The sequence below is a fragment of the Eutrigla gurnardus genome (genome assembly GCF_963514095.1).
Source record: "Eutrigla gurnardus genome assembly, chromosome: 5".
NCBI lineage: Eukaryota > Metazoa > Chordata > Actinopteri > Perciformes > Triglidae > Eutrigla > Eutrigla gurnardus.
This window is the reverse complement of record NC_139919.1, coordinates 12,252,684-12,314,329: the sequence shown is the minus strand read 5'-3', so window position 1 is coordinate 12,314,329 and position 61,646 is coordinate 12,252,684. Positions and strand designations below refer to the sequence as shown.

The 61,646-nt window shown below is 42.6% G+C and overlaps 2 protein-coding genes across 2 annotated transcripts; both read left to right on the top strand.

Annotated features, from left to right (window-relative positions):
* Nucleotides 1-18,283: 18,283 nt before the first annotated feature.
* LOC311013363 (cathepsin Z-like) lies at nt 18,284-21,859 on the top strand (the record flags this gene model as incomplete). Its single annotated transcript, XM_084009381.1, has 6 exons — nt 18,284-18,405; nt 18,871-19,034; nt 19,754-19,933; nt 20,017-20,167; nt 21,390-21,552; nt 21,693-21,859. 6 exons carry the CDS (start codon nt 18,284-18,286, stop codon nt 21,816-21,818), a joined length of 906 nt encoding a protein of 301 aa, XP_083865507.1. The 3' UTR covers nt 21,819-21,859.
* A 5,637-nt stretch (nt 21,860-27,496) lies between these two features.
* nanos1 (nanos homolog 1) lies at nt 27,497-29,998 on the top strand. The gene has a single exon (XM_084009669.1). It carries the CDS (start codon nt 27,612-27,614, stop codon nt 28,320-28,322), a length of 711 nt encoding a protein of 236 aa, XP_083865795.1. The 5' UTR covers nt 27,497-27,611; the 3' UTR covers nt 28,323-29,998.
* The last annotated feature ends 31,648 nt before the right edge of the window (nt 29,999-61,646 follow it).

The following is a 61,646-nucleotide window of genomic DNA, read 5'->3' as shown; positions in this document are numbered from 1 at the left end:
GACTATAAGAAACCAACAAACCCAACATGTGGTCACAAAAAAGGAAATTCATGACTTTTCTTATTTGTCATTCGGGTTTACATCTCAAGTTGCCTTGACCTGATTGTCCACGACGTTGTAGATGAGTGCTGTGGGAGGCTGTACTGTACAGTGTCTATAACAAGACTGGGAAAGTAAGTCAGCGGGTCCATTGCTGCTGTTGCTAACACTCGACAAAAGCTGGAATGCAGTGAAGGTCAGATTCCATTAGAGAAGTGTTATACAACCCAGGGTGGGTGGGAGGGCACAGAGGAGGGCTTTCACTCGCTTGCCTTGCTGACTTCAGAAGCACCACAAATTCCTCAGGGGTATTTATCTGTAGCCAGGTGATTTCCAGGCCCGACCATCCTCGGAGAGAGCCAAGGGAGAAGAGAAGTGATGGGAAAGGGAAGGCAAGGTAGGACAGGGAACGAGGAAAGAACAGAGGGTTAGAGGAGACTGAATCTGAACTCAGGTGATCGTCAGTTTAAACAGTTACTTAAATGGAAGGCGAGGTGAGTGCTTAGTTGTATCCAGGTGATTTACAGGTGGGGCCAGACTCAGATCAGCTAATCCTCGGTTTGAACAGGAGGGATGAGGGTTGACAGTTTTGAAAGGAAAGGAGGGAGATGGAGAGGAATAAAGGGAATCTGTTTCCAGGTGATTGACAGGTAGTTTTTGTCTTCAGACTCAATCAGAATGGCAACCATCAGGTTGAGCCATGGAGCGAAGGAGAGGAGATGAAAGGAGAGCAGGAAAGGACGGGAAGGAAGGAATGAAGGCAGAGAGGAGGAGAAGACTGGAGGAGAGGAAAGGTTAGTGTGAACCGGGACATGCAGAGAAGGAGAGGAAGGAAAGAAGAAAATTAAAGAATGGGAATGGTAGAATGGAAGAATGTTTGTTTTTTACAGATGGGAAAAGGAAAGGGAAGATTCAGATTATACCATGTGGTCATTCTTAGTAGGAGGTGAAGGAAAGGAGAGAAGAGGTAGTGTCACTGTATCCAGGTGACTTACAGGTGAAACTGGAGAAGGAAAGGAAACAAAGGAAGAGAAAGATCCAGGTATGGTTATGAAAGGAGATGAGATGGAAGAAAGGAATGAAAGAGAAGAAAAACTGTTCATCTGTTATGTGTGATTTACAGGTGAGATCAGACTGAGCCGAGATGGACAGGTTTGATTGAACTGAGAGGGAAAGCAAAGGGAAAAGACATTTCTTTTAAATATAAACCAGAATGCATTTGAAGTAAATCATGCCCCCATCCACCCAACCCCCACCACACCAACTCTCTCTCTCTCTCTCACACACACACACACACACACACACACACACACACTGATAGTCTATATCAAGCATTTCTGCCCGTGTCCTTGGGACAGAGGATACAATGCTATCTCTGATGCCTAATCCACAGCAGCATGGGGATACTGGAAGGCTCATGACACAAATTGAACATTTCAACACGGTGTGCAGGAGTGCAAGACCCAGACTTACCCTATCAGAAATCTAAATGACGCGTCCTTTGTGCCAATTCCAGTGCACGTTCAGGAAATGGAACATGGGATTGTGGGAGACATCTATTTCATGTTCTAAACCCTTCAATGAAACTCTCACTTCTTTCATCCCCACCACCGCGACCACCACCTCCATGATAACAAAGGAGGTTCTCTGTTTGCGGAGCCGACTGTGCCTTCAGTTTGATGCACAGAGACATTAGCATTTAGATAACCCCTCTGAATATAGGATGTGAGGGAATTGAAAACAGGAACAGAATAAATACCGTGAATAATCAGAAGTTACATTGAGAATTAACGCAAGTTTGTCTTTCATCCTTCAGAATAAGAAAAGGCCGGTAACAATACGGGAAACATCTGGTATGTTTTGCTCATGTGGTCCTTTCAGACCGGAGACGCAAAACAAAACCGAGAAGGGAAACAATGAAACCAGCTTGTTGGGGTTTTTTTTATGACAACTGTGGCTGTCAAAATGAAATATAGGTAATGATGAAAGTTATATAAAACCTACAGAACGTTAAAATAGAAGATTGATATCTGCTCATCTCTGCAAGAAAGCCAATGAGTGTGTTTCTCAAAATGTCAATCTCCTGTTAGGCAAAGAATACATATCATAATAAGATCTTCAAGTCTGTGTTGACTTGTTTCTTTTTAAATATTAAACCAGAATTAGAAATGTCCCCTTAACTTAACCCAGATCTGAGACTTGATGACTTCTGGGCAAAAAGAATGTTGCATTAGGAACGCAGGAAATTGCAGCAGCAGCAGTTCCATTTTTGGCCAATTACAGTAGTCGTATAAGAATGTATTTAGCTGGTGTTTGGTTTGGTTAAAACACATTTTCCAAATCCACATCATTATGAGCTGCTGAAAGTCAAATCATTTGTATAACAGCGCAGTGGGAGTCAAAATGAATGGTTCTAAATGTGGGTCATATTCTACCTGGTGTAGCTCCTCCCCTAAGTCATGCTCCCCATAGTATCTGTTAGCTTTGTCCAATTCAAATTGGTCATTTACTGTGGGGGAAAAAAGTGAGATTGAAAGGTCATCCTACTAGATGACAATTTTATCCAGCAAAATGAATTCATATGCACCAAAATGTCAGTAAAACAGGTTAATATTCAAACCAACTGTTTGAGTGAACTCATGAGCCTCTGAGTTCTGCCCTGATTTATCACTCACCATTCTTCCCCTGTGCTCATATTATTTCCACATTCAGGCCTTTTATTTCATTTGAATCACCAATCTGAGTTTGATGAAAATGGCTGGAACCTCACTGAGATCAATCTGAGCTTTGTTTTCATGCCGAGAAAGACATGATCAAAATGTTCTCTTAAAGCGGCCTTCTGCTGATATCGGATTTTAGGATATTATTCTGCAAAAGTAGACTCAAAATATCTTCCAGCAAGATCCCAAGGCTTTTTGTTTTTACTTTTGAGTTGTAAAATAACAAAAAAAAATCCCTAAATCCCTAGAGTTATGCTTAATTAAACCCAATCTCTCAATCTCATTGTGCATTTTCTTTTGGAAACCTAAATTCACCTTTCATCCGAGCTGCGGAGAGAAAGGGAAGTGTCGGTGCTGCAGGGAGACCCCGAGGCAATCAGTATTCCAGTCACCTGCTGCACCACATAAAGAGCATGCTAGTAAGCTGTGGACAAAGACAGCCCGACACACAGCCCACCAACGCATACAGAGCCATACACACACACGTAAACACAGTCAGCCACACACATGCTTTCAAAAAAGCTTCATTGAAATAAATGGCAGCCTCTCCGGCAAGAGAACTGTCCAGCAGGTTCTTGGCTTCAGCAGCCGGTGTGTGTGTGTGTGTGTGTGTGGGGGGGGGATGATGATTAAAGCTTGACAAAAGGTTAGGAGACGTGACAACATGGCTGCAAGTCAATCAACAGGGTGCAATATGAGCACCTTTCCCAGATTCCAGGTAATGGAGAAGAGGAGAGGGTGAGGAGGTATGGAAGAGGGGGAGGATGGACGGAGATAATGGAGTGATGTTGCACAACATGATCAACTTTCAACATCCCTTTGAAGTCCAGAGTTAAAATTTACTGGCCCAGAAAAAAAAAACGAGCATTTTTGCTGGACAACATTGGTGATTAACTGGTATTAGAGGGTTTTCCTCCCTCAAGCGCTCGAATAACAACAGGTCAAATCAAGCATTTGCAAATCAGCAAACCTGTCTGGGGAGAAACTCCCTACGTTCGGAGGGCCTGTAGCGATGGCAGGTGGTAGTTAACATTTCAAAGTGTAAGCCCTCCTGAATTCCTATGATTTTTTTGGTGTGGTTGAAAGGGAACGGGAGGGGAAAATAAACAAAAAAGAAGAGCGCACACAGACAAAGACTTCACCTGAATGGGAGGTAGTGTTGTGGTGACGGAGGGAGGGAAGGAAGAGCTCAGAAGGAAGAATAATTTCGGAGCTGTCACATGCTACGGCGGGGTGCAAAAACAGCTCACTGTGTTATCACAAGGGCATTTTGTCATTGAAGCATCCACTCCTGCTAGATTTATAGTGGTTGAGTCGAGAACAAGCTATTACCATTGGTAATTGATGGCCTGTAGGTGTGTTGGTGAAAATGTGGGTGAGGGCATGTTTTCATACATATGTGTGTGTGTGTGTGTGCTCATGTTCATGCATGTATATTAACTGTATGTCAGTGTGGCTGCCTCCCCCTGCCTCAACCAACAGCAGCCTCCCCCTCCCCCACCCCTGCCTGTCAGTGGTATGGGCCTCTGATTGGGGCCCTGGGCTCAGTCGCCACGGAAACTGCACCAAAGCAAACAAAGGGGTGGAACGGAGCCGAGGGAATACGGTGACACAAAGGGGCTACCTAGCACAGTGGAAGATTTCAGGAGAGACTCACACAAAGCCGAGCCGCCCGCATAACAGCGAAGCCAAAGTAGACGTCGTCTGCTTGGTCTCATTAACGACGACGCTGGTCTTAACACTCGGAGATGAGATCTGCGGTTCGCTGCAACGATGCCTTGAGATTTCAAATTAATTCCCAGTCTTTCTCTTCCTCCCCGCTTTTGGAAGGGCTTTATTAACATATGCAAATGACAACGTCGGAGACGTGATTAGTCAAATTGCACAAATTTTCTGTGATTTTCCATGCAGCGCCTAAATGGAGCCGGTCCAAAGTCATTTCAATTCACCATTCCTTATCGCTGTGCTTTTTGTCAATCAAACTGTGGTGGCTGACTATAAAGCGATAAAGCTGTGATACCGCTTTAATTCCTGTCGAAGCTCCAGTGGCAGGCAGCGGATGATTTCACACCAGCCACAACAATAACAACAAAACAATAACGTTATTAAGATTAGCTATTGTCAATAAACATTAAACCGATTATGGCAAATTAAGCTCCAAAACCCTAGAATTATAACAAACAAAAAAATCCATTCATACGGCCTAGATGAAGGTTTTAAATATTTTCCTCATATTTCCTCAAGCAAAGGGCCGTAATGCTGGCTGATGAGAACATGGGGACATACAGGAAGTCATTGTGCTAAAGCAGGGGATTACATTTTGTTAGGGGCCTGTGGTTGGTCCTGTCCACTGAGACTCATTAAGAATGGCCTTGACATTAAGGGCCCTCTCTCTTTCAACCTGTTTGCGGCCATGATGCTGAGATCAAACGGAGTGGTATAGGTGAGGGCACTCTCAATGGCCTAAAGCTGCTCATTCATCCTTTTTAAAGACAGGAAATCAGGCTAAATGGAGGCCCGACTCCTCCTCCTCCCTGCTAAAGAGGCTTCAGAAGCTGCAGAGTTTTTGCAGTAAAGAATTTCAAGTGGCCACGGGCCTTTGAGGGGGAGTGCAGAGCCAATAAAACTCAGGATTACTTGTGTCAAAGAAACACACCTGCATTTCATACATTGTCAGTGCCCGTTTCCTAATCACAGACTGCAGGCAAGCTGCAATGAAATGCTTCTTTTACAAGAGAAACCCAAAACAACGTGATAGAATATGTTTCATGTGTTTTTACTTGTCTAGCATGCATTTTCCAGTGTTTATGCCTATGTGGTTTGGAATACCACAGATGGAAAAAAGGCTTTTTGTTTGACCGAGCTGACACATCATTGACTTTTCAGCCGAGAAGTCAGTGAGCTGTGGTTTTCATCTTGCACTTCCACTCTTCCCTGCACACCAAGGAACTTTTACTTCTACAAATAACGGGCCTTACAATGTTTGACATTGAGAAGCAATTAGTTGCACAAACAGATCCGTTTTATAGGGAATTTATAGGGAATGCAGTTGAATTCAACACACTGAGATATAGTCAGTGTTGTGGATAATAAATCAGTGTTTGTCCAATATAAGTTTAGTTGCTACCATTGCAGGTGTTTATAGACCATCTTTAGAAGTTTATGTCAATTTTAATCTCTTTAAATTCAACACAGTTCTTAGACATAATGCTCGGTGCAATTAAGTGAAAGCTGAGAGTTAAGCACACAGAAATATATGGAATCTGAAGTCCACATGTCACTGAAAGAAAGACTTCCTGATATGAGAACACAAGCCAGTGTTACAACAACAACAACAATACAAAGGTAGTGCTAAGCTCCAGCTGGTGCTGTCAGTACTGTACAATGGCTCTTTAAACGCTCCAAAAGATTGATTGCAAAAACACCACTGCATTACTATGTAAAATGTGCTTCATGCTTAATCTCAAAGCTCCTTTATCTGGATTTTTACAAAGAGAAACCAACACTGGGATCTGTTTGGAACGGGCACTTTCAAAAAGTGCAAGGCAAGGGATTGGATGAACCATGTGTCAATCAAATCTTTGACAGTTGGGAAAGACTGAAGAGCAAAAACTATTTGTTTTTCAAGCATTCAATGTCATTCTTATAACTGATAGAACAACTGCTAACTGTTCTATATGATATACCTGATGCTATTGAAGGATCTACGCTAACCTCTGCAGGAGTCGCTGTTGTTGTGATGCCTCTCCGTGCACATTTATACCACGACGGTAGCTAGCAGTAGCTCCTCCTCACAGGCCGCTGATTGAAGCCTGACGAGACTTACGTGATCCCATGATATCGTGAGATTCCAGCTGGCGTGCAAGCCAACATAATTCAGCCTCGTCATCGTCTGAACTGCAGCTACGTCATACCTCACTAAGCTGATTCCTTTATGTACAAAATGATGCAAAAGACAAGTCGGCTTCCCTTACTTACTAACTCCAAAAAAAAAGACATACATGGAATATTGTGATGCAACAAAAAAGCAGGATATTTGTCTCAACATCATACAGATTGAATAAACTGATGACAATGAATGGACACGTATATGTGATCCATAACACAGTGTGTATTAAGACGCCCTCCACGATCTCATAAAACATTTGATAGGAAGGGGTTAAAACAATCCACTAAAAACCAGGACGATGATCATAGTTTGATATATTCTCGCAGGCCAGGGTGGAAATTTAATGAATATTGTAAAATGAATTCTTGTTAAAGACAGCCATTGACCTCCACTTATCAGTGCAGGCCAGGCAGACATTTTAATGAAAGGGCATGATTGGCTCATCTTAAAAGAATAAAATGATGTTACAAACCTGCCTAACACTCTAGCAGGTCGGGAGGTAATCAGTATCCAGTATCTGGCATTAAGAGGAGCTGCACAGCCCTCATCGCTCTGTCAGCCTCTCCCTCTATCTCACTCTGTTTCCCTCCTCTCCTTCCCGCTCTCTGCCCGAGACAGATGTGTGATTGATACCAGTGGCGCTGGGTGATGTGCTGTTTCTAATTTTAACCTCGCTCGCTTGGGGACTCTCACAGCAACAGGTAAATTGGACGCCGAAGCCGGAGTCCATCTGTACCGTAAATAGGCGATGATAAATTATTTTCCACAGCAGCCGTAGATATGAATGATGTAGCATGCTGCTCACAGAGCGGCACACAATCTATCGAGCATTGTATTCATGGAGCTACAGGGAGTGCTCATACTTGGGAGCACACTTCTGCACATGCTAAAAGATATTTAAGGTGTTTTTTCCCCCTGTGGCATTCTGATGTTTTTGTGGCAGGAGCAAAATAATAAAGAGAGCAGGCAGTGCGGTTGTAGAGAGCGGGGCCTCCAACAATATGAGCGGAGAGCAGCTCCAAACACATACATTTAACTCAACCAGTGAGACTATTTCTTTCCTAAAGAAGTGCTCAAATATTTTTATAAAGCCAATGAATAAACCATCAGATCAGAGCATCACTTGATGACACTGGCTCAATAGTGAATTAAACTCTAAATAACTCCTGCAGCATGGTCGACGTGTAGCCTTGCAGCTTATACTTTCTGCACAATCAACTAAGGATTTATTTACACTCACTGCAGTGAGTTTCAGTATGAATGAAACATATCCCTCTTGTAACGCGTGAAATATTCATATCTGTAAAACACTGCCTGCAGAGCGAGGCGACCTCAAATCACAGGGACAGAAAGTGCTACCTTTTAACTCTTCACCATCTAAACATGTAATATTAGTTTTTGAGAAGAGACAATCTTTTATTTCCCGTTTTTGTTCACGTTACACAGAAGGAAACTGGGTCATTTTAATCATTTGAATCTCATAAAGTAACCAGGCCAGCAATCCACCAGCTACATGTAGGTCAGAGTCCATCTCGGCTCCCGTGTGGTTTCTGACCGCAGCTTTCCCTCGACTGTCACTCGTGATTAATCTGCTAATGTCCGCATGCAAATTCTCCAAATAGGCCTCCTCGGTGTGACTGTACAACTAATGGGTGTCAGCGGAGACCGTTTTGCCGCGTCATGCATATGTATGAGCCTGTATATTTAGCAGCCAAGTTGCGTTTGATCGCCGTGTGGAGAATGAGTGGGCTGAGATGAATGGTGGTCCAAAGCTGGGCCACATTAGCAGCTGACCACCTGCCTTTCATTCCAAGCAGAAATAACAGATGGGCCAAACAGACTGCAGCGCCCCGTTACCACAATGTAAAGTAGGGATGCAGATAGCTGAATGCTTCATTAAGCCAATACCAATGTGTAATATGACAGGAAATCGGTCACATGCAATATTTCAGGGTTGTAGTTCAAATACACCGCTGCCTCGAGGGGATTTTAGATCTTTAAACTCCATCCCAATTGCCTGTAAAAATGTGAAATGAAATACACTTAAAAATACCTTCATGCATGGGATAGTTTGTAAGTGTTAATGGGCATCACTTCACCATTACTCTCCCAAGAAAAGCAACAGCATCAATTGTATGTAAAGACGAGTTAAAAAAAGCAGATGTTTACCTGACAAGGGCCACAAGGGGTCATGTGAATTATGACTCTTGTCTGTCTGGGGCAAAGGTGGTCCTAGCATGACGTTGTTTTAGAGGCTCAAAGCCCACATAGAGGGGAGGTCGGGGTCAGGGTCACATGCTTTTGTAGACCTGACCACGGAAGACCACTGTTGGATTCTCCCTTTTCTTTCTATAGTTAACTGTATTTTGCTGTAACGAGACCATAATGAATCCCTAACTGTAATGAGACCACAACGAATCCCTAACCTGAACCAATTATTCATTTTAACCTAAGCAAGTAGTTTCCATGTGGGAACCAAATTAATCCTCAGCCCTAACAATAGCAAGTAGAGAAAACTATGAATCAACTATTCTAATGATTTTGGAAGGCACTGGCAAACAAATTATTTTTTAAATCAGATAGTGAACTGGACACCTTTTTCAAGCTGCTTGGGATGAATATCCAGATAGTGAGAATTTACCACGATACACTCTTTTCTTCCCATCCCTAGTTTCACATCTCACAGGTCTATTATGGCCTTTATTAAATGTCAAGTGTGTAGACGTAGGGGATGCTATTGGCGAACAAGTAATATAATATTAATAAGTATGTTTTCTTAGTTGTACAACCTGAACATAATTCTTTAGAGCTGTTTATATCTACATAAGGAGCAGGTCATCTCCAGGGATGTTTAAGCCCAGAGGGAACAAACCAAACTATAGGACCTATAGGACTACTGGCACTATAGGACCATTTTTTTTTCACATAGTATAGATCTCCTACACACTTGGCAGTGAGGAGAAGTTTCAGTTGGCTGCAGTTCCCAACCTCACCCCTATATGGCACTAAATCCCACAATCTGGCTCTTTAAAGTTGAATGTAGAGAGTTGACAAAACATCACACAGTGATGTCAAACAGCTCAGATAACCACTCAGTGCCTGCAGCTATTTGGCAACAATGGTAAATGTCTATCGTGAGTTGTTTCATGTACATTTCCTCAATTTAGTAAAACGCAGTCCAGAGAATTAATGAACTACCTCTATGAAATGTTAAGTTATTATTTAATAGGAAGGTAAGGCAGATTTGTTTCTATATCACCTTTCAACAATAAGGCCATTCAAAGTGCTCTACATATGACATACATAAAAATATAAAAAGAAAATGTAAAAAACATTTAATAGACGATAATAAATCACAAAATAAGACAGTAAAACTGACAGTGCCATTGTAGTGCTGTATTAATTAAAGATAATGGCACACAGAAACATATCAAGCCCTGATTTAGAAGAACTGAGACTTGGAGCGGAGCTGCAGGTTTCCGGGAGTTTGTCCAGATATGTGGAGCATAGAATGAATCATTTTGTAGAAGTACATGTCAGTGTTGTTTTGTTTTGTCTGTGTGTGATTTTGCAGTAGAGGTATAAAGATAATCCATGAGGGAACAGAATCATTTTCAACACAAAAGCATCTACACATTCATTAGCTTAAAATTAAAATTCAGCCCATATTCTCCACGCTTCTTTGCAAGTCCTCGAAACACATATAAGCTGGAGTGTATCTGGGGATGCTGGGACACATCTGGCGCTGCTGTGTGCCCGGTCTGGTATTTAGCAGACTGTACCAAAGAAGAAATCTTTCGATTAGAACTGCGAAATTGCTTCTGTCAAGACCACTTGGTCGGGGGGGCCGACATGTAGAGACAGACAACCATTCACACTCACATTCATCAATGAACCTATCCCCATCCTGCATGTCTTTGGACTGTGGGAGGAAGCCGGAGAACCCGGAGAGAACCCACGCTGACACGGGGAGAACATGCAAACTCCACACAGAAGGAACCCGAGCCGGGAATCAAACCCGGGCCACGTGATAACATATAATGGAAGAGGAAGAAAGGATACGTCGTGTGCCAGAGGACATTGTATGTCTTTGTGTTTGAACCTTTTGTCGTTTCACTGCTCTGAATCGCACAAAGCACGGTCGCCATTGGCTACTGATAATTCTGACTTACTAAATAAAAAGCATGCTCTGCTGCACAGAGTTGGGAAAAGGTCTCACATGAGAGCGGATGTAGCCTGCACAAGCCCCAATTAGTCTCTCTAAATGTTTAATAGGCACAATCGGAATGAAATCTGCCACTTGGCGTTTCAAACTGAGCTGCAGGAACAGTAACTCTGTTGGTTACCTTTACGTTATGGAGGGGAAAAAAATCCTTTGTAAAGGACTCAGGCATTCCTTTGGTAACCACTTTAATGGCCAATGCCTCCTGGTCAAGAGGTGGTCTCTGAATGGACTAATTCTGCAGGATTAGTCCTCTGTGGTGGTGATCCAGCCGGCCAAACAAATGTGACCTTACGGTGGAGAATCGGTGCACGCACAACTATACATTGACTCCATAGGAGGGGGCAGCTCAGTCAAGGGATTAGTGGGAATCAACCATTCAGGCATACCTCACCATTTTCAGATTCTTTTTCTTGACTTTGAAAGACTTGTTTAACAAAAATTACACCACAGAAGGGGGGAGACCAGTGGCAACACAGGCGTAAAATAGCAGCCAAAGGAGACGAGAGGAAATTCAAGGAAAGGTAAGCCTATAGACAGGAGAGCTAAGCAAACTCATAACATCCCCAGTTTGTGCTCCGGGGATGTGTTTTCAGTCTCCAGGGGCCTGAAAGAGAGTGCTGGGGGATAGAACCACAGAGAGGTGGACATGCTAGAGCTGGAATACACAAAACACTGGCTTCACATGTGTCAGGTGACCTTTTGTTCCCAACAGGGCTCAGTTCTGCAGGACTGCACAGCCAAATAAACAGTCAATGTTCCAGGAGGATGGCCTGGTCTGTGGGCTTAAGTAGCCTCTGACAGACGATACTCGAGGAAGGATAACGTAGCTGCAGCCATTCCTGCTCTGTGACACTGACTAAAGGACTTTACAAACAGAGGGCACGTTTTTCATGTCATTAATTTGCACCTCCGTACATTATTCAAACTAGTATACTTTCACACAGAACATGAATATTACACGCTGGGTTTTTTTTTCGCAAGGTCACTTTTTCTGAGCTTTTGCACTGAGAATAAAGGCATCAGACAATGGACATATTAAACACGTACACTATGTTGCACAACAGACTTGAGATTACAGTCTCTGTAGTCGGAAGCAACACGGCAAACATTATTACCCCTTTCAACCATGAGAAAAGCGACGCAGAATAGGTCCACGGCTTCCTTTCTTGCCTTTAACAATAAAAGCTCTAGACATATACACAATGTAACACTTAACCAAAGCATTTACCGAAAACAAAACTCAATAAAATAGCTTGCAGTATCTTAACAACAACCTAGCTTAGACCAGATGCTGCTGTGGGACAATCGATCCCACTGGTTGGTCTTCTGCCAGCAAGAATCCATCAAACCTTTTATTGAACGAGTGCTGCAACTGTTGCAAATTTGCATGGCTGCCCATAGGGATCGTTAGTGAGTTTAGTTGTCTATTCGTATCGTTTACTTGTCACGCCCCCGGTGGTTAAAGGCCTTAACACAACATGATGGTACTTCATCCTGCATCCAGTTATAAAAGACTAAACACGTTCTGGTTTACATTTCCCTGAAAAAAATCTAGCAAACAGGAAGTGCCTTTTCTGAAGCATTGTACATTTCTTGCAGTGACTAAAATGCAAGCACTTCTTTAAGGTGCTGGAGTGGAAAGGATGGGGTAGGGGGTGAATGATTGGAGGGAATGAAACAACATTGATTTTGACATCTCCTCCTGCTGCATGAATGCACATGGTAAATGCCTTCTGCATGGTTCTGTACAACTGAACAGTGCATACTGTGATTTCCCTGAGCAGCGTGCATGGGGAGAAAGAAAGTGTTTAAACAAAAACAAACCAATCAACCAATCAATAAACACAGCGGGCCCCGAGGTGCTGCTGAGCGACTCATAAACAGAACAACAATGAGGGAGATGACACAAACAGAAAAGAGCGCCTCTGTCAGAATCGCAAACATTACTAACAGAAGATCGACAGGAAGACGTCACAGAGCTGCTCTGACAGTTTGATTCCTTCTCTCTCAGTGCAGAGCAGTTATCACTACGGCAACACGCAAACGATATGAGGATGTCAAGCATTATTTGTTATATTCCACATCAGCGCTTCCACTTCTTTCTAAGACACTCGTCTACATTTCTTTACAATTTAATAAAAGTAGGTATACAGAAAATTGCTGAAGCACTCAGATAGTGTATATATCCTCACAGGCATGCATAGCAAATGTGTTATTATGAAAAATATTTTGGACATTTTTATTTATATCTACATTTAGGCTTGGATAAACACACACAGCAAGACACAGATCATGGTGATTTGAAGTAAACTTCCTGCACTACGAGAATACTCATACAAAGATCCATTTGTGCAAAATCACAGACGCAACAACAGTAATTTTGAAAGCAATGCTAACAAAAAATGTGCAGCATATGGAAAAACAGATATATGTTCTTTCTGAAAGAGTTGAATAATAACTAGAATTACCTCCTGGCAGCCTCAGCCAACCAGTCAAATTGCAGTTTACATCCATGTCTGTCCAAAATCATTTGACCCTTTTTCGATGTGAAATTGTCATAATTAGCATACCAATTCTAGAGCTGTGGTCGAAAATGTGTTTTATGAGGTCACAGTGACCTTGACCTTGGAGCACCAAAATCTAAAGCGGTCATGCTTCAGTCTAAAGTGGACATCTGTGTCAATTTTGAATCAATTCCCTCAAGGTGTTGCTGAGATATCAGGTTCACTAGATTGGACCAGACGGAAGGACAGACAGACAGACAGACGATCCAAAAACATAATGCCTCCAGCCACAGAGCTGTTGCCGGCACGGAGGCATAAAAGTAGATGGAGGCGTGAAGAAAAAAATGTTTGCTAAATAATTGAATATAGCAGAAGGGTGTAAAGATTGTATGACAGATTGGCTTGACTTGAACAAAGTAAAAGACATTGCTTCTGCACGTCATGGTCAAAGAGTTATGAGCAAAACCATAAAGGGCTTTCTAGACAGCCATTGCTATCTTTCTGCAACACATACTGTGCCATCATCACATTTCTTTGCAATTTAAAATTTGTTTTTTTGAGATACTGAGCAAAAACTAACAAACAACTAATGCTGAGGGGAAACAGAGCATCCCCGGCAGGAATTCATGATGCAAACCATGAAACAAAGCTTTTATTGCAGTGATAAACTACTTGAGCTGATGCTATGATTCACAGGTTCTCTGGAACTACAGTGTCAAATGATGTAATGAATCCACAAACTGAAGACTGGTATTATTTGCTTCATAATTCTTTATAAAGACGATATCCTCACTCCAGATTTTAGTGTCTACTTTATGTTAATTACTGCTGTCCGACCACATGCATGCATTTGATTTAACATCAGCACTTTCATCTGCTTAACCTTCCTTATCCCCCTCACTTCCCAAGAACCACAGGGGCCGTTAACATTATCGGCTTTATGACATGACTGGTAAAGATCACTGGGATGCCTCAGGTTTAAGTCCTTTGACCATATTCTAATGCCCTCTCTATTAAAAACCATTTATGATGGCGATGACTGAAATGAACTTAACAAGTCTGTCATCTCTGCAGCTTTGTTAGCGTCAGTTGAGCCAATCGAATGTGAAATGGCTTGCTGGGGGACGAAACCCCCGACGGTGAACTTTGAGGCTGAGGGCTTTGGTCCGGGTGGACAGGTGGTTCCACCGGAGGGGCAGGAGCTCGGTGCTGAGCTTTTCAAATCTTCTCAACTGGAAAACTTGGTCGCTTTTGAGACGACAAGAGGTCTAACCTACGAACCATGCCATTTAATCCAGTGCAAGGTCTGGAAAGCTTACTTTTTATGGAACAATTACATTAACAAAGAGCTTTCCAGTAAAAACAAAGAAAACAATGCAATTGTTTATCCAACATATAAAAGAAGATCAAATAACTACAGCACATATAATCAGTAAAGAAAAAGCAGCAAGATAAAAGTGAGTGAAGGATGAACACTTGTTTCCACATTAACCAGACGGATAAGTAGTTAAATTATGTATGTGTTTTTAAGAAAATATCACCTTGAAGCAGCTTAAAATAAACTGAGGCAAATGAAGTTATCTTAGATTTAATGCTTGAATAATATAATGATGAAACCAGTCACAACTTGACACATTTTGCAGTGAACTACTTACATCTGCTCTCAAAAAAAAAATCTCAAAACTGTGAAATAAGCAGCATAGTAGTAAAATTAGGTGGAGATTTACAAGACATGGAGGTTTCACTTATTGTTGCTTATTGTTTGTTGTTTTAGGATGTCCTTGTAGTCGTGCAAAACACATGAATCCATTAAGGTTACTCAGACGAGTTAGTCTATATCTGCCAGTAAGCAGACATAAAACCTTTTAGTTTATCAAGGCACATTAATATCTACAGCTTCCCTCCTCGTGTCTTGCTCTCTGCTCCTGTTGGTGCTACATCTATCACTTGTATCGATTCACCCAAGGACGTCTCGATGCCGTCTTGGTTCTGAGTCAGTACAATGGGGACATAACACAACGGGAGCTTTTTAAAGAAATACCAGAAATTATGTGCATAAATTCTTCGTAAAATGAACGACTGCCATGGGGATGCAGCCGCACTGTTTTAGAAAAGGCAAACTTCTAAAACAAAATAGTGTCCAGTGAAGAATTAACATAATAGCTGCTTTTTCTGCTCTTCGCATTTTGACAGCCACAGGCCCAACCCAACCAAGGACAAACCCTTCAGCCCACTGGATTTTAAGTGGTGTAAGAGAAACGTGTCTGAACATCCTCTCTGCTCTGTCTTTAGAATATCCAGCCCATAATGGGACACTTTGGCCAATCACATGTCTATCTAAAACCAGTGAAATCAACCATTTTGGGAGCATAGACACGAAATGGAAAATGAACTGAGTGACCCGTCCGGTTATCTGACATTCACTCCTTCATGACAGCTGACAGGTGAGAGAGGAGAATATGTGGGGGCGAGATATCTTCCTGAGGAAATGCCAGAGACGCTGACCTCTGAGTTTCCCTCGGATCAGTGAACACGGATATTATCTACCCCACACGCACACACGCAGACATGCTCACCAATAGTTATGTGTGCATGAGCCCACATAACACACACACACACACACACACGCTCTCACATACACAAATCAATCACCTGGCTCGCGCTGGTGCAAATGATGTTGCTGACGTTAATGAGGAAGGGGACACGCTCGTGAAGGCAGCTAACGATGCCAATCATGGAAATATCACACTGATAGCCGGCATAACAAGCCATCGTGTCAGTGAAGGAGCCATCGATTAACTTGGATTTGACAAATGGGTGTTTTTTTGTAAACATGTGGCTCATTTCCTGATTCAAGCGAGCCAACTGCAAGAAACAGCAGAATGAAAACATCACGTGCAACACATGGAGGGACTCTGAGGTCATTCACACCTTTAGGTTTAGAGAAGTAGATTTTCCGTCTACTTAAAAGGTTTATGTTTTTTTTTTCTTTACATATTTTACAGTTTCTGTTATATCAAAATGCTGATGCACTACTCAATGTTATTTTCTGAAGCAGCCTTGTAGTTTGTGTTTTCTGGTCACACATGAACTTTTTTTAAATTTAATTAAAGAGCCTCAACGGGAATTTAAATCATGAAAAACAAGCTTTCTCATCAAGCTTTTAATCTTATGCAACAGCTGTGTGGTACGCATCAAAGAAGTGATACACTACACGGCTAAAAGGATGTTTGATCATTTCACCCTTGTGTTTAAGTGACTCCAAAAGAAGACAGCAGCACATCTGCAGCTTCATAGACCCAATATCTTCTAAACTCCTTCAGTTGTATAAAAAGCCTCAACTCTCGTGGCTTTCACAAGCACTGATGTTGGATGATAAGGCTCACAGTTGGCGTTGAATGCATCCTAAAGCAGCTGGGTGGGTTTGAGGTCAGGCCTCTGTGTGCAGGCCAGGCAAGTTCTGCTAATGTGAAAGCACACTGAAATAGGTTTACTGTAGCATGAAGATTTCCCTTCAGTGGGACTAAGATGCTCAAGCCACCACCCCAACATATTGTAGTGTAAATCAGGTTACTCTATCACAAGGAGAAGGCATTTGTTTTGATAAAAAGTGAATAACCTGATTCATGATATCCGAAAGGGTTTCACTATAACTAAAGAGACACAGAGAGAGAAATTAAATATGAAAAACACACATTTATATGCGAGAAGAAAGAAAAATGTTAATTGCAAAGGAGTCAAACTTGTTTGCATTGCAGCTCACTGGCAGCCTTAAATACCATTTACCATCCTCCAGCTGATTGCAAATCTGGGCTCTGGTTTCCTTTCTATATCTAAATATTAATAGTCTCCATTACATGGAAATTACTTTCATCTCCGACTCACATGGAGGGATTAGATTTTAATCAACGCATTAAATATGGCTTTCTACTCCTGCAGATGGCAGGCAGTCAATTAGCATCATGCGCTGTTTGCAGTCTCAAAGTGAAGCCTGATAAAGTCTTTGTTATCACAGAGACTGTAAGAGCACAAACAAGAAGAAGAAAAGGGAAATGTGGGAATGAGCATAACATAACGACGAGCTTCTGACAAAGATCAACGCTTTGAAATCTGCATTTGAAAAGATATCTTTTTAAATGAATAGACATGCATTCTCCACCAAAAACTGGTAACGTGTCTGAAGTTGCTTCAAAATGTTAATGTCTGTTATACTTGTGTCTTCCATTGCAATGCTGCTGATTAAAATGGAAAGATGCTGATGATGATAATTTCATTATAATCATATCAGGTCAAACCTCATTGGACATTCCAAGGGAAACTTGACCCAAAACGCAGCCCTAATCAAAAGCAGATCACTGAAAATCTAATTCTGATTAAAACCCTTTCAATCTTGAAAACATACACCAATTTTTTAACCTTTGTCTCATCGATAATGTTTATGTTTAAGAAAGCTTTTGCCTGTACAAGACTTTGTGTAACACCTGTTGCTCAAACATGACATTGTTGTCCCAATATGTTGCCTTTACTACATTAAAAATTACATACTGTTAAATCATTAAAAGGTCAGGACATTTATCAATCTTTTATTTAATTTAAACATAGTAATAATTTACTTCATAGCTTAACACATAACGCTTTAAGTAATTTCTCCCATATTGATTTATGCTAAATCAAAAATATAGAGGTATCAGTCTGTTATTCAGCTGTCCAGCTAATCAGAGGCAGACAGAAAGTCTTGCTTCACTATCTCCACAACAACCTTCACTAAACCAGAGCACATCCCAGGTGAGATCAATAAAGGCTGATTAGCTTGATGAGTCACACAGCAGGCCGGTTGGTCCGGCGGGGGTATTTATGCCAAACCGAAGTGATTTGCTGCGTGTTGTTTGATGCTTGCTGGCTCAACATGGCTCAGTCTGTCATTTTTATTCTCATGCTCACGACACTTGCTGTCGCAGCGAAACACTTTTTTAGTGAGAGGCCGAGTTGTTACCAGCCGGTGCCCAGGAAACCTGACTTTGGGGTGAAGTAAGTTGCCTGATGAGTTTCACATTTTGGCTGTAGCTTTCTGTGGTTTTTATCTGTTGTACTGTCTGCAACCAGCTTGATGTGAGGGTTGTTAAAATAGATGTACTAAAAATGCTCTATGGACTCTGATTAACATGAGATGGGGTGGATTGATGTATTCTCTAAACTTCATAATGGTTGCTGTCTTGTTCTGGTAGACTTGACCTCATTGTCTCATCGGGCTCATGGCTTTGTTCAGATCTATTTTCCTCCAGCCTTGGCCTCTGACTGCATTAAGTGATTTTTGTCACATGTTTGACTAGCGTTGTAACATACTTGGCCCAAATTCCTCAGTCTCTAACTGATTCCTGCCTCACTGTGACCTTATTGGGGTGTTTTATTTCAGATACTGACAGGGAGGTCACAGTGAACCTGCTGCCCTTGAATCTCACTACTTGTAAAATGACTCCATCGTGTCTCTCCCAGAACCTCAGCTCGCCCTTCTGAACTCCTGAACCTGGTTCAGCTGCCAAAGTCCTGGGACTGGAGGAACGTCAACGGTGTCAACTATGTCTCTACAACTCGTAACCAGCACATCCCTCAGTACTGTGGCTCCTGCTGGGCTCATGGCAGCACCAGTGCAATGGCAGGTTAGCTGATTCCTCTGCTCCAGCTGTTTTCAGTCAACTTGAAACCCATTTTTCTTTGATCCTGATTAATTTCTTGATTAAAAAAAATTTAGTTTTGATTGCTTTAACCTAAAATGGTCGTCCTGTGATGCTGGATGATTTCCAGGTTGTCGACACTTACTAGGCACAATTTGGTTCTAGATGAAAATTACATGAGGTCTTGTGCTTAACTATCTTACAAAGTGCAACAAATTAATTTTATTTCACCTTAATTACAATTTCATAGACTTCTTGACTAAATAGTTGGGACATATGGGAACTAATTTGCTTTTGCCAGCAGTCTGCTTAGACCAGTGCCTCCTGAAGTCCATCACTTGCAGATCATTTAATTTATACAGACTTTATTCCTGGCTTTGGCTTCCTACATGTTTTGTATATTCCAGAAAGTTATCAATCCTAGTAAAATAAATGTATTTCTTTACTCCTATGCTAAGTTCTGTGCAATACCGGTAACTCAAGCACATGAACTAACGTTAAGGTTCTGCTGCAGTCTCCACCATGTATTGACATTTCTCTGCATGTGGACACTGCATTGTCATGGTGAAATCTCAACTATTAAATCTTGTCCCAAAATGACAGCTGGGATCCTCTGACATCAAATCCCTTGAGACACGATCTGAGCTTCTAACGAATCAAATATTGCATTTGTGGGGATCATTTCCTTTCTCTGCCTTGTGTAGATCGTATCAACATCAAGCGGGGAGGAGCATGGCCGTCTGCTTATCTTTCCGTCCAACACGTGGTCGACTGCGCCGATTCTGGCACCTGTCACGGAGGGGACCATGGAGGCGTGTGGGAGTATGCCCACAAACATGGCATCCCCGACGAGACTTGCAACAACTACCAGGCAATAGATCAGCGTAAGAGCTCTAACTACTGTATACTGTGCCCTCTGTGCTAGTGTTTCCATCCAGGAGCCTTGATTTTCTTCTTTTGTCCTCAGAATGCAAACCATTCAATGCATGTGGGACTTGCACAACTTTTGGCAAGTGCAACTCTCTAAAGAACTACACTTTATGGAAAGTAGGGGACTTCGGAGCAGTCACTGGCCGGGCAGACATGATGGCAGAAATCTACGCTGGAGGACCAATCAGGTTGAGCAGAAGTTGAAGATGGTTTTTGCAGAGTTGTCTGACATGTTCAACTTTCAAAAACTACAGTCGCATCAGTGTTTCCCCTACCATTGTACAGGCCTGGCGGCCCGCCAGGCCAAGGAGACCTGCCGCCAGGCCAAAAAAAAAAATCAATATACCAAAAATAAGCCACCTATCAATTCATTCATAAATCAATAATCATTTACATTAGGAGCGCCTCCGCGCAGCACAGCAGACTTCCTCCGCAAGACGCGCGGCCGCAACAATCCTCGCCGCGCGCTCCCGCTACTTTTTTCTTCGTGTACGTTCTTGATGTTGTTCTGATGCCGCTCCGCCTCGTTAAACCACCACGATGTCGCTTTCTACTTTGAAAACACGGAACGTTGACACTGTATTTTGATAAGCTGTTGCACTCTTCAGACTCGTGGTGTGAGCGGAACCGGTCCATAGGGTCCATAATATTTATTTTATTACATTACATTATTATTTATTTTTACATAATAAAAATGCCGCTGTGTGTCTCCGTCCAAAACCCGCTTTCCTCGCGCTGTCTGCTCGCACAGATCCGCTCGTGCGCACATGCGCTGATGCAGGTCGAGTGTTGTCGAGAAATATAAGCAGAGACGGCGCTCCTTAAAAATAACATCACGCCATGTGTGTGTAGTATTAGGACGTGATGACGTATGTACAACCGGCCAAAGCCCGTTTGCCCCCCCTCCCCGGGGGGGAGGATTGTTTTTGATAAGATGTGGAACTTTGAGTTAACTGCTGTTGAGTAAACCTATAACTTATATTTTACTTGATAAAATAAGACAATATATGCACTCATATGTCGTTGTAGTGTTTTACAGTATCTGTAGCTATTAATGTGATGCTCATCATTTTCCAGACATATTTTTCTGGACCCTGATCATTTCCATCAACCAGCACCTTAATAAGTCACTCTCTCCTTGTGATCTTGAATACACTCTGGTTGAACAAAAATGTTGAATGCAAATATAATAATTGCAGAATTGCAGACTGCTTGCTGTGCCACCTGACTTAATCCAACTGCACCAATACACCATCCCACGCGTCTCGTCTGTTTAGGGTTTTTTCGGTGGGTACCACCGGGCCTGAAAAAAATTCTAGGGGAAACACTGGTCGCATATTTGAGGATGTCTAATTCAAGTTTTACAGTAATGACCATAAATGCATGCTTCACTTGAATCTCATCCCTCAGCTGTGGAATCATGGCTACAGAGACACTCGACGCATACACTGGCGGTCTGTACACGGAGTACGTCGAGTCACCTGACATCAACCACATTGTATCGGTAGCAGGCTGGGGGACAGAAAATGGTACTGAATATTGGATCGTGCGCAATTCCTGGGGAGAGCCATGGGTGAGTCACTGAAGAGCCTCTGTTCTTGCATGACTCGGTTGCTTCTAAATTTGGCTTTTAAAAATTGATGTCTGCTTGAAATGCAGTGACCGCTTGACTTGATATCCAAATGACCTTTGGAATATTTTTTTTTTCTTTAGGGTGAGAAAGGTTGGCTCAAGATTGCGACAAGCGCCTACAAAGGAGGAAGTGGAAGCAAGTACAATCTTGCTTTGGAGGAAGACTGCATGTTTGGCGACATGATAGTACCTTCAACCTACCTATAGGCCCATGTGTAAACGTGACCATTATGTCTTGTCTAGTGCTGTCTGTGGGTCAAATTGGTTAATGGGGATTGCTGTTCTCACAGGTTTAATAAAACTGCAGCATGCAACTTTACCCTGTAACTTTGTGCTTTTTTTTTTTTTTAACTTTGAAGGTAGTTTCTGAAATGGGGGGGGCTTGGCTTATTCTTTACTAGGGGTTGGAATCTCTTGGCGCACCACGATTTTTAGATTATAAACCAATACGTAGCCCATACACGGAAACCTTTCAATGCAGCTTGCATTTCAACACTACAGCGTAGCGTTCCGTGGTCACCTGGCACTGTGGGACAGGATCTTGCATTTCATACAGAGACCAAACGGAGTAAAACCAAAGCCTGTCCATGGGACAAACGAGGTCTCTGCCATATTTATGCCAAAACTATGTTATGTTCAGTGTTTACGTAGCCACTACGGTGTTAGCCTAGCTTAGCCCTGAGCAAACCGACCACCAAAATGAGCATTTTAAAGTTACTTGCATATTGTCCAAACGGACAGACAGTTGGATTTCTCTCTCAGCCGTGTCTGTTCTGTGCAACGCCACAAACGGTCCGGGCACTGCATTTCAGAGTTCCATCTTTTTTCCGTTCCGTAAACAATACAGAATAAAAATCGATTCTTGACATTTGTGAATCGATTCAGAATCGTCCGAGTCTGCATTGCGATGCATCTAAGAATTGACCCGCCCTATTCTTTACTAGGAAGAAGGCTAGTCAAGAATAAGCTTGGTGACTCTGCATGAAGCTCAACAAGTCAGGTTCAAGGGACTTAGAGGAAACTAAAATAAAAGGCTGTAGGCCCTAGTTTTATATTCTCACTCTATATTTAGATTTTCATAATGCAACTAACTTCATTAAACCCTTCATGTCCCAAACACCAAGGTCAGTTTTAAGCCAGGATCAACACTCAATCACCAAATTTTGTCTGATGTGCAGTCATCTCAAATTGTTGACTCGGTAATTTGCTAAGAAGTTGGGGAAATGAACTTCAACTCTCCAGGGAGGATGTGCATGCATTTGCTCATGTAGGAACTTTACTTGTAATGATTCAGAAATGTGTTTTTGAGTGAGTGTTCTGATGCAAATCATGCAGTCTTATTTGCTTCTGTCTAGATGTGCATGCAGATTGCTACAAGGTCAAGTCGTGAGGGGGTGTACATACAAAACTGTCGGGGCTTTAGCAACAGCCCTTGTTTGATTACCTTGAAACTTCAGGTCACAGGACGACTGAGCCGCTCGCTTCCAAAAGCTAAATGACATTTGTTTGTTCTACATCTCTGAGCTTGATAAACAGACCCACCTACCTTATTATTGACTGACACGCTTTATTAGTTTCAATTGTGTCATGCTCTGGGAGTAACATTCAGTTTAATCACTAGTTATCTACAGTGGCACACATACGCGTACAATAGCACCCTCTGAGTTCATGTGCAATTACAAAGAGCCCATTTTCTTGCTGTTCAGCTGGGGAACAAAAGAAATCTGAGCACTTAGATATTTGGTTCAGGGAATGCAACAATAATAAAAATGCATAAACACAAGCTGCTGTGCTCTGCTGCTGATATGGAAATGCTTCCCATTAACGGCAGTTTCCATTCAGCATCTCTGGGGAGAACAAAGGATAATCAAACCTTATGCGGTGCCGTTCACTTCAAGCCTCCAAACCAAGGCAAACCTTAAGCCTATAAAGCGGCAGCGTGTCCAGGCAGAGGCCCACTGTGAAAACAAATATTGAACATAATTTGGTTGCTCCATATTATGCGATCAAGCCCCCGCCCTCGAGCGATCGTTCATGTGAAATCAAATTTGCGCTCTGATTAAATTTCCTGCATGTTTTCTCATTTGCATAATCACAAACAGAGCTCTAATGGCTGTGAATGAAAACACATGGCAATCTTTGGGTTTGGGGCTCAAAAAAAGGGAGTCGTCTTTCCGGCATGGCAAAAAAAATGGTTATGAAAAATGCAGCTTGCTAATGCACATTTTCATACTGAGTGATTCAGCATTCATCTTCATTAGAGCCACTGATATGGCAACATGGATTTTTCAGCAATTCCTGCAAAGCCATTATGTATTGTTTCGTGATCAATATGATGCTCCGTAAACACACAGATGGAGTGGTGATTGTTTATATATAAAAGAGTATTACTGAGGTCCAACAGTGATGCAGAGGCCTGGATTATCAGCTTAAATAGAGTTGGAGAGAATATCCACTTCTAAACTATCTTTGAGCAAGGCATTGAGATGATTTATTCACGGCAGTTGCCTCGAGCAGCAGTGTAGAAATGCGCACAAAACTTCCCAGTGTGTGTGCTTTGTGTAATCCTTCCCAATGCATTCACCTCTCAAGGCCACTGCTGAAACTTGCCTCATGAAAAAAGCAACAGAGAACGAAGGCTAACCAGACAGCCACAGAAAGGCATTCTGCTATTTCACAGGAAAGTATGTTTTCTAATTTAGCCTAAGAGGTTACAGACACCATGTTAAAGATTCAAAACATGCCCAACTGATACATTTAAATAATTACGAGCAGTATGAACAGATGCAATAAGGCTGGCAAAAAAAAAGGGGTAGGGGGAGATCAAATTCCGTGTGCGTTCCAGAATACCATCAATCATTCATTTATCACGTCAAATATGAATTGAGCAGAGTTTTCCCCCCAAATGTGACAAACTCGTGTTTGCAAAAACGAGGCCTGGAGCACAGCGCGGAACGTGTTGATGATTATAATCATAATGCATGAAGCAGATTAGCTCTACGGGATGGTAACAATCACACATTATCATACCCCCAACTTCAGCAAAAGGCTCGTCTGAGCTGATTTGCATTGCATAATATGTCCTGAGCACAAACAGCGACAAAAAAAAAATCGTACATGCAAGTCCACACAGCTAATGAGTCCACACAGGAAATATGATTAAAAATAAAGTGTCTTCCTCAGCCGGCCGTCACTTTTCCTGACGATCTGCATCCCCCCCACCCAAGCAAAAAATAAAAACACTTACACAACAATCAATTAGTCAGTGTGATTCCTAAATCGATTTGCAGGCCACAGCCACCCTGCTGATGTTATGCATCATTCCACTGCTAATCTCACTTCCTTGTCCAATATAGTCTTGCAACCTCGAGGCGGCCACAGAATTAGCCGGAGTTAATGGATGAGTATTAATCCCTCTTAGTCACAACAAAATTAAGAAATAATATTGCCATGAATATTTCAGATGCACTGCAGCAACACGGGAATCTGTTTCGCACAATCTGCCCTGGCTTGCAAAAAAAGAATTGGCGATTACATACATTATTAATGTTTCATCATAAAATTCATATTTTGCACCGTGCTGAATGGGGGCTTCGGAGTGAAAATCCAATGAGCAGTCAATACTATTTCAGACTAACCTGCTGAACACACAGAACAGAGAGAAATGGGCTTGAAAAACATTGGCGGCTCATTGGACCGTGCCTTTGTTCTGCTTTTATCACTCCGTCTGCTAAAGGTAGCGCATTCTTATTAGATCCCTTAAAAATAGATGTGAACCTTCCGAGTCAGTGAGTTCTCAGCCTCCCCCTGGAAGTTTTAATTAGAACACCAGTCACTCGTGTTATCATTGTTTCAAGAGAGCTGCTTCCACATTCCTGAGCTGCCCACTTCATCACAGGTTTAGAGACCTGCAGTGAGCCGGCAATTTTTGACGTCTGCTTCATAATTCCCTCTGGAGAATCAGAATGTGGATCACTTCCGTCGCTGATTGTACTCCAATTTGTCTGACGGGATTATTGCATAGATATATATTGTAAATGTAGACTTCCAACAGGTTATTCATGATGAAAGCCAATGGGGCATTTAACAAGAATAGAAGCAGACAAGAAGAGCCCTCACACTCTGTTCCAGCTGTATTGGAGATCCATGGCGCTCGGATGTGTCAGATGAAGAGCTGATGTCATAACTCAAGCAACCACTCGGTGCTGTAGCTAAAGGCGACATGGTTCATTTTGTCAAAGTAACAGACAGTACAAGATGTTTCTTTACAACCCCAACAGATGTCAGTTTACAATGTGGCTCTCAGACATGATCATGACCTAAATGGTTGAATGAGTGTCTTTTTCCTCGCTTGAGAGAGGAAAAAAGATTAAAAACCAAAATAGATCTACGATGTGTGATGATTCATGCTTCACTCTACCCATGATTTGGGACGTAATATGATACCGTCTTGATTTACTATTTTACTTCTTTACCATGTTATTTAAAATGTAAAGGTGTCAGGTTGACATAAAATGCAAGCAAATATATCTCTTAACACTTTTTTCTTGGTTACTACTTAGAAAAAAAACAAATAGTCCTTTAACCAGTGGGTTAACCAGCTGAATGGGCATACCACTCTTCACATCTGTTGCTGCACAGATGCCACAGGAGGAAAGTGAGAAGAGTGAACCAGCCCTTTAACAACACTGTGCCATGTTTTTTTTATGTATAGCTTCACATTAGTTGTACACAGAGAATACACATGAGACCTTCCCCCAGATATTTTATATGATTCCCTTCATGAGTCCTAATTCCATTGATCCTTGCAGTTTTCTTGAGCGCTCCTAGTTGCCTCGGTGAAATCAGAATACTCTAATGACATCTGGCTGTTGGGACATCATGGGTGACTTTCATCTTCCAGCCAGTGGCTTCATTACTGTAGGTTTTGTTTGGCACTCTCATTCATTGAGGGAGTGGAAAGACGGGGAGGGAGGGAGGAGGGGGGGGGTCTTCTGGTTTCATTGAACTGACCTGCAATTGCACTCTGCTGCCCCCTGTTGAAGAACAGCCCTGCGTGTTGTGTTTACATCCATATTGAGCGCACTGATGGCTGTATGCGCTTTAAATGGCCAGGACTGACAGCATGTGGCAGCAGTTTAGTCCACACCAAGACGTCATTGTTTACTTCGGTTAAGTTTGCAATTCTGGAAGTAACTACACCTTTGAATCTGAATAGCATGCTTCATTGTGTACTACATGTTATTATAATGAATAACCCATCATAATCTAAAAGGAATTTTAAAATACCCTTATGCCGATCTATTAAACTAGTTAACGGAGCCGTGAGGAAACACCAGGGTTTGCTTATTAGCTTTGCCTCTTATTGGTTCCATTTGAGAAGCAGAGCAGAGATGCTTGCTCCCAGGACAGGGAGAGGATGGCTGCAGCACGGAACAAAGGGCCTCTGCTCCTCCTGGCACACGAGGGGTTAAGGTGTACGAACGCCCGACTCGGATGATGGCATTCACGCACGATGATTAACGATACTGATCCGCGCAACACTCGGAATTGTAATGTTTTTTAGCACCGAGGGGGGAACAAAGAGCCACGCGACCCCCCCTCTAATTGATCGGCGCGCGCGCGCTGATACAACGTAATTAACTACAGTAAGGCGGCATTATTTCTCGGCGCCCAAATCATTAAGTATTAACAACTTCTTATTTAATGGAAATGCCCGAATGTCCAACACGCCGGGACGATGATTGATGTGGACAAAGCGCCGGACTGCGAGGGACAACGGTGTCTAAATGTGTCTGTGAAGAGAGGGAGCCCGCTTTCAAGCTGATCACAAACTTGGTTTTGAAGGCAGAGCGCCCCGCCCTCCTGCTCCTTATAACCAGAAAGCCTGTTTGCAGGACGCTCAAACATAACAGGAACACTGGAGACCGCATCGCACCATTCCTGGAGACGAACTCTGGCTACAAAGACTTTTTCGGATTACTCTGGTTGTTTCCATTTATGACCGCGAGCGACCCACCAGAAGCGGCCATGGATTTCCTCAACCACAACTATTTGAACGCGCGCAGCCCATATGACTATACTTTTAATTTCTGGAACGACTATCTCGGGCTGACGACGTTGGTGACGAAGAGCAATAAGCTCAGCATGCCCCAGAACCCCAACTCCATCACAGAGTCCCTGAAGGCGACCCTGGGCTTGGACGATTCCCCGGCGTGTCCGTGCGTAATCGCGGGCGGCGTCGGGGAGAGCGGACACCTGGACTGCTGCTGCCCGTCCGGGAGCCCCCCGCCGGCATCCATCCTGGACTTGAAGGAGCGTTTCTCGATCCTGAGCCCCTTCCAGAACCAGCTCGGCGTCCAGCTGCCGGAGCGAGAGGTGGGCTTCGGCGGGAGCTTCGCGGGTTTCGACCTGTTCGGCATGGAGAGGAAGATGCGCAAACCCGCCTCCAGGAGCAAGCAGGAGCCCAAAATCTGCGTCTTCTGCCGAAATAACGGAGCGCCCGAGGAGGTGTACGGCTCCCACGTCCTGAAGACTCCGGACGGCAGGGTTGTGTGTCCGATTCTGAGGGCTTACACCTGCCCTCTTTGCAGTGCCAACGGGGACAATGCCCACACGATAAAATACTGTCCACTGTCAAAAGACCAGCCATCCCAGCGACCGTTAAAGGGAGGGAGGGCTGTGGGTGGAAAGAGGATGAAAATATTCTAAAAACAGACATGACCATAAAGTAAATTGAATTGCACTGAACAATTTCCAGATGACTGTTTTGATTTCGGCTCTAGCCTTTATCCCAGTTTCATAAACATATTGATTTTTATCTTTTCCCCCCTCCCCTCTCTAAGATCTCTTATATTTTTATAGTTCTTTTATCCACATAGAATAATTTTATGCTTTATACATTGGATTTATTTTTCTTGCTAGTTTATAGTCATTTGAGCGCGTGCATATAAAAGACATGTATCAATAATCACAAAGTGTAAATACCTTTGAAGAAGAAAAAGTATTTTGGTCATGTAGGGAAAAAAACAACAACACACTGACATTGGCAACAAGGGGATGAATGTCATATTTCTACCAAGTATTTTTGTACGGTGAGCTAAGCTCGCTGCGATTTTTTCTTTCTCGTCTTAGAAAACCAAAGTTATGTTTGCCATTAAAGAAGCTCAAGAATGTGTCATTAGTGAGTACTTGTGTGCGTCTGACTGGAGGAGGAACTCTTTGATCCCATCTGCCTGCCTAAAAAACTCCACAACATATTTTCCTACTTGCTCTAAAAGTTGACATTCAATCTGCGAGGCAGGAAGGAGAGAAAAAAAAAGGAGAAAAAAAAGAGACAATGTGGCCTCTGTTTAGGGCTCATGTTCTCTGGGGAACATTATAATCAATTGTTGCCAAGCCAAACCTCCACTCCAATCCTATGTGATGAGAATGCGATCTGACTTTTACAAGCAGTCAGCAAGGAGAGATACTAGCCTTCGTTTCTTTATGTTTACATTCCCAAATAAGGGCGACACACTGGATTTCCTTTCTCTGTCAGGTCTCTCTTCTCTAAGGTGTTTTTTTGTTTCGTTTGTTTTGGTTTGCCCCTGACAATGTATCCAGAAGAGAGTCCCACGCCTGCCTCTGTGAGCGAGTGTCTGGGTGAGAAAATGGCAAATGAATGTCAGTCAACAACAACAACACGTTATCCCGTTATTTCTTTTTCTGAAGAATCCCAAAAAAAAAGAAAAAAAAAAGGAAAAAGATGCAAAAATGTTGTGAATGTATGATTGAAAGTGTCACTTTGCAGGACTGCACATGTCTGACAGTTTTGTTTACCAAAGGAATACAGTTGCATTGAAAAAAGAAGAGAGATTTTGCTGTATTGTATATAAAGTGATGTTTATTCAGTATTTTAACATTACAAGTGACTTCAGAGGGCGCTACCTCAACAGGATTTTGTACTTACATGTAAAATGTCAACAGCAGTTTATTGATATAGTGCTGCCATTTATAATAAGGGTTTTGATAGTATTTTCGATCTTTGTATAACATAATTGTATTTTCTTTTTGTCGCATTTAACATGATGGAAGTGAATTTCCAAGAAGCTATAAGCGTTGCTCGCCAAACGGTGATTGTCTGTAAATAACGATTATACCCATACTTTTGAAAGTTTTAGTTGTTCAATGTTACATTCTTGAGAGTGTGCCAGAGAGTGCATATTGAAAAAGGCTGACACAATTTGCCACTTTTAACAGAGGATTTTTTTGATTAAATGAATAATAGAAAAAAAGAAACACTGTTGAACTTTGTTATTTATATTTTACCACGATTTCCTGTATGCTGCTGTGCAGAATAACAACATATGAATCCACTAGAGAAATAAAAACCTATCAAATATTTGGAGCCATGTGGTCGTGTTCTTCAGATGGTTTACTCCACATCTGACTGAGAGGTTTTTATAAACCCTTTCTTGTCTTAGTTATGTAAGAATTACCGGTTTACTGACTGATTATATCAAGCAAATAATTCGACTAAAATCAGAGTTTGCCATAATTAGCCTGCTAACTGGCCGCCTCACCAACTGACACAGATTGTATGGGATCATGTAAGTGTTGAGCCCTCATGCATACAACAACCTTTGCTTTTGGACAAACTGACACTGATCTGCTGCTCTGGTATCTTAACGATTTGTCTCCGAAGGACAAACACAGTGCCGTGGTTGTTTAGGGAGGTCTGCCCACACAAGAATGTCTTGGCTTATGCCTCGCCATTCAAACGGATCATGTTTGCACTGAAGTGGATTGAATAGCTGGCCCTCCCGGCCTTCTCCGCCTGCCATCTGTGGAATGGCTGCTGCAGACATATTAAAAAAAGGGGGGCTCAAAGCAGACAGGAAGCTTTGCTGCTGCTTCTTGTTTTTTCGGGCAAAAGAGCTGCACACAGTTGTGTGGCTGTGATTGCTTGGTTCCTTGCAAATTCCCCACCAAGGATGCAACAATAAATAAAACAGTGATGAGTTCATGAAAGGCTCCACTGTCTGCAGCGACGTGACCTCAGACTTTCATAATTGCTGCTGACGCTGAGCATACAGCACAGAAAGACATGAAGAAGAGTGTACATACATTAGCCCGAGGCATCCAGCTGGTGTCATCCACACCTTGGCTGTTCCCCCCCTCCCTCCCCTGTCTTCATGCATCTCCCCAGCTGAGGCTGCGTCATTAAAAATGGATGACTACTAAGTGCAACAGGGATTTATCTCTGTGAGAACAGTGGTGAAAAAGCCTGGCGGGCTAGCATTTCAGGCAAACACAGTCAGCTAACAGGTCTTATTCCCTCTACGCCACAGCTTCCATTAGCTGCTCTGCAGACAGGGCCCATATAATCTATTTAGTTGCACCATTTATGAGATATGTATCTTTCATGATCACATAATATGTGGCTGGTTTTTATGCAGTATACAATTTGTGTGCACAACAAATCTCTCTGGCAGAGGCACATCCGAGAGGTTTGTTTTAGATGAGAGGCAGCAAAGTTCTGCCAAGTAAAGAATGTTCTTTTTACCAAAAAATAAAGTGTTTGAATTAAAGGGCAGTCAGGTGTTAATTCGGAGTAGTTATCACCAAAAATGAGGCGACAGGATCCCCTCTGGCAGGTGATTAAGATTTAGCTAATGCTCTGCAGCATTAGTTAGTCTTTGGTGTTAATGTGATTTAGAGGGTTCATTAATTCACTGTGCTCATCATGGTGGCGACGTAGACTGTTTCCTGTTAAAGAGATGTAGTTACTGCACAGCAGATGTCCTATGTTCCAGTGTAGCCCAGTCAGATGGGCTCAGGTACTCTGTCACTGTACCGTCTGATAGATGGGATGGCTTCACGGAATAGACGGATAATACTTCACTGCAGAGGAAACACGGAGGCTGTGAATCCATTCACAAATCCAGGAATTGTTCTGTCAAGTTCTGTCTAATCTGTATTGCACGGTGATCAGCTAATGATTTGGAGTAGAAGAATTGGGATCCATTATTTTTAGCCATTTTTTTAAAGCTTTTTTTTTTTTTTTTGTAGTTTTCACACTATTTCAGCACTTGATACGATCCCTCATGTTAAAATACTGAATGTACAGCCATGTTTACAGTCTGGTAGTCTCTAAAGCTAATATCCCCCTGCATGATAACTGTGATGGTAGCTTTGAGTGACAGGTGGGTGCCCTCTCAGGTAGCTGCTAGTTAGCTGTCTGCTTTGCGGCGTCACCAGGGCCGCCTCAGCCACCGATGATCCACCTCTGCTCATTTAGGCTGTGACATCACAGCCAAGATGGTGACGGCCAGAGAAGCCCACTTTGAGCGTCACAAGGGCTGAGTGATACAGTCTATTTATTTTGTAGGTTTTTGTCATAATTACACTATTAGCATCACATTTAATCCCATTTGCTTCCGTCTGCTCCTTCTCAATGTATTCCAATTTCTGAATGAATCTGATTTATGTTTGTATTTCCTTTTTGTTTACAGTATGATGAATGCTTGAGAAAAAAAAATCTGTGTGAATATCTTCCTCTTAAACACAAATATTTGGATATATATAATCAAATCGTGTTTTTCTGTTCAATTACGGAGAGCCAGCCCACAATATGTCTCTGTAATTGCAGAAAATCCCTGGGGAGAACCACTGCAGTAGAACACATGAGGACTTTTAGTCCGAAGGTTCTGTTAAGCCCCTTTCCCACTGGACAGAAAAACCCAAAAACATGGTTATGATCGGCATTCATTCCCAGGATGAATGACTCTGCAGTAGTCATGTGTATTCTTCAGCTCCAGCTCCGATCGCCAGTGATGGAGACACGACACTCCGGTGGACACACTCATTTTCACCCCTTTCTAAGTGTGATGCCATGCAACGCTTGTTAAAGTGTATTAATATATCAAATGAGAGCAACAGGGATTTGGAGACGTACTACAATTTATTGATGTACACGACATATCATTAAAATGCTCGCCACGAAGGCACCCAGACTCCCATTGAGGGAAACAGTCATTTTGAAACAAACATTAACCTGATGGGTTTTCTGTGCTTAAACAAGCCTGCATTTACACACTAATATTGGAGGAAACAATTCTATTATTAACCTTATTTTAGTGTGCTCAGGTGCCTCATTTTAGATTTAACATGTTTTCACATTTCTCTGAAATGTCCCAGTAATCAATGCGTTTGCTGTATGCTTTCTTACACCATCCTGTAATGACAAAATGAAACAATGGGCCATTTCAAAAGCATCCCACTTCTTCACCGACCCATCTAATAATGTTGAAGGCAAATAATAAGTTATAGATCTGGAGTATTCATCTGCTGGTCTCATCTGCGCCCAGAAAACACTTGCAGTAATGATGTATTCTACTTTGTTGCAGTAATTATAGCACCTCCCTTGGCTGCAGAAATACGTTTTAAAACATTCTTGAATTAGTTGCTTTCTAACGATGCCGACTGAGAAACTGCATCACATATACAACAGTTCACATGCCAAGTCTCTTAATGTGTCTACGTGGTGTAATGAAACATTCAAAGCGAATCTGCATGCTTCACCAGGCAGCACAAAGCAAAGACTGAAATGGCTCCACTAAATGACCTAATGGCCCATTTGCATAGCATCCTTCTCTTTCATTGACCCTTTGTGACAACAATGTGGAAGACTGATAATACGTCACAGATCTGCAGAAATCATTTATGGGTCCCATCATTCCCCAGAATACACTTGTAATGAGGATGCTGCTGTCGCCTAGCAACTCCTGGGGATAAAATTGGACAGCAGCTGAGCATGAAAGTCATTCCATAGAGCGAGGTAAAGAGGATATCATCTTTGGCCTTCACATTAAAAGGCTTAATGGTGCTGGTTTGATTTTAAAATTGGAAGGGAAAAAAAAGAATCCCTAAAAAAAGAGTTTTTGGCAAACATGTCCTTTCAACACATCACCGCCCCCTGTGGTGGTGGAAAGGCATTACAAAAACATCTATACCAGTTTTGTGACACTTCTTGTATGCAGGGGTTATTCAAAGGCACTGATGTGGAAGGGATCATAATGACGAGTATGGTGTTATTGAACTCTCTGTCAACGCGGCTGCGCTGACCATCCGCGGCGCTCTGCGATAACAACTCTGTCCCTCCGAGGGCACAGTACAGCTTTGATGCCGTAATTGAAATTTCACAAAGGATTTATTTGAAACCAAAACGCGTTGCTGTTTAAGTGAGCCAGACAGGTTATTAAGTTTCTTTCACAGCATGCTCAGCTTATTTCTCTGGGGCTGTTTCACCGGTGCAGATGTACTGTCAGTTGAAATAATCCTCCAAGTCAATGGTGCGTATCCATGGAAGATCTGCACAGCATCGAGTAATCTTAACATTTGTTCAGGGGGGGATTTTTTAGGGTGTGTTTTCTTAAAACGTTGTTTTGCATTAGAAACAAATGTTAGTCTGTCTGTCTGTCTGTGTCCTGGCTTGGCTGCACTATTATTGGCCTTTTTGATTTTTTTTTAGAAAGACAACATAAATAAAACAAAGCAGCAGGGGACTGGTGTCTGTTCTCATCTGGCCTTGAGATACTTCTAAGATCAGTATTTAATTTCCTCCAGATGGTTGGTACAGTATTTGTTTTATATTTCCTACATTATTACAAATCGACAAAAGAACGGAGACAAATATAAGGCTTTTCCTTATCGAATCTGACCCCCTGTTAAGTCACTGAGTGAAGGTTTACTCAAATGCAAGTCAGAAAGCGTCTTTAATTCCTTAAAAAATAAAAGAAACCCTTTGATTCCAAACCTCAGTGATTTATGAAAATCTAGTCATTTTGCAAATGTTTTAAGTAATAAGTGACATTTTAAATATAATGTCTTAAAGTTTACATTGCATATTTGTTTTCCAATTCCAATGTTTCAAAACAAGGTGCACTAACTGACCCGACCCATCGTCCCAACTATCCCGGGGAGGAAAATGCTCTCCTTGTACATTCGGTAGAAATGTGTCCTTCAGGTTTGGATTGGGCTCTAAACACTTGATAAAATATTTAGCAGACATCTGTTCAGCGTGAAACATATTTCCATTACTGTTCAAGTTGTCTGTGAGTGTATGGAAGGTCATATGGTGTCGCTAAAAACATGACCCCGCCGACCCCTGCTCTCCCTTATTAATTTACTAATAGACCTTTTCAAAGTTAACATAAATAATGTAAATGTGACCCTGTGTATTTTCAGTTGCACATGTTTATGCAGTAGCTGTTGCCCTAGCAACTCAGTATAATGTCATACAGGCCAGCAGATTGACCTAACATGATCACACAGCTGATACGTTTTTGGTCCAAACAATCTGCACTGCAGAGCTCGATGTGAAAAAGACAAAGTTCTGCTATTCATCACAGCTCCGGGCTGAGGTAGAAATAATTAACTATTTTAAATTCATTGAAAGGACAGTGTCATCAGCCAGGTGTTGACTCAGGCTTTCAGTGGATTAGATGAGCTTAAGTTTAACATTTAAGTCACTTCTGCTACAACCGACATTGTATGCGGTCTCAATGTATAACCGTCTATTGACCACTACTGTACAATAACAGTGTTTAAGTGAATAATAAGTTACAGATCTGCAGAATTCATTCATTGGTCCCATCATTTCCCAGAATACACTTGTGGGGATGAGGATATTCCTGTCGCCTAGCAACTCCTGGAGATAAAATTGGACAGCAGCCAAGCATGAATGTCATTCCATGGAGCGAAGTAAATAGGATACCATCTTTAGCCCTCACACTGTGGCCTGGTGCTGATTTGAAGCCATTTATCTGCACACAGGTTTGGAGAGAAATTGACCCGCATGTAAATATTATTTAGAGATTGATCATAAAGCTATGAGTCAAGGACTGGTATGGATATTTTGTTGCCGTGTTGGTTGTGTAAGTGTGAGAGATGGATGACTTCTGTCAATAAACTGACCTGACTGAACACCAGGTGTGAGTTCAACATCAGTTCAATGCTTTAGCTCCATCAGCCATGGGGCGATAAAGATACTGTATTATTATAGCGTGCAGACACAGCCCCAGACATTTAACAAAATGACCTGCTTCATGTCTCTGATGTATCACATGAGTGAGGTGTAATGCATTAACAAATGGATTCAACTCTGCTGTTTTGCTTTGTTTTGCTCATCGGAGGAGAGAAACTGAGCCCTCATAACTGGAACGGAGAATGTTCATCACATCTGGTTGAGCTTTGAGTGGGCAGAGGTGGACGCTGACCAAAACTCGGTTTAAACAAATTGGGCTTTGTGGTAAAATAACTTTTGTCTCGTACATCTCACATCATTTAACGTTAGTAAAAACTAACCCAAGCACAAATATTTGTCATGTGGTAACTGCAAAGACAGCAGTTGTGTCCAAATTCTTTGAGATATCTTTATTGAGATATCTTCTTTGTGTTTTTTTTTTATACAACGCAATTTGGTTTCCCTTATATCTACTTAATGGGAGTAGACAAAATGTTCATTAAAAATGGCCCACGGTTGTGATGTGTGATCGTGTTGCTACATTGATCACCGTCCAAGTGGTAAATTGATTTGTTTCCCCATCCTCTCTTATTTAATAATGCAGTGGATTAAAACTGCCAGAGGGGGGCTTCTCGCTCACTTGAGATTGTTTCTGCTTGAAACCGATGGAAATGTTACTATGAAATTCAGGGAAACGTACAAGATTTATTCCTCTGTAGGTGGGAGCGATCAATAGCAGCTTGGCACGTGGTTTGACTAAACAGAACTCTATCTGGTTGCTTTATTTATAAGCAAATTGTGGTTCATTAATGCTTCAGGGAAGAGCTACTGATATGTCGGCGCCAAAGATGACAGGGTTGTGAGTCACTGTGACTTTCTAGGAATAAGAGATTTACTTTTTTTATGGATATTGGGTGGGTGACCTTTTTCTGTTATTATGCCCATTTTTGCAATATTTTCTCAAAGATTGAAGTTAAAGCGGAGCAATTACACTTTTTAATTCACAGAAAGCAGCATTTCTTAAAAATCTGCATAATCTTGAATCTTTATCTGTTTCTGAATTTTACCATACTGTAGATCAACCACCACTGTTGGTTTTGCAAAGCATCATACTGACACTGTAGAGATGCACAGCTCAAACAACAACAACAAGGCAGGAACATCTAATAATACAATTTTAAAAAGACTCAATGGAGGCTGAAATGTGATAATAGAGTAGAAGGGTAGATTTGGATGACGCTGTACTTGGTTTGTTCCCATGGACACAGGACAGGTGCTGCTAAGAAGAGGCTCATTCATGGCGGGGATCACAGCCACATCTCTGCCCCGATGATCCGGTTAGTTCTGTACAGTTAATGTGTTTTTGTCAGTGGGAAAATTCCAGTGCTGCACCGGGTCCCATGTGGTTGTGGTTTGGGGTGAGAGGCACAGTAATGCGTTTGTGACGCAAGAGGGAGGAAATTGCAGAAGCTTCCTGCACAACTGTGCTTTTGTACCACTTCCAGGTGGATACCGGGCCAGTCTGTAGGCAAACAAGACCTCAGTGACTTGGATGGGAGGGCAGAAAGATGGTGCAACAGCACAACCCGAAGGCTGGAAGAGGTACTTTTTATGGGAAGATAAAAAAAAACATCTTCAGCTTCCTTGAAACAGGAATGCATCTGCACCTTCAGCTGGATATTTTGAGTCCAATACAGAGAGCTATTGTGACATAGTAGGACAGCTGTAATTATGAGAGCGGTCTTCAGTATTTCAAAAAAGAAATCTGAATGTCATTTTGTTTATCTGAGCACTACCAGCTGCAAGAGGCTTCCTAGTGAAGAATAACAATACTAAAGTTAAGTAGGCTCATAAATATGAGTCTTTTCCAGACAACATTGTTTCAAACCTTATTGCTGACTTCAGCTTTGCCTTCAACACAATTCAGCACCTCCAGATGAATCTTCACCATCTCAACAACGCTCCTCTCCTCGTGCACTGGTTTGACAATCTTCTTAGTAACAGAGCACACAGGAGAGATAACATCATCTACCATCAGCACCAACACCGGAGGCCCTCAGGACTATGTCACTGATGTAGTACTCCAGATTGCTCTTGGTCTCAAGACCTTTCGAATGCCTCATCTTGACATCGATCGCAGTTTTTCTCCATCTTGTCTCAAAGAGAACTCTGGATTTTATTTACGGTCGAATCCACAACTGCAGGCATATCACTTAATTGCCAGGGCATGTGGAAAATATTTTATTGAATAAGTTGTACTTTTTCCATTCAAGAGCATATTTAAGTTCATGAAAGCAACATTTCTATTAAATAGATATCATTTTATTAAAAAAGAAAAAACAATGCTTTTCATGAAAGAGACTTCATGTTCAGAGGAAAATAATACTGAGTTTATTGAACACAAGACACTTCACTGTTCGGAAATGCTGACTTTACATTACACCTCATCAGACCTTATCTGAATTTATAACCTTAATATTGCACATTTTTCACAAAAGCTAGAGTGGAATATATGTTTGTACAACTAATCATGTTTGTTAAAAGAACACTGCAGGAAGCTGTTAGCAAACTTGAGGTTAGGAACACATACAGCTTCATGTTGTCCAACATTCAGTCTCACCTCATGATTATCCAGATACAGATGCATGCATAATGGCTGTATTGTCAAGTAGAAAAATAACATGATTGATTCAAACCTAAAGTAAACATATCCAATATATTAATACCGCAAAATGGGTTTGAGTATAATTTGAGTATAATAACCAAAAGTGGGTTTGCTTCTATCCGACTGAAGTCTCTCTTTTCTACATTTCCATCCTCTTCCCTTGGGCCCACGTGGATGCTCTTCCCATGTGCTGTCATACCCCTCAGTGCACATGTTGTGAAATGCAAAGGCAGTAAGGATTTTTCAAACAGGATGTCCACCAGAGAGTTTTGTAGTTCACATAGCGGTCTCCATTTACACTTAAGTCGACCAAACGCCTGTTCAGCTATCAACCTCCCTCTGCTCACCATTCCATTTCACTCATTACATTATGAGCTGAGCCTTGACCAACGTTAAATTGATCAGACAGCTCCTGAAATGAGTTCTGATAACAGAACTCATAGATAACATAGAAGTGTTACCACTTTCTTCTCCAAAGGAATCCCCCCCCAATGTTCTCTCAGTTGCCTGCGGAAGAAGCTGAATTGCTCTCTGGTCGATAGCAGGTTGTGCTGTCATCCATGTCTCAAATAGTCATCTAGCCAATTCCAGTGTTAAGGACAGGCAGTCGGACACTCGCCTGTCTTCATATAATCAGCCCTGTAGAAAACATGAGGTTAGGTTGGGGTTAAAACGTTATCCAGACTTATCCAGGCTACACAAACAAACACCTTAAGTGACAATGCCGCCCTTTTATACAGGTAGACTGCAATAATAGGATTAACATAAGATACAGGAGAACTTTGTTTTTAAAAAATAATAAACGTTATATCAGACACAGCGCCTTGCATACACTGATATCTGATTTGACAGTTGTTTCATTCTATCTTTTAAAGAAATTCTACCAATGGTTTAGATTATTCAGTCTAAGATACACTATCACCCATCCAAATAATTTAAATCAGGTTTTCCAATCACTTCCATGGCCACAGGTGTATAAAAGCAAGCACCTAGGCATGCAGACTGTTTCTACAAACATTTGTGAAAGAATGGGTAGCTCTCAGGAGCTCAGTGAATTCCAGCGTGGTACTGTGATACGATGCCACCTTCCTCGCTCCTAAATATTCCACAGTCAACTGTCAGTGGGATTAGAACAAAGTGGAAGATATTGGAAACGACAGCAACTCAGCCAAGAAGTGGTAGACCACATAAAATGACGGAGTGGGGTCAGCGGATGCTGAGGCACATAATGCTCAGAGGTCACCAACTTTCTGCAGAGTCAATCACTACAGACCTCCAAACTTCATGTGGCCTTCAGATTAGCTCAAGAACAGCGTAGAGAGCTTCATGGAATGGGTTTCCATGGCGATCAGCTGCATTCAAGCCATACATCAGCAAGTGCAATGCAAAGCGTCGGATGCAGTGGTGTAAAGCACGCCGCCACTGGACTCTAGAGCAGTGGAGACGCGTTCTCTGGAGTGACGAATCACGCTTCTCCATCTGGCAATCTGATTCTGATCTGAGTCTGGGTTTGGCGGTTGGAGATGTTGGGACCATTCCATGATCCCAACTTTGTGGAACAGTTTGGGGACGGCCCCTTCCTGTTCCAACATGACTGTGCACCAGTGCACAAAGCAAGGTCCATAAAGACATGGAGGAGAGAGTTTGGTGTGGATGAACTTGTCTACCCTGCAGAGAGTCCTGACCTCGACCCGATAGAACACCTTTGGGATGAATTAGAGTGGAGACTGAGAGCCAGGCCTTCCCTCCAACATCAGTGTGTGACCTCACAAATACACTTCTGGAAGAACGGCCAAAAATTCATATAAACACACTCCTAAACCTTGTGGAAAGCCTTCCTATTTGGTGATATAGTGTATTTACATGCATTACTTACCATTTCCGTTTAGTTGCATCTCTAGCATGTGCATACTGGAATCCAAACAGGGTTTTTCCTCTGCAGGTAACAGCAAACGATACGTCCACCATTTTTTCAATTCATCCCAACAACAAAGCACTTGAACATGCCATTTATCGTGATTCCGACTTCACAAGGGAAGTAGGATATTCCTACTAGCACGTGAAGGCAGCATTGGTCTTAATGGTCACTGACAGCAGTCCCTGACTCGTCACCACATACTTCCAATACTCGCCATCATACGCCATCACAATGATTCAAAAATATAAATCACATTAAAGTCCAAAACAGTGGATTTAAGCAAACTGTAGAATTTTAAGACTTTTAAGAAAGTGTTTTATTCTCCAACAAACATTAATTGAGAAAGAAATATCAAGCATCAGTGAGTGTTGGCTGTCAATGCTCAATCTGTAACTGAAGCGTGATGCTGAAATTGATCAGGGTTCGGGGAACACACAGCCCGAATCAATTGAAGGAAAACCTTCACATCAAAATTCTGTTAACATCTTGTGATATAGATCATTTTTCTTCAGAGGAGGAAAAGTTATATTACATTTCATTAATTAAGACGGTTTCTACAGCGTGGTGTTGTGTATTAAAAAGGATTTAATGTGAATATTTGATCGTATTGAGCTATAGGGAGCTTGCATCTTGGCCTAGTGATGATGGATATTATGTGTAATTGTAGTGAAAGGAAAAGAGATTTCTAATAGTGTAGAACAGCAGGTGACTCACATAAGGTAGATAGATTAGCTGTCTAGTTACCATGATAACATACTTAAAGTCAACCTTGGTGAAGATCCACTAATTATAGGGAGGACGTTTTTTAGTGTAAAAGGCAAAACTGAAATGTTGGTTTTGACTCAAGATTTGTGAGTTAATAGTTTTATCAGGATGAGGGAGATGAACATGTTACACCCAAACAAAACCAGCATGCAAAAAGCGTGAGGAAGGTTTCGTTAATATCCATTAATAGTGCCGTGCAATATGATTTTTGTTTAGGAATCCCCAGTGGGAAACAAATGTCTGTAGCAGCAACATTCTTCTCTTCACTTAATTTTAATCACAGTGGAGTTTTGGTCAGGAATATTAACCAATCACAATCTGCCATCTGCCCTAATGCACTTTAGTCTAAATTGAGACTTTGATTCATAATTAACATGTAACATTTCCCATCTGCTGCAGTATATTTCCATTTCATTTCATTGTTTTGTCTTCCACTAATACTCTGTTCAAAAGACATTCTTGGCCTCTCTGCTGTAACATGAGCTTTACTTTGAAAAATCTTTCATAGTAAAACCTGTACTTGGAGTGTGAAGTAGACATTCAGCTATTCAGTTGTACTAGTACATCAAAATACAATACTTGAGTAAATGTACTTAATTACTTCCCACTGTTCATAACATTATGATAAAGTTATGTTTTCTCAAATGTTTTCATTAGTAAAACAGGTGTTACAGTGTGATGGATTAGAAACAGAATCTAGTTCAGTAAAAAAAAACATCATAGTTTGGCTTTTAATTGTGACAGAATTGAAACAAAACAAAAAGGCAACAGAACTACTTGGATAAGTTCAGGCAACAAAAGTAGTTGGTAAACGAACATCGGCCTCTTGAAAGCCGTCATCCACCACCCCAACCTTATCACAGACTTCCGCTGGCTCATTTTAAACGTATTCATGTTGAAAGCAAAGATAATCCACAGCATAATGTGTTCCCCTCTAAACGTAGGCACAGTGTCCACTCTCACAGGAACACGCCTCAAAGTCTGTGAGGGCTTACGGCTGTCCCACTGTCAAATCACTGAGTGCTTTAGTCCTTTATTCACAATTTCTGTGAGTCTGCATTTCTGTAGAATTTGCCTTAGGGAATTACCCACAATTCATAGCGCTGTGACCTTCAAACACATTTAAACCAGGCAGTAAAAGATACACGATTAAAACCCACATTTGTTCAACATGTTTTTGGTGACATATGTCGCTGCAAAGTGCCGTCCCATTCCCATTTGGACAATTTCAAGCCCCTCACAGCGGCCGTTACCAGGTTACCAGTTCAATCCCAGCGGGTTCAGGATTTAAGGCCTTAGGGGGACATTGGGATTCACAATGTAGTTTCCTTGAAGGGGGCATCATTTTAGGAGAGCTGATTGAGGAGCTCTTTTTCAGGAGAGTCGATATGTTTAACCTCTAGCACCATCTGGTGTTTGAGTGTTGATAGGAAAATGTATTTTCTCAAAACAATAAAAAAAAAAAGCCAAAGTGAAACCTTTCAGACAACAGATTGAGTTTGACTTCCCTGCAGTATGAAGAAGTCTGGGTCTGTGCATATTGGAATAATTCTATAATTTTAAAGACTTTTGATTCATTTTAACTGACAATTTTAAATCATATTATTGTAGAAACACATTTTGCACATTTATCCTGACTGTTCCAAATTCCTGAGTCTACAGCTGCTTCTGAAACCCCAGCCATGGAAGAAGTACTGCATCTCCACAGTTTTCTTCTATTGTAGTCATTCAAGTGGTATTGTGGTTACTTGTTATGTGTGTGTAGCTATAATATGTAGCCACGAATCCTGGTGAATCCTCTCGATTCAGTTTATTCAATATCAGTGAGATGAGATGAGAAATGCTTCTAATCTGATGGGATCAGAGACAGAGGTCTTTGTGTCTAGTTTTGGTAGACTCGGGCCACTTAAGTCCAAACCGCCCCAGGGTGTGATCGGTAGGTTTAAAAACATATCTGAGCTGAATAACGTCTGATTGGCCCTGGCTGTAAATTAAAACCACCATCAGAGATTGTTTGAAATAAAACAGCTGTCTGGAAGAGACACGAAGAGGGAAATCACTTTCTTTTGTTTCCCAGCCAAATGTTGACATCTGAAAGCAGCGGGCCAACAGCTTCACAGTATTAATGATGTGTGTCAGTGAGTGAGTATGTGTGTCTGTCCTTAAAAAAAACAAAAAACATGCCATACACAAGATGACTCATACATTATTGACAATATCTTGTTACTGTTCCCATTATTCTACCTTCTATAAGCTGTTCATTATTCCACTGACAATGTAATTTGATATGCCTGTTGTAGTCATAATAAACGTACTGTACTATGTGAATATTCTTCAATGGCACAAAAATGCTACGATAGTCATAAATCAGAGACATCTGTGTCACTGATATCTCACCGGCATAGTTTCCTCTACTTTAATTACTTTTAATGTTATTAGCCATGTCCTGCCATTCCACCAGGGTTGAAAGAGTATGATTACATTATGCTGGAGTAAAAGTACTATTTAAAAAAAGGACCATGGTAATAATGTATACACATTAAAAATGTAGTGTAGGTATAAATGTTGCATTTTTAAAAAGGGGGAAGAGAGTGGAAGAAAGGTAAAGAAAAGCAGGAAGCCGATGATGATACATAAATATAGTGCAATAACATGCAAACCTATAGGCCTGCACGTCCCACCATGGGCCCTGGTGTCCAAATAAAGGGGGGCTTCTTTTTCTATTGCATTGCTAGGCAACAGCTTGGGTCCATAGGACAGGAAACTGGGACACATCTGGAATGTTTACGTTTACACCAGTGAACTAGTTTCTAAATGGGCCCTTTCTGTATTCCCTGTTGCAGTGTTTGCTAATGCAGTAGGTCAGCTGACAGGAAGTAAACTTGGACCAAAGCTGTTGCCCTAGCAACAGAATGGCAATATAGACGGCGCTAAGCAGCCCGTGCACAGGCCTATAAATCCTAGGTATCAACTCGGCTACACACACTGGCCTTCCTCAGTGGCCTCGGTAGACAGAAACAGAAAGAGGACAACACTCTTAAACACAGGCCAATAAATACAAAAGAGATATGGACAACACATATAAGTTAAACAGCCGGACAGTTGTGATAGAATCAGCAGCAGGATAAAACAACACAACCCTACGTTGCCTAGCAACATGGAGGTTCTACTCAATCATCGTGGCAGGTGTGTTTCTGTACTCACCTGTCTGGACGCCCTTCTGTGAGTCTTGTGTACCGAGGACTCCCTCCCAGTCTGCTCCGGGTCCAGCCTGTCTGTCCCACTGTAACCAGTCCATGCAGCCTCTCTGTCCCACTGTAACCAGTCCAGCCTGTCTGTCCCACTGTAACCAGTCCATGCAGCCTCTCTGTCCCACTGTAACCAGTCCATGCAGCCTCTCTGTCCCACTGTAACCAGTCCAGCCTGTCTGTCCCACTGTAACCAGTCCATGCAGCCTCTCTGTCCCACTGTAACCAGTCCATGCAGCCTCTCTGTCCTGTCCCACTGTAACCAGTCCATGCAGCCTCTCTGTCCCACTGTAACCAGTCCATGCAGCCTCTCTGTCCCACTAAAACCAGTCCATGCAGCCTCTCTGTCCCACTGTAACCAGTCCATGCAACCTCACTGTCCCACTGTAACCAGTCCATGCAGCCTGTCTGTCCCACTGTAACCAGTCCATGCAGCCTCTCTGTCCCACTGTAACCAGTCCATGCAGCCTCTCTGTCCCACTGTAACCAGTCCATGCAGCCTCTCTGTCCCACTGTAACCAGTCCATGCAGCCTCTCTGTCCCACTGTAACCAGTCCATGCAGCCTGTCTGTCCCACTGTCACCAGTCCATGCAACCTGTCTGTCCCACTGTAACCAGTCCATGCAGCCTGTCTGTCCCACTGTAACCAGTCCATGCAGCCTCTCTGTCCCACTGTCACCAGTCCATGCAACCTGTCTGTCCCACTGTAACCAGTCCATGCAGCCTGTCTGTCCCACTGTAACCAGTCCATGCAGCCTCTCTGTCCCACTGTAACCAGTCCATGCAGCCTCTCTGTCCTGTCCCACTGTAACCAGTCCATGCAGCCTCTCTGTCCCACTGTAACCAGTCCATGCAGCCTCTCTGTCCCACTGTAACCAGTCCATGCAGCCTGTCTGTCCCACTGTCACCAGTCCATGCAACCTGTCTGTCCCACTGTAACCAGTCCATGCAGCCTGTCTGTCCCACTGTAACCAGTCCATGCAGCCTCTCTGTCCCACTGTAACCAGTCCATGCAGCCTCTCTGTCCCACTGTCACCAGTCCATGCAACCTGTCTGTCCCACTGTAACCAGTCCATGCAGCCTGTCTGTCCCACTGTAACCAGTCCATGCAGCCTCTATGTCCCACTGTAACCAGTCCAGCCTGTCTGTCCCACTGTAACCAGTCCATGCAGCCTCTCTGTCCCACTAAAACCAGTCCATGCAGCCTCTCTGTCCCACTGTAACCAGTCCATGCAGCCACTCTGTCCCACTGTAACCAGTCCATGCAGCCACTCTGTCACTGTAACCAGTCCATGCAGCCTCTCTGTCCCACTGTAACCAGTCCATGCAGCCTCTCTGTCCCACTGAAACCAGTCCATGCAGCCTCTCTGTCCCACTGTCACCAGTCCATGCAGCCTGTCTGGCCCACTGTCACCAGTCCATGCAACCTGTCTGTCCCACTGTAACCAGTCCATGCAGCCTGTCTGTCCCACTGTAACCAGTCCATGCAACCTCTCTGTCCCACTGTAACCAGTCCATGCAGCCTGTCTGTCCCACTGTAACCAGTCCATGCAGCCTCTCTGTCCCACTGTAACCAGTCCATGCAGCCTCTCTGTCCCACTGTCACCAGTCCATGCAACCTGTCTGTCCCACTGTAACCAGTCCATGCAGCCTGTCTGTCCCACTTTAACCAGTCCATGCAGCCTCTCTGTCCCACTGTAACCAGTCCATGCAGCCTCTCTGTCCTGTCCCACTGTAACCAGTCCATGCAGCCTCTCTGTCCCACTAAAACCAGTCCATGCAGCCTCTCTGTCCCACTGTAACCAGTCCATGCAGCCTCTCTGTCCCACTGTAACCAGTCCATGCAGCCTCTCTGTCCCACTGTAACCAGTCCATGCAGCCTGTCTGTCCCACTGTAACCAGTCCATGCAGCCTCTATGTCCCACTGTAACCAGTCCATGCAGCCTCTATGTCCCACTGTAACCAGTCCATGCAGCCTGTCTGTCCCACTGTCACCAGTCCATGCAACCTGTCTGTCCCACTGTAACCAGTCCATGCAGCCTCTCTGTCCCACTGTAACCAGTCCATGCAGCCTCTATGTCCCACTGTAACCAGTCCATGCAGCCTCTATGTCCCACTGTAACCAGTCCATGCAGCCTGTCTGTCCCACTGTCACCAGTCCATGCAACCTGTCTGTCCCACTGTAACCAGTCCATGCAGCCTCTCTGTCCCACTGTAACCAGTCCATGCAGCCTCTCTGTCCCACTGTAACCAGTCCATGCAGCCTCTCTGTCCCACTGTCACCAGTCCATGCAGCCTCTCTGTCCCACTGTAACCAGTCCATGCAGCCTCTCTGTCCCACTGTAACCAGTCCATGCAGCCTCTCTGTCCCACTGTCACCAGTCCATGCAGCCTCTCTGTCCCACTGTAACCAGTCCATGCAGCCTCTCTGTCCCACTGTAACCAGTCCATGCAGCCTCTCTGTCCCACTGTCACCAGTCCATGCAGCCTCTCTGTCCCACTGTAACCAGTCCATGCAGCCTCTATGTCCCACTGTAACCAGTCCAGCCTGTCTGTCCCACTGTTACCAGTCCATGCAGCCTGTCTGTCCCACTGTTACCAGTCCATGCCGCCTCTCTGTCCCAACGAGCTCCTCGAAGCTTCCAATCAGGTTTCACACGACGTCCACCAACAGCAGTTAAAGTCCTCACACACGCAGGAGTCACCAAGTGCGTGTTAGCATTTTAGCATGTTAGCCACACACCCAGCACGCACCTGTTGATGACGCAGAATCATGGGTGAGTTTGATTTCCGTCACTTAGCTGCTGCCCAGCTGGGGCATACCATTACGGTTCAATTCAAATGACTGAAATTTAAAGTAGCCCAGCTGCATGTAATACCTTTGTTAAAGTGACCCGTAATGTGACTTGTATCATTCTGATTTTGCGATTTGATTTTGTCCCCTTTTGTCAGGAGGAATCTCAGTAAACTGTAATCTCACTGGCTGCCATCAGGTGTCAGGCTTCTACAACCTAGAAGAGAGAAGCTGTTCGTCCATGACGAGAAAATGGTGTTCATCTGTTGAGAGGAGAGAGCGCCACAGTGGGACAACTGCAGATGTGCGACATTTCTGTCACATACACAGTTATTAGCAGTGGGAAGCACAATAAGTATTATTATACCATTGCTTCCCTAAAGGCAAAATAAACACTGTTCACATCTAAATAAATTGCACAAGTCTGTAAAAAGAAAGCAGCAATTTGTTCCTCCTTTGTTTATTAATTATTTTAAAGTGAGGATACATTTTATTTCATCAGGTTGAACTGAATCACGTGATTGTACCTGTAGCAGGATGAATCCTTATTATGTAGAAAAGCAAGTTGTGTTCAAGATGAAGAGCATGATGAAGTCCATATTTTCAGATGAAGAAGGGATTTTTTTTCTTTGTTAGCTACCAACTTGAAACAATCAGCAACACTAAGCAGGAGTTTACAACTTGTAATTATCTTGATAGCTAACTTTAGGCAAGTTTTAACTATATATACCTAAAAATGACCTTAAAATCATCATGTGGCGGTTGGATAAGTTGGTCGTGTTTTCCTTTCTGTCTTCATCATTTTTGTCTGTGAGCCCCATTCAGGACATGAAATGTTCAATGTAACTTCCTGTGTATTTTTGCATTTCACTTTCATGTATATGAACTCATACTCTTACCGGTAATTTAAAAAATAACCAAATGCAAACAGTATCTTCTACATAAACAAATGATAAACACCCACTCATCTTCCAGCTGCTCCATTAAATGTTTATGAAGCCTTTGTTTTAATTTCATTTTCAGTGAGATGTGATTTGTTGCGATGATTGACTTCACTATTTACACACTTTTCTATGTATCACAGCATATCACCTTTGGCACATATAAACCAACTGCAGTGACTAAGGAACCTTTTGTGTGTCTGCTCTGGACAAAGTTGATTTCTTATTGGAATTTTGTTCTCATTTGTGCTCTGAAATTAGTGGATACCAGTGGCTCATCTGTTTCCTGCATTTCCTTTTGATGCAAGTGAAATAAAAAGGGATCTAACTATAAGCACACAGTGAAAATAAGAAATTTAGTGAATTTTCTAATATAATTTAATATATATTCAATGTTAAATCCCATATTAGTATCCGGATGTTGGTTTGTTGGATGATCATATAATAAAAAGTGTTAAGTCCTCACTGACTGAATCCTCAGTGCAAACCAGCTGTTACCTTCTGTCTCATTCTTCCTTTAACTCACTCGAGTTAACTCGCCACATCCAGGAGGATCCTCATCAGTCCTAAAGGAATTTAACCATTCACAGCGTCTAAAAACTCCACCTACCTCTAAATAATAGCCCCGTTTTATAGCCCCACTCTCTCTCTCTCTCTCTCTCTCGTTCACACACACACACACACACACACACACACACCCTTCAATGAATGTTAATGCAATATGGTCGCAGCCTGGCCAGGGGTGGGGATTGACTTGTTTCCAAACACTTAATTCAATTTGTCATCGCCATTCAGGGAGGCTCAAGTGGTCTAATTTGTGTTAATGAGGGGTAATAAAGTCATAGCCCCCTATATTACTGCCGGGGGGGGGGGGGGGGGGGGGGGGGGGGGGGCGTAGGAGAGTGTGTGTTAAGGGTGTGTGTGTGTGTGTGTGGTGATGGGGGTTGTAGGTACGCTTTTGACTCACTTTGGTCTCAGGCGGGCTGCCTGGCTGTTCTCCCTCCTGCGTGCCGTCCATCAGGACGCCACCACCCCTCCTTTCTCTCTATTGTACCCCTAATTAGATGGCCTTTGTTGGGCTAATGCTGCCGCCATCTGGTCGGCTGTCCGGGGGTGTCGGCCGCAGGGTTGAGGTGGGGGACCCAGAAGGAAGGGTCTCTGTGGCGGGGAGGCCCTTCTCCTCCCATCCTCCTCCCTGCCCTCCCCTCATTCAATACCTCTGGCCAGAAACCATCTTCCCCCTTTGGCTGACACCACAAGGACCCTTTCACACTTGAAGGAATTAGTGAAAGATTGATGTCTCCCTCTGCCTCTGTCAGTGTGAGAGGGCGTAGCGACACAGCGGTGAGACTTTCTCCCAGCAGCCGCCGTGTTGTGTTCCCCCGTCCAGACTGCAGGAGTGCAGCTTCCTGCAGGCAGATAAAATATCAGCCTGGTCGATTGTGAGTTTGAGCCGTTTGGTAGTAAAATATAAAATAGTGGAAGGTCGCGGTCACAACGGGCCTCTGCCAGGTGTGTTGCAGGTGTGAATGTGTTGCAGGTGGCATCGGGGATGCAAAAAGTGAACTTTCAGGTGGTTTCAAAGGGCATCAGGTGTTCACGGCTTTTATCCACATCTATCATCTAACAGGAGAAACAGCATCACAGCAACTTTCGCTGGCACTTCAGAACATGACGGATGGTCTTCTCCAACATTAAAAAACACACATTATACACACTTACAAAGGGGATAGTGCGAATAACAAAGCATCAGTGGAGAATTAGTCGAGAAAAACTCCAGTGACCCTTCACTGCATCAGTAGGTATAACTGGATGGAGCAGGAGATCACTGTTCAGACTGTCAAAAAGAAGTTCAAAAAGCTATTAGTTGTCAAAAGTGGAGAAAAAAAAAGTTTAAGTCCGGGCTTAGACTTTTGGAAAACAGAGATGCAACATCACCAAACTCCATCTCCTCCTTCACTGTTACTGATGATGTCCTCTTTGCATGATGAGTTACGGCCATTTTCCACGATGGCACATACAAAAAAAACACTTTTTATGCCTTTGACATACGACCCGAGGGGAACGATGACACAGAGCTGCCTGTAGTTTGACTAACAAGTGATCTGTGCCGTGTTAAACAAATAAATAAACCAGAGAGAAGGACATTTTCTCGGTGACACACAACTTGTCTTGTCAATCAGTGTGTTTGTTTTTGTAATGTGGGGGGGGTTAAGATTCTGTTGCTGATGTCTTAAGTCTCGCTGCCTCTCTCTCTCTTTCAAGTGGAGAGCACAACCCTTACATGACCCTGAGCAGTTGGCTGACTGTGCCTCCTTCACGCCTCTTTCATCCCACCCAGAACAACATCGTCCATCTGCCCCCCCGACAGGCCGGGACGCAGGCTGCCATGACGCCGCGCCTGCAGAGACGCACCCTCGACTTTGTACGTCAAGGAGTTTTCTTCAGAGGTTACAATGTTGACGTCTGTCAAATGTATTGAATATGACAGATATTTGGCTCCTCTCCATTGCAGATCAGTGGGGAGATTATCATGAAATCTTTCAAATCCGTGGACTTTATTGAAATATCCCCATACATTGTATGTGTTTGCTATGCTTTATGAAAGCCGTACAAGAAGCAGTGACGGTCAGTATGAAACTTAAATGATATTAACAGAAAATGCAAAGATGAAGACGTCACAGCGCTGCTCAGACTGGTTGACAAGTGAAAGGAAAAGTGTCAAAAGAGAAAGGGGCAACAACATATCCCACGTCATAAATACATGGATCATCAGTGTTGTCTATTATCTGTGTTGTCAAACAGAAGCCACATTTTATGGTTTTCATTTGCAAAAGTCACTTGTGTCAACACAACGTCTCTAATAAGAGTTCAAATAAAAGCATGTTTATAAAGCTGCAAGCTACTAGCACCTTTAATCCATCCAGAATGAACAACAGAGACAAACAACTCCATAATCCCCTCTGGATCTACACATTATAAATCAACCTTCTTGCACATTATATGCACACAAAGCAGCGCATTCCGAACATGCTTCGACTCCCAGCTTCATTCCAGCCATTTCTTCATGCCGTGTTGAAATTCGCAAAATCCGACAGGACTGCAGCTCCAACAAGCATGCACGCTTTGAAATGTATTATTTTAGCTGAGAAAGTTTTCCTTGGAATTATGAACTGTGCATAACTTCAGAGCGGCTCGGGCCGAAATTCTCTAATCCTGAAAGTCAAACTTCGTTAAAGCATTCCATTTATCTTCTTTTCTTTCTTTTTTTCAGCCACATGTTGAGCGCACCCTTCGTGTAATGGTCTTATTAAGAGGGAGTTGGTTTCCAAGCAAACTGGCCCTTGTCTCCGTTAGCAAAATTGGGCTTGAATGAAATCAGATACGATTAAGGAACTTATTAGTTCTTGTCATGTTCTTGTGGGTAATACAATAAACACGGCCTTCAAATAATCACAACCATCAGGGCTGCAATCACACTAACAATTGAATTCCCCTGAATAAGTACACCCACATTACAGTGTCTTGGCTCAGCGTGATCCGGTGTTATTATAGGTGGCGTTAAAGCCTACACCCTTTGTTCTTAAGGTGTGAAGTAAGACATCAGCACTGTAAAAACATTTTCATAGCCTCTGTGCAAATGGCATTGTTCTATATAAACACAATGTCACATGTGAGCAAACAGCTAAGTAGAAGTATCGACTGTAAATGCACAAGCATGGTAATGAGGAGAACTTTGATCAAGTTTGAGTGATATACGCCGTCACAATACTGAAAGAGAAAAGAAAGGACCAATACTGTACTGTATGTACTGTATATACTGTATGCTAGTTGGCATACTGTGTTTATGACAGTGTCTTTTGTAGAAGCAGCACTAGGTGTCACCAAAGTCAGAAACTGTAAATCCTCCACTGAGGAGATTTAAGTATCAAGAATAAACACACTCAATATGCAGATGGTGCCTTTCAGAGTGGGATTATGAGTCTAATTAGCAATAAGTGTGTAAGAAACATTTCCGTGTTGTATCTGATCGACTTAGAGTGACTAATTTAAGACAGGAACAATTTTTTTTCATTATCGATGAATATGTAGTTATTTTATTCAGTTAAATGATTCATCATAAAGTAATATCCATCACAAGTAAAAAAAATAAAGGGAGCTTCTTTATAATACTTTTCTTTTATAATACTTTAGAATAATTTGTTCTATCTATTCTATTTACAATGAAAAATAAATAGAATTTGGTACTTTTATCTGTAAATAAAATGAATCATGCTGTATTAAATGAGCATATGTTTGGAAGCTACACTAATTGTCAAGGACATGTAAAAGTATATTTCCCTAAAATGTATCATGTGTAGAATATATTGTCCTGGAGCACTTTCATTTCATGAGAAGTAAAATGCACATCTCATCTCTAAGTACTTTAAAGGTACAGAGTTACATGTGTTTACAGAGAATCGGGCCTGCGCCACCCATTACACCCCATGGTGGCGTGAACCACTACATCCTCAGATAAACGAGGACTTCAGAAAGAGTCTTCACCCTTGAGCGCACACACACACACACACACACACACACACACACACACACACACACACACACACACACACACACACACACACACACTCACTATCTCCAGGCCTTTACGCTCCTGCGACACTCGCAGGGTTAAAATAAACGTTGCTGCTGAACCATATTGTGCCCTCCCTCCTCTCTCCATATCCTTTATTCACAGGCGCGTAATTGGTAGTCAATTTGAGCTCCCCCTTTGCCTATTGTGGGCACATTTTGCTCTGACAGAGTGCGGAAGATTAATGGCTACGAGCAGCCAAGGGAGGCTCGCCTCAGCAAGCATGAGCGCCCTAAATTCATTACACCAATTTCCCCCTGTCCTGTGCTCCCCTACGCACACCCACAAGAGAGAGAGAGAGCGAGAAAAGAGGGGGGGCAAGAATGAAAAGGGATAAAAGCAGAATAGTCAGATGGTGGCAGTGAAAGAAAGACAGAAAGAGGTGAAGAAACAAAGGATTAAAGAGATGGCTGTGCGTTAGTGGTGTTTCTGAGGTCACACACACGGTCTGGCACCGACGGGTGTGAAAAGAAAGAGCTGATGTTTTTTTGGAGCAGAATGTCGTCTATTTAAATTTCAGTCTGTGTTGACCGCTGGAGGAGGTACAGGGACTGGCAAGAAACCGGCTCACCTCCCACATTCACGCACACTCATAAACACACTTTAATAAACACACACATTGGTAATGTACATGCTCACAATATCTCATCTCCTCTCCCTCTCTTTTAACTTAACTGTATACCTTTAACAGGGTAACGCAGCAAGATTTTAACATTGACATTAATTTGAAGGAGAATATTTTGGCCCTAATTTCACCAAACGAAGCTGGCTGCAGCTCTGAACCGCCTCAAATATCAACCGTATGTTCATACCGTTGCTATACTTTTGAACCTGCTGCCCATATCAACACCTAGTCAACGTGAAAACGTCTGCTGGGATGTGAGGAACCAGCCCGCCCTGCCAAACATTTCACAAGCATCCAGGGCACATTTAGACCTCACTGGCCATGGGTCTGTTGGCAACGAGGCCCGGCTGGCTCGGATGAGCAGGAAACACCTTGAACTTGGGAATGATAAGGGTGACCTGTCCCCATTTACTTGGGCCGAGCCATAATTGTGATGATTTATTTCTCCTGTCAAAGCCAAAGGGAATGCCCCCAGCCTCCCCTCTGCATTTAGTCTCCCTGCTTTTCTCCCCCTTTTCTCTCTCTGGCACACATTCTCCCTGTTTTTGCCTGTTGACTGCAGTGTTTGCGCTCTGGTTTGACAAATATAAAACGTGGGAGTTTGTATGAGCGTTTGCATATGTGACATGCGTTTCTGTGTGTGTGTGTGTGTGTGCTGGTAAATGCTCCAGTATGCCTGCATGTGTGCAGCTTTCTGGCCCCAACAACCCATTATCAGGGACGTGTGTTAGACTGTCAGATGCCCCCCAGCGATGGCACCACGCCCCCAGAACCCTCACAGACCGATTGAAGATGATCGGTCTTGCCGGGGCCGAGTCCATTGTGTCATTGTGACAGGCCTTGCGGACGGTGCCGTGAGGGACGCCGACTAGGAGCCCAGCTAGGCCCGACTCCTGCAGTCCCACAATGAACCTGTCTGTCAGATATCCCCCCCCGGCTGTTCTGCCATGCACCACAGCCAAGAAGGCCCACCCCCACAGGCACTTCCTGTCTGTTGTTGGGACCACTAATAGATGGAACGGCTGCAGAAGGCTTTCATTGGGAAAACATATTCAGTGGCCAGGTTGGACGTTCTTGCTGGTATAGATGATTGCGTTTCTACATTTCCAATATAAACAGGTTCTGTGATGTTTTTATAAGGAACTAATTGTATACTGGCACATGGATTATAATGTATGGTATTAATACAATTATGGTATAATATAGTTTGTCCAATGGCCCGTTGTTCCGAAAAGAAACACCCATTGTTCCGAAGGCCCATTGCTCAGAAAATGCCAACACTTCTGCAACCACAGAAGCACATGGCTAATTACTATTCAGAATGATGTCATCAGACCTTCCAATTTTTTTTGCATTTGGGAGAAGTTAGCCATCAGTGCCAGAAATAACCTTAAAAATCTCCTCCACGAGTTTCCCAAATTACTAAATAATAATAAGAAGAAGAAGACTTTCCTTAAACATAACATTGCCATTTTAAAATATCTATATTATCATCAACACAGCACATAAAAAAGGTCATTAGGAAGGCCAAAAGACCACCTATCTATGCCTGAAAGCCTCCGTGTCATAAAACTCTGTTATTGTCCAACAACAGATAATAAATCAAGCATACTGCAGCATGTGGACGGAATTTGCTTTGTACCTGTTCGCCAAACCTGCAAGGCAGCATAAACACAACAAATTGTTAGTAAGCATATGCGGTAATATCAAATTGTTGCACACATTGTCACGGCCGGCGATATGTGGTAAATAAGAGAGGAGGAGGATGCAAGGTGCTAGCAGACCGACAGGTACAGGTTCCAGGTTTCATATTGCAGGTTACAGAAGCAGGGAAACAAAGGCATGACGCAACATAGCAACGTTGCAACTTTGACAATCTGGCAAGGAGTGAGTGGAAAAGGACTGGTTAAATACTGCAGGGCGGACGGGGGAAAGTGGAAACAAGTGAGCAGGTGGGCGGCGGCGGTCATGTCACTGGGACAAGAGAAACAATCAGAGGGCATCTGGCGGACAGGTAGAGAATGGCAATGAATGGGGGCGTGGGAATGTGGAGGAAGCAACAGAAAAGCAGAATGTGAGATACAAAGCTACGATCCAGAGAACAAATAAAAACAATATTTTAGCACATAGTGTATATTGTTCCCAAGTAAAAAGTTAAAAAAAAAAAATGAAATTACATTCTCAAAGTCACAGAGTTGTTTAGAATAAACACATCGGACACACAGTATGGCTCTGTTTTGTGTTTGTAATAGTTTTTTGATGACAGTGAAGTTCTGACAGACGATGTTTAACTGGTTGAATTCATTGACAAAGAAGAGGAACACAGCCTGCTGTTGGAAGTACATTTGTTTGTCAGATTGCTTACTTTTTGTAATGAACCTGAATGGAAACACGCTTCAACCAAAATCTGCTCACATGTTTTTTCCTGTCTAGTTGTTACGTATGGAAGTCCATGAAGGCCTAATCCACACAACAGCTGATAACACCAGTTCATAGTCACTAGTCACATAACATGTGACATTTAAATGTAGTGATTGATCCAGTAACCAGCCACACTTTTAACATTAACACATACATATATAATCATCCAGTCTCTGTATGTCCATGCAGTATTTATTTCTTTGCATACTTATTATCTGTTTGGTTCACAACTTACAGTTAACACTTGGATGGATGTTTTAGTTCTTATATTATTGTTGGCTTTTTATATATATTCATATAATGTCTATGGAAACACACCTTCTGTTCGTACTGTAATAGTCCTGTTTATTCTCTCCCTTTTTTTATCTTCTGTGTCTCTGGAGTAAATTATTCCTCGTATGAGCATAAACGCATAACTCAAGGAAATATTTTGGGACAGTCTTTTGTCATGGAGATACTTCAGTGTTCAGTCTAATACTTCTGTAAGTTTTCTGCTCGTTTTCTGTAGGTTGAACATGGCTGGCCGTCTTTTAATGGATATTGGTTATGTAATGTAATAACATACTGTTGTATCATTGAGAAAAATCCAGTAATAATTTGCTGAGCGTGCATCCGTTTCTATAGACGCCGGCACACTTTCCGTTGAGCCCAGTAAAACCACTCCATTATATCGCACTGCTGGACAAGGGATTTAATGCCTAAAAGTGTTATTGTATATTCTCTTGTGAGTTCATCCTTCATCAACGGCGAGGTTTCAATATAAAAATGCTCTAATTTAATAATATAAAAAAAAACAACAACTATATTTTGTTCTGTAAAGATGCAGCCAGAGGTCTCTAGCAAGCGTATGGTTCTGATCAAACTCGTGAACATCATGGAGAGTCTTTGCAGCACGTCGGAGTTGCAACCTTTGATGGTGGCAGTTCATTCCAGACGTAGACTATTTTTTTCTTCCTCCCAGGGTGAATTCACTTGTCCTGGCCTTCAAAGCTCTTGGCAGATTAACACAGCAACAGTGCTGTGTGATTTGGCCTGCCATGTAATTTATGTACCTTCCCCGGCTCACGGTTTCCACTCTGCACCTGTTCAGAGCCTACAATAAGCACTGTTTCCATGCCAGGGCCGCTGGAGAGACGGTGACAGTGGAGGTGGGTGCACAGGTCAGAGCTTTAAAAAAAAAAAAAACTGCACACCATTCTCTTATTTTACTCTCCTCTGACTTGTGCAAGAAAGGAAGAGCTTTAGGGTTGGAGGCTTTGAGGGGGGGGGCACTTCCAGGCCAACCAATAAATCAGCGTAGGCGAGATAGATTCATCGATAGGAGTGCAACATAAAAGGCCTCCATTGTCGTAATGTAGACAAGGTGTGCAGGTTCACTCCTCCGCTGCTCGCGACTCTCTCAAGATGGATACCGAGCGAGTTCGCAAGGTTCCACTTAGCAGCACCTTCCACAGAGCCCTGGAGTGGGAAGACACCCCAAATGTTTCGCATTAACATCGCTGGAGCTGCGGAGTCGGGAACCGAGGGGTGAGTGGGGGACAGTTGGGGGTGGTTTATTGCCAGAGACACGGCCAGAATGGTGGTGGGTGCTGCGATGGGTAACGGTGTTCATAAAGATGTCACAGGAGAACTTCAGGAGACACAAAGTCTCAATTTCAGCCGAGGCGCTGCCAGCCAGATGTGGAGGCAGCAACTGGACGCAACCTGCCCGTCCTCCATGCCAAATCTGAAGCTAACAGGCAGAACTTTGGAGTTCTTTTGAAGTGGGTGCCAAGAGGTGTCGAGACCCTTAACAACCTGTAATTTATGACAACACCATCCATCTAGGAGCGAGAGGTCGAAGTTTTGTCCAGTGAAATGTCTCTTCATCCAGACTGGGTTTTTTTTTTTCCTTTTTCTCAGCGCAGTTTGATTCCTCCCACTCTCTCCTCTCTCCCCCGCACCTGTTTAACACCTTGACTTCTTTAATGACCTTTGTCAATATGCTGTTAAGTGTTTCATGTTACCGGTGCCTTCGTAAGGGTGCAGCTGGCCGAGCAAACAAGGCTCGCATGTGACCTCGGGGCCCGCTGGAGCTCTTTCTCTCTCCCAGAACACTCTCCTCCTAATAAACAGTGTCAGAATCTGACATTCATAGTAGAGAGCAAGAAGCCAAGCTGGAGCCTACAAGCAGATATCTACAACATAATATGGTAGTTAGCATGATACAGTAAGACTGCAGCTGTGGTGGGGGGTGTATGTAAATTTGCTATTGAAACAGCATGGGAATTATGGAGTAAAAGCAGAATAGATAACAATTCCTATAATTTATATTACACGACTAAATGCTAATATTTAATTATAAAAACTTCCAGGACGACAGCAGGCTGTGTGAATTATGTGTATTAGGTGAAGTTGAGAAATGAATCTCCCTTGTATTCTCGTTGTTATGATGAATTAAGAATATTTACATTAAATATCCATTCAAAGTCCAGAAATGTTACGGCAAAAAATGACATAAGAGAATGGCTATTTAGTTTTAATACTTGGAAGTTGGCTACCCTTCCAAAGCTTGGATATTTTTTTGGGGCTGGACATATTATAAAAACATGCTGTGGTATACTTGCTGACATACATTTAGATTTATAGTGGGGACATGCATTATTGAAATGGTGGATGAAAATGTATTTCTGTATCATTTAAAAGAGTGAAAAGAAGGCTTATCCCAGTTGGAGATGTGATAACATATGGGATTATTAGCTTACACAGATCTGTTATCACACCATTTTATATTTTGAAATTTTCCCTGCACTTTACGCCTCGAGTAGAAAGAAAAAAAAATCCCTCTCAGTTGATGTTAAGTGAAAGTACTGTTTGACCTGGGAGTGACTCAGGCCAAGACCAGATGGCCTGGTAAATTAATACAAAAAAAAGCAAAGCCATGTGAAACAAAGCATATGGACTGGAAACGGCAAATTCCAAGGGGATCCCCCCCCCCCTTCATTCAGTCAAGTGTGCGGCCGCAACATTTAACTGAAACAAAATGTGAGCAAATTTGTACCCGTAAACGTGAAATTACATTTGCTCATTTTAATCCCCCGGTCTCTTCGATGCTGCCAAATAAGTCTTTTAGGCTTTGCACAGTCGCACACAAAAGAAAGAGTGATATATATGATGGGGGGGGGGCTATGGAATCAAAGAAAATATCTGGCAAGGAGATTTACAGCTCCGGCGAAACGTTTCCACTGCTGCCCGAGCAGAAGCAGCAGCAGTAAGTGTTTTCAACTGGAGGTCTGACAGCACAGGAAAGGTGGCAGGACGGTGTGTGTGTGTGTGTGTGGGGGGGGGGGGGTTCAAAATGGCTTTACGACTCTTGTTATCAGATCTAAATAAATCAATAAAAATCCCACTTAAGTGAGGCAAACATATTTCATTCTTCAGCTGTTATTGATAACTGCAGGCCATTTGGCCCGCCTGGAGTTTTATATTTTCAAAGTCATGATGCTTCAATTTGTATAGATATGCTGCTTGATGTGCTGCAGGTGTGTGTGTGTGTGTGTGTGTGTGTGTGTGTGGGGGGGGGGGGGGGTACTGAATTATACATTAGGCCGCATCGTTTGACTCAGTGGTAAACATATCTCTAGTATTACAACATCGTAATATGGCAACGTAAAAATAAAACAGGTGCTTGGCGTGATGATTTTTGTTGTTGTTGGATGAACTTCCATACCGTCAACACACAGATCTGCCTGTTGTGTCCACTTGTCGTCCAGGCCGGCGATGTGCTGGTCTTTCCCAGGATGTTTGGAAATGCTGAACATTTTGGAAAATGTGAATTTAAAAAAAAAATCTATTTTGCTGTTAAAAGAGAAGCAGAAGATATAGTTTCTTGTCTGAAAAGGAAGTTAAAAATAAACAGACAAGGACGCCCTCATGTTCCACAGCATCGGGGACACAACAACAAACTACATATATTTTCTGATAACGTACATGCTTGTTTATCACTGTACATCTGATTCCACTTCATTCTACACTAGATGTTTGTCAATGTGCAAGTCTTTGTGTTGGTTAAAATTATACCCAGGCAGTAAATTATGATCCTCTACATTTCAGTGAGCTCAGTTTAGTTTTAAAATGGTCAAAAATGAAATGTGGATAGCTGTGAAGGTAGTTGGAACGTCTGTTTGGAGTAAAGGAAATATAACAGTCCTTATTGGGTTAATTTAGCTTATCTAATAACATTCATACAATTTAATAGTGCGGAAACCAAAAGATGAGCTGCAGGACGTATGATAGGGACGATGTTTCCACTTAAAAGACTTGTGTTTGATGTGTGAGTGTGTGAGTGCATTCATTGAATGCGTGTCTGAATGTGTGCTATGTGAAGGGGAAGTCCCGTCTTAGTATACTGTAAATCGCAGCATGTAGTTGTGTTAGGCCGTACTGTGGAGATACTAGAAACAAGATGACTGGAATATGGGGGTTGGGGGAGGGTGCCATCACGCCTCCCGCACCCCATGCCTGGCACAGCGGGGAGCTCTTGGATGGCACTGTCGCCCATATGGCCAATCACTCAAGCAGGGCCGAGGTATTTTCAAAGGGACCCGGCAGCAACTTGAAGCGGGACTGTCTCTGCAGGGGTCAGCGGCCGTCTGGGCAGGAGAGGCCAATCTCCTGCTGGCCTTTGAGAGACAGACATATCAACTCTTCGGTTGTAACCAACCCCCCCCCCCACACACACACACACCACCATCAACCCTTTTCCATGTATAGCACACGGGTCTGCTAATGGGCCAGAGACCATGACCTTGAGAGTTGGACAAACAAACGGGGAGGGAGATCCACACGACACGAAGCCGACTAACCAGCCTCTTATTTACGACTTTGTTTTTACTTTTGGACTGTCAGCATATCTCCTGTTACTATAAGAAGGAATATATATATATATATATATATATATATATATATATATATATATATATATATATATAATCACTTTTTTGTTTCTTCAAACATACAAATAGATTTGTGAATTACTTTATTTACTTATTGAAATTATTGACATGTGACTGGGAGATGTAGCAGCTTATTTAGAAGGTGACTAACTAGCTTATGCTACACGGAGAGTATGGCTACTTAAAGGGCATATATCATGAAAAATGTACTTTTCCTGTGCTTCTGTAAACACAGTGAATTTTATCTGTTGATTCGTGTACAGGGACACCAATTTCCCTCCTTTTGTGTCACTAAAACCAACAGTTTATTGGAAGTTTCATTCGAGCCCACAGCCTTTTATTTCAGTCAGTTGAGATCACATTATGCTGTAAGATGTTAGATTTAGGCAACAAAACCACTTAGTTAGGTTTTGGGAAAATGTCAAGGTTGGGCTTAAAATAACTACGTGGTTTAGGCAACACAAGGCCTGGAACACCTCGTGGTTTTTTAAACATAAAGCATGAAAACGTGTTCTATAGAAACCCAAAATACAAGCATGCGTTAAAAATGACCTAAACTGGCTGATCTCTTTTTTAAGTAATTAGTAAAAGTGCAGAATCCAACATAATCTAATAGATAATAGTTTATCTACATCCACTTGGATTGGATTATATATTCCATGCTGTAAACTGAATAAACCTGTAAATTGGTGTAAGTCTCTGAGTTATTTTAAAAACAGCTGTTCTCTTGCTTCACTCCCAGTGAGGGTTGAATCAGTCAATAAGTAACTAATGATAAGAGAAATCTTGTTTAACTAAAAGTGTGTTCTGTGTCTTCCTGTCTGACATGTGACTGTTAGCCTGCTGGCGTCAAAGCGTGCCAAATATGAAAATGATAACTGAAACTAGATACGTGGTTGGCTCAACTGTTTTCCTCAACGATGCCAGGAAATGTTGCAATAAAGTTTTTCACATGAGTCGTATAAGATTAGAAATCTCTGTTGCTGCAGAAATATTGTGGATTTCAACATTAAAGTTGAGTTGAAATTAAAAAATGTCTTTTAACCCTCTTAGATAACATCTAAGGACATATTGTTCACCTAT

Excerpts from the sequence above, each read along its gene's own strand:
- nanos1 (XM_084009669.1), top strand. The coding sequence starts at position 27,612 with ATGACCGCGAGCGACCCACCAGAAGCGGCCATGGATTTCCTCAACCAC.